This window comes from Nicotiana tomentosiformis, chromosome 11 (assembly GCF_000390325.3).
Source record: "Nicotiana tomentosiformis chromosome 11, ASM39032v3, whole genome shotgun sequence".
NCBI classification, from domain to species: Eukaryota; Viridiplantae; Streptophyta; class Magnoliopsida; order Solanales; family Solanaceae; genus Nicotiana; species Nicotiana tomentosiformis.
The window spans coordinates 107,080,178-107,152,266 of NC_090822.1; the positions used below are offsets into that span (position 1 = coordinate 107,080,178).

The window sequence follows — 72,089 nt, forward strand, 5'->3', positions numbered from 1 at the left end:
CCGACAAGAGTCAATTTTGTTCATGAAGTATCGAAGGAGGATTACGATCCTCCACAGCGTAGGTAGATCTGACCGAGGCATACTTCATACCTCTTACAGAAGTACAGACTTAGATACCCCCCACATGAGTAGTAATGGCATCCTCGGGCCCGGGGATTACCGGTCTTTATCCACCTAGCCGCAGTCCTTTCGAACCGCATGAAGGATGTCTTCTGTAATGGAGCATATGTACCTAGATCTTGCCTCACACCGGCTCTGCACCGACGAGGGCTTTTCGACCCTTAAAATCATCTACGACCGAGCACCCCCCCGGGACGAACATTTTCAAGGGAGGCTCGGCAGCCGCGCCCGGAGCGGTTCTCTCGAGGACGACCACATCGTGAGTGGTCTCCTAGACTTCGGCATTCGGCTGTGAAGATGAGGAAGCAACTTTTTTGGGGAACAACTTTGGAATGTTTAGCCATTGATATTTGGAAAGAGTTTGAAAAATATGAAGAAAGGTTGGGAGATGAAAGGTAAAAGCTTTACTGAGAAAGTCAAGTGCGCTGATTTGGATAGAAAATAAGTAAAAACTTGCAATTTATTGAGGAATCTCGAAGAACGGAGGTAAAAATGTCAGAGTAAGAACGGTAGTGATATCCCAAAGACTCGAAGGTAAAAGCCTGATCAAAAGGTAAGAAGTGAATGGAGGAGGGGAGTATTTATAGAGGTTTCGCGTCGTTTCACATCCAGGGATGACCTGTCGATGGCTGACACGCGTTTAAAGTCGTAATGACGCGACTGACGGGACGTTTCAGATTCTTTATCGTTTCTGTCACGGCGTATTGAAGAGGGAATCAAAGTGCACATATTGTTTCTCGTCGTTTCCATAAATTTACTCTCCGAGAAACGAGGGGACTATCTATGTACGGGTGAAACGGAGCTCATAGGATGCCTCAGTTTTCGATGAAGTAAACGAAAGAAAAGACGTGATTGTAAGGGACCGAAATCGAGGCAAGGAGCCCCTTGAGCTGGGGTCCGGGTAAAACGTCTGCCCTCGGGAGTATTGGGGCCACGACCCCCATGATCGGTTTGAATCCCAAAAATCTCGGAGAGCATTACCAAATAATCGAGCATGACCAACAAAAGACCATGATATCTGTGACCAGCTGGATGTCACGGCGTGAATCTCGGCACGTATCGACAGAAAATCGGTGATTAGTTAAATGGAAGAATTTTACCTTTTTTGGAATTGCACTTAGGGTAAAACTCACCTAGTATATAAATGGGTGTCTCATTATTCATTAGACATAGTGTAACATGCATATCAAGACAATGTATTCTTATTTTCTTTGTTATTCAAAGTTCTTACTTTTGTTTATCAATTCATCAATAACGTGAGCCCGGGATCGAAGACAGACATTTCATTAAGTTGTTACTAAGTCCGGGATCACTCCTCTTGATTGATTTGATAATTTATTATGTCCTTTTATCTATTTAATCTAACGCAATTTATCATTTGTATTTAATTAACCCATATATTCTTAAAATCATATACAAATTTAATTGTTATGCACTTTTAGGTTAAACACACTTATTTCTCAAAAAGAAAATAAGAAGAAAAGTTCTCGAGTGACTTTCGAAGTTAGTGGTTTGATCTGAACATTGTTGTGGCATCAGAAAAAGAAGATTGATTAATGATGGGGAATTATTTGTGCAGACCTCATAATTATGTTTGCTTCTGATTTTATTTCATTTTATTTCATTTTTGTCCTTTATTTTTTGGGAAGTGTTTGTTTGAGCTAAACCATATGCACACGGTATAATGCCAAACACCGGCCACAGGACAGGCACATGTTTTTAATTAATAGATCCACAATATTCAATTAGTGACGGAGATAAAAATGTTACCACAAAGGTCCAAATATACCTATGTACATTCGAAAATAGTTTAAGAATACCCCTTATTATACTATTGGGTTATCTATACTCTTAGAGTCATACTTTGGGTTCAAATATACCCCTCATTTAAACGGAAAGACACATGTCATCGTCCTGTTGACCAATTCTAAATATCTCATAATTAATTAAAAAGACACATTACTCATACCCGAAAAGTAATTTTTTAAAGCAAATTTTTTTTGTAAAAACTAGAAAAAACTGAATTTTTTTTACTAAAAACTGAAAAAAACCGAAAATATTTTTTTCCCCAGTTTTTACAAAAAAACTGCTTTAAAAAAAATAAAAAATATTTTCTAAAACAATATTTTTGTAAAAACTGAAAATAATTTTCTAAAGCAATTAAAAACTGGAAAAAACTGAAATTCTTTTAACTAAAAACTGAAAAAAAGAAAATATTTATTTTTTCAGTTTTTACAAAAATATTGCTTTAGAAAATTGCTTTTTAGTTTTTTTTAGTTTTTACAAAAAAAAAAGCTTTAGAAATTATTTTTTAGTTTTTTTTAAAACAGTATTTTTCTAAAAACTGAAAAAAATAGTTTCTATTTTTTCAGTTTTTACAAAAATATTATTTTAGAAAATATTTTTCAACTTTTTTAAAGCAATTTTTTTTGTAAAAACTGGAAAAAACTATATTTTTGTTTTCTTCAGTAAAAAATATTTCAGTTTTTTTCAGTTTTTACAAACAAAAAAAAATGCTTTAGAAAATTACTTTTCGGGTATGGGTAATTAGTTTTTTTAATTAATTAAGAGATATTTAGAATTGGCCAACAGGACGCTGACACGTGTTCATCCGTTTAAATGATGGGTATATTTGAACCCAAAGTATGAATGCAGGGGTATATATAACCCAATAGTATAACGAGGGATATTTTTAGACCATTTTTGAAAGTATAAGAGTATATTTGGCCCTTGCCGAAAATTTTATCATGGAATTTATCATCTACTATATACATAAAAAGAATTTGATCTTTTATATGGTGTGAATTAATTGTATTTTCTTCCGCTCCTTTTGCTCCGTCCATGCCTTTAACTTTCCATTAAGGGAATTGTTAATGGCGATTAAAAAGTAATATATATAGGATGGTTGGATTATTTTTATTTTTAATTAGAGATCACAAATTCAATCTTTTAAAATATAAAATCTCTTGATAATTAATATTTTATTCCTTAATGGATCTATGTAACTTGATTCCTAATTAATCAAACTAATATATTTGAAAAACCAAGTTACATAAAAATGTAAATTGTCAATGGTTTTTCGCAGGATTGCCTTTAGAAGTTAGAACCTTTTCTAATTTTTTTAAAAAGAAAATGTCATGTATTCATGTTGGAAGAAAGGCGAGATTGTGGGAAGGGATGGGGATTCCAAAATCGTGACTCCTGCCAAAGTATTATATTAGTAGTAAAATAAAATGATGTTCCAAATAATTCCAAATCTATTTACGGTGTGACCAAGTAGTTATAAATATTTTTTATTTACTTATATTTATAAATATGGTTTTGCTATTTCACAATGACAAAAACTTAAACAAATAAGTTAGAATAATTTGTATGGAACCTCGTGAATAATCTATTTCTTAAATAATATAAACCATCAATAAATATGACAATAATAATAATCATATATTTGCACTTTCAACCATTTTCCTTCTTCAAATGTTAGTTCAATGCTGGTGAATACTTACTGGTTGGGCAAGCTAATATCTTTAACTAACGTTTATTCATCCCATATTTTGTGGATGCGCAGTAATTGAAAAGGTATACCAGCTATAATATCTTATGTTGAAATAGTCAAAAGTTATACTTAGTCCGTTTTAATTTACGTGAACTCATTTGACTGAACACGTAGTTTAAGAAAAGAGATAAAAAATTTAAACTTGTAGTGTAAAATGAGGCACATATATTTTGTGTGGCTATAAATTATTGAATAGAGGTAAATTGTTTCCAAATAAGAAAAGAAGTCATTTTTTCTGGTACACACTAAAAAGAAAATAAGTTCACGTGAGTCAGATGGGTAACAATTTTTTTCCACCATATTAATTCGAATTCCGCCAATCATTCCAAAGTAGGCCGAGCACAACCTAACACATTTATTTTTCATTAAGGATCGAATCAACAAACATAGCTGGCAAACATATTTCTCAGTTTTGGGCTTTGCTACATCTATGAGAAAGTCCAACATCAGCTGTTGTTCCTTTGGAACAGGCTCGTCTTTCCTGTAACTAAGGATAATCTACGTGGTCTAGCCATTAAAAACATAAGTTAATTTTATATACTTTTAAAATATTTATTTTATATTCTGTACCTACTATATAAAGCTTTATTTACTTCTTAAATTTTTAATATTATTATATGTCATTAAACATATCAAACATTTTAAGGGATTAGATTATCTCCCCTAGATTCTTATGGTATATCTTCAATCAATATTTAATTGGGATAAAACACTATACCCACACAATCTCTTCTTTCAATGTTTTCCTCTCAAGCCTTCCTACTTAGTTTTTCACTAATCACACAATCTTCTTTCAAGATTTTTCTCTCAATCAATTAGCAATCAAAAAGTGGAGGAAAGGATGAAGAGAAAATTGGCTTTCCATAGCAGTAAAAAAATGCTTGAAAAAGGCGATAATGTTTCTTTTCCCATTGAAATTCAATCGGGAGAATTGAAATTATTTGAAGAAACTCCACATGCAATATATGAACCGGCTTCCAAAATGGATGATAATGTTAGATTTGTGAAAATACGATCTCAAAATTCTAAAGTTCGAGCATCCAAAAAGGATGATGGCATTAATGTTAGTAGGAAAAAATAGTAAAATGGAGCATTTGTTTTGTACAAGATAATACATCTTTACCATTTATTTGTTAGATGAAGTGTTTCATCTTTTTTGTTTTTCTCTTACATTAATCAAAAGAAAAGTTAAAATAAGGTAAAAATATTTTAATTTGGGATATAATATCTAAACTACAGAAATATTAGAATATACTATTCAAGCAAATACACCACAATATTTAAATCAAACATGCCACATTATTCTAATTTGGAATACAACATTCAAATCAAACATACCAAAATATTTTAGTGTGCGATATAATATCCAAACCAAACATACCAAATTACAATTGATTAATGAAGAATATAGTATTCAAACCAAACATACCAAAATATTCTAATAAAGAATACAATACTTCTCTCCTATATACACTATGAAAGCGACGGCATCTATTAAAATATAAATGAGTTTTATATATAGAGTTTTGACTTGGTGTCAAGATGGTTGGTACAGTCTGATATAACACTACTCTTATTGGCTTTGCCTTAGTGGCTCCGTCTAGCCAGCCGTGAACCTCAGCCCGATAAAGGAGTTAAAAGGGCATCTTCTTTCACGGTTAGAACTGCTAGACACATGGGCTCAATAAAAGTATGTATTATATTATGACAGACCCCTTGCTTGAGTAAAGGTTTTTAACCTTCCATACAGTCATTAAACTATATATAAAATTCAAGTATATTTCAATTCTTATCCTTACTGATTGTGCGGATTACCGCCAGTCTTTAAATATAAGGGTACTGAATTAGCTAGATTAAGAATTCTCAAATATGTTAAAATAGAAATCTTTAACTGGTGGAAACCTTCCAGGCATATAAAAGCCAGATGTGAGGTGTGAAACAAGTCCAGTTCCCGGTCAAACGGTGATTTCTGTTTTAATTTAATTGAGAAGGCATGGCGGATTACCGCCCGCCACTTGATCATGTTAAAATATCAGGCAACAGTCTACGACTAGTAAAGGAATGTCTGTTATAACTAGAATTAATAGTAGGCAACATTCTATTATTAGAAAATGACTGTCTACTATAAGTGGAACTATTATCGTCAAACTGAATGCAAATCCTACCATCCGGATTTTGAGTAATATGAGAATACTCAGTATTACTAACAGTATCAGTTATCTGACTGGGGGATATAACCGAATCCAAAGTCCATGTGGTTGGAAAATTAATTTCTTCCCACTTAATAGGTCTTCTCGTGGTGACCTTAGACTTTGCAAAATTCGTTTCCACTAGAATAGTCTGATCAGATGTATCATATAATTTACATCTGGGGTTTAACGTAGATAGTAATTTAAAATATATTCTATACGATAAACATATCAGTTCAGAACCAGGCGCATAATTATAACCATGCGTTTTCACATTTAATGTTAATGCATCAAGTATATTAACATCAGATAAAGATAATTGCAAATTGGGTTGAGTATTAAAATATACTGGGCCATAGGCGACAGTAGATTCAATAGAACCCATCAGAGACTGTCTAAAATTCAAATTTCTGGCATCTCTGAGAGCAGCCAAAAATGTCTCTGGTAACCCTTTAAGGGTTAAAGGCTTAAAAGCAATTTGAACCATACCAATATGCAAATAATTATACTGGTGTTTATGAATATCTACATCATGTTTGTTTAACAAACGAATAGTCTGTTCAGACGAACTTAAAGCTAAAGATTGCTCAGTTGTTTTAATAAGTTGTTTAGAAGAGAGTTTATCAAACAATCCATAATCATAGATTGTTCTAATAGGGACTTTATGAATAGTCCATTTGTTTAACAAATCAAGGTTTTGAGGTATATCTACCTCTTCCAATCTAGTATTTTTCATACTAGTTTCTCCTAAATCCATATTTCAGAAACATATCTATGTCGAATATTTCATATCTATCTTATATATACCATGAAAGTACCTAGGCTCTGATACCATTTAACATGATCAAGTGGCGGGCGGTAATCCGCCATGCCTTCTCAATTAAATTAAAACAGAAATCACCGTTTGACCGGGAACTGGACTTGTTTCACACCTCACATCTGGCTTTTATATGCCTGGAAGGTTTCCACCAGTTAAAGATTTCTATTTTAACATATTTGAGAATTCTTAATCTAGCTAATTCAGTACCCTTATATTTAAAGACTGGCGGTAATCCGCACAATCAGTAAGGATAAGAATTGAAATATACTTGAATTTTATATATAGTTTAATGACTGTATGGAAGGTTAAAAACCTTTACTCAAGCAAGGGGTCTGTCATAATATAATACATACTTTTATTGAGCCCATGTGTCTAGCAGTTCTAACCGTGAAAGAAGATGCCCTTTTAACTCCTTTATCGGGCTGAGGTTCACGGCTGGCTAGACGGAGCCACTAAGGCAAAGCCAATAAGAGTAGTGTTATATCAGACTGTACCAACCATCTTGACACCAAGTCAAAACTCTATATATAAAACTCATTTATATTTTAATAGATGCCGTCGCTTTCATAGTGTATATAGGAGAGAAGTTAGATACTCAACATAGATATGAAGTCTCTTAGCCGGACATCGTCACGGCCAGAGAGGAGAGACTAGAAGAAAATCTAAACTAAGAAAGACAGAAGTATGTACCTTGTGGCCAAGAAGCAAGGCCCTGAAGATGAAGAACTGAAAACTTTTATTTATTTGTTCTTCTATTACAATCTACAATGATTCTTAATGATTCCACACCAAATTGATTTTAGTCCAGGGTCACAAGCTAGAGGTTATATTCAAAAAGAATTTTTTACTGATAAATGGAACCAGTTTAAAACTTGGTTTTTTGATACTTATAGTAAGGAAGATTTAAACAATATTTCACAAGAGTTTTATGAAACTTGTGCTTTACATAATCAAATTATGTATTTTGTTCCTTGGTTTATAACCACATATTTACCACTTTTTATAAAAGTTTTGGAAAGATCTTATAAAGACGGGAGTGGCAATATTACTAAAGCCATTTACCCTCCTCAATCATCTTTTGTTTTACCTAATAATACAGGTATTACTTTTACTGCATTTCAAAAATTTATTGATGAAGATGTTGCTGCAGTCAGCATCGCAGAAATTAATAAATTAATTTCTCAAAATAATTATTTGAGTTTATATGTTAGAACTTGAACTAGCAGCCAAATTAATAATTTTTTCACGAAGTTTTTCATCATTAACTTCTTTTAAAAGTTCTATTATATTATCAGAAGTAATAGTTTTCATGTTTAGGTCTTGAAACTGTGATTGTAATTTATAAAATTCATCATCACAAGTACATGTATCACCTTTGCAAGTTGTACAAGTATTATCAATATTTTTATCACTATCAGATAAATCAAGCAAATCAATTTCAGCTTCGGATTCTGATTCAGAATAATAATCAGATTCCGATCCAGAAGTATATAACAAACTATAAACCTTATCACGTAGTTCATCTTCTAGTCCTAAGGTTTTCAGCTTTTGAAGCTTACAATTTGGAGCTATATGGCCAAATTTACCACACTTATAACACTTAATGTCAGCAAGATCTCGCTTAGACCTATTTTTGGTAAATCTAGTAGACTTGCGATGTGCTTTCTTGGCTTCTTGTTCTTCTTTGGATCTATATCTAGATCTCTTTTTCCTATAAGGACTGTCTTGGTTGGGGTATCTATGATACTTATGTTTCTTTTTCCTATGAGTAGAAGTTTCGGGTAAACCGAACTGGGCGCAAAAGTCCCCTAACTGGTTTCTTTCTTTAAGCTTATCCATCTTATTGTTGTTACTCATATTCAAAGACCTCCTGATATTCAGGATTTTAAATTTAAATCTTTTGGAGACTTAGAAGAACTTCTTGATAAAAAGTTATCCGGTTTGAATATCAAACCCATTGATTTATCAAATGATTTTGCTGATAAATTAGATTCTACTTTTGACTATAAAAAGGATGTTTTGTCAGAGTTTAATAAACTCAGAAGTTACCCCAAAAAGAATAGTAAGTTTGCAGATAGCAGATATGCTGATAAACCTAGAATGCAGACTTATTATTACAATCGTCCTACTCCTCAAGATGTTTTAATAGAGGAACGTGATTGGAATCAGACTAATACGTCTTACAGTGGTTCCGAAATTTACGAATGGAATCTTGATGGTTTGACTGATAGGCAGTTAACTATTCTAGTACATAGAATGCTTATGTATGCAACTATCTGTAAAAGTGTAAAAAATACAGATAGGAATATTTGCATTATATTATGTATATATTATATAATATATTATATAATATATCATTGTATATTATATAATACTTTTATTCAAATCAAACACTTTTATTTATATTTATTGTGTATATATTATTTTACTTTGAATATTAATATTCTTTAATAGTATACAATGATTAGTTTACTGTAATTTTTTTATTGTATAGAGGAAGATAAACTTCTATAACGACAAAGGTTCCATAGTAAAAAAGATTGTTTAATAGATAATATTTTTTGATTCCTTAATTTTGGTCCAAGTTTGAAACGGATGGAATAAGATTTTGAGTAAATTTGCTTTGTGTATATAGCTTCCTTTAATTTAGGGGACATATTTATTAGGTAGTTATTGTCCTTTTACTAAATAGATATGTGGGGTAATTAATTAATGTGTACTACAAGTAATTTTATAATTGAAGTATAGCGTGTTAAGACTTTTTTAAAGGGGATATACAGTGTAACTTCCCCGTAACTAAATTCATCAGATGTTTGTCATGGGTCAAGTTTGCAGTCATGTTCGCTCCTTATGCTTTGGTCATCAGACTTTAGTTGTCATTTATTAAGCGGGACTTAGGTTCTTTTGGTTGGTCAAATTTAAGTGTTAGCGACATGGGCTTTAGAGCAAGTATTAAGTTATTTTCGTGTGACCTATAAATTATAAGTTCGAGCTGTGGACTCAACCACGACTGTCTACATCACACCCCTCAGGGCACAACCTTTCTTCGAATTCTGCATGAACAAGGAATACTTCGTACGTCGGACTGTCTTTTTTAATTTTTTAGTGTTAGTATTCAATTATTTCTCTACCCATTTCAATCAAAAATAAAGAAGAAAAAAGGTGAGCTTTATCATTCAATTTTGTATAACAATATAAGGCAATACTATGAGCGTTAAATCGCAAGTTTTTATCGGCATCGATTTTTTTGTCTCTTCACATAATACTTGAATGAAAAAGAAAAATAAAAACCTTTAAAGAGTGTGAAGAGATGAATGAAATTCCATTACTTTTTCATAATATAAATTTAAATTGATTAAGCCAGTCGATTATCTAAAACATAAAAAAGCAAGTAAAAGTTACAACCTTACAAAATTATTTGGGGATGATTGCATTATACGAATGACAAAAGAAAGAAAGAAAGAAGAAAGACAAGAAAAAGAAAGAAGAAACACAAAAGAACTGGAACTGTCGTGGTGTCACAAGATGATTGGCTTATAGAACAAGTCCACCAATTGCTACAATACACCTCTTTCCTTTCCCGCCATTCCCTCTCTCCTAATTCCCTCCTTTCTTCCTTTGCATACTTCTCCATAGACCAATTCCATTTCCATATTGAATGTTGCCGTTGCGCTCATGCTGTCACCATTTCACTCAACCTTCTCTTTACAACCGTCTCCATTTCTCCCTTAAACTCTCTTCCCTCTTTCTCCTTATACCCCCCTTTAATCCCCTTAAAACCCTTAGACCCCTTTTCTTAAACCCTAATTCAAGAACCATGTCCACTCGTCGCTCTGCCTTCGATGTTCTTATGGCAAATTCCAAGAAGAAAACCCCAACACAAGATTCCTCACCCAAGAAACGCAAAACCCCAGAAGCTGAAACTTCCAATAAAACTGCTATTCTTGAAAATCATAATCAAGATTCAATTTTGAAGCCAAATGAGGACACCCATTTGGTTAATGAGTCGAAAAGTGAAGAGGTTTTGGTGAAGAAACAGAAGATGATAAGTCCAGATGAGAGTGTGACTGAGCTGAAGAAAAAAGCTGCCAACTTTGATCCAAGAAAGGCTGCATATTGGGGGAATGGTGAGAGAGTGCCATTCATGTTTGTAGTTAAGGCGTTCGACGCAATTTCGAAGGAGTCAGGAAGAATTGTAATTACTGAAATTGTGACAAATATGTTGAGGACTGTGATTGAGACGACACCCGAGGATTTGTTGCCTGTTGTGTACCTTTCGGCTAACAAGATTGCAGCTGCACATGATGGTTTGGAGCTTGGTATTGGAGATGCTTCTATTATCAAGGCACTTGCTGAAGCTTGTGGCACTAAAGAAGCACATATTAAGAAGCAATATAAGGTATTAAGTTTGTTAATTTGGAAGAACTAGGTTGAAAATTTCAAAATGTGTAAGGTTGCAGCTGAAGCATTAATGCCCTTTAACACAAGTTGTTTTAGCTTGACTTGAATATTTTATTTGACTTAAAAACAGTGCAGCGTGTGAAAAAGGGTCTCGAGAGAATGTTAGAAGTGAATTTATTGAGTGTAATTGCCTTAGCCTTGTCTTTTGGAAATATCTAGTTTGTCCTTACTTGATGGTTAGTCTGCTGGGGTTGATGAAGTGATATTGTTAGTTTATTTAGTCATTGACAGCCCATATATGCCTAGCTATACGCCATGGTTTGTCAAATGAAGATATTCGGGGCTCTTCCAGTGGAAATAAAAGTATATATGTGGAACTTGAACTATGCGACTTATTAGGTAAATTCGTTCTGAAATTTGTGCACCACATTGGTGCAATTCATAGTACTATATGAGATTTTGTTAGTAATTATATGCTACTTCGTGTCACTGTTTCTGTTTTTACTTTTCCTCTTTTTCGGTTTCTTCGAATTTGTAGAAAACTAGTGTTTGGAGTATCTACTGGACAAAAGCGTAATTTAGCTTTAGTGTTGTTTGGAGATTGAAGGAAATGCAGAGACTTGTTTTTTTTTGGGGTGGTGGGGGGTGGTGGCGGTGTTAGTGGGGTATCAAATGCTGCATTGCCTTGGCACGTACTTGAATTTAGAAGCCTAAAATGGAACAAGCCTCTATTTTTGCTGTGTATAGTACCTTGCTATTAGTGCAACTTCTTCTTAATAGTTTGGTCAAGTTGTCAGTACATTAAACATAGATTTGCAACAACAACAACCCAGTATAATCCCACTAGTGGGGTCTGGGGTAGGGTAGTGTGTACGCAGACCTTACCCCTACCTTGGGGTAGAGAGGCTGTTTCCGATAGACCCTCGGCTCCCCTCCCTCCAAGAACTCCCCACGTTGCTCTTGGGGTGACTCGAACTCACAACCTCTTGGTTGGAAGTGGAGGGTGCTTACCACTAGAGCAACCCACTCTTGTCTAAACAGAGATTTGCTTATTCCATATTTCATGTTCAGTTTGCATAGTTTTTCTATCAATGAACACTTTTCTCACCTAGTCATCGACCAAATCCTAGCTGCAAGCCTGACAGAATCGTCATTTCTGACTATCACATTTAGAGCAGCATCTCAAAAATCATGTGTTTGATGACTTGATCACATATACGTGGTAGCTACAGTTACATGATTATTATGAGGGACTAATAGAAAACTTGTACGGTTATGTCATACATCTGTATTCTGTAATGTCTAAATTCTACCTGTTCTATTTAAATTAGATCATGCAATCTAGGAGATTCAACCTTTACTCCAAATAGGTTTTGACTAGTCCAAACATCTGTTTTCATTGTTAAATACAGGAGCTTGGAGACTTGGGCCTTGTTGCAAAAGCAAGCCGTTCATCACAGCCTCTGATGCGTAAACCAGAAGCATTGACTGTTGCCAAAGTTTTTGACACGTTTCGAATTATTGCCAAGGTATTCCAGTTTCATCGTTCACTTTTTTTTTAAATACTTCTTGAAGTGGGATTAAGATGTTAAGTGACATAGCTCTCAAAACACATATTTGAAGTTCCTATAGAAGAGCCTCCAATCAAAGTCAGTTCTATGTATTGTGCTAATTGGGTTTGTCAGAGAAGCTACAAAATAAGTTTCTCCTTTATGTGGTGCAGATGTTCCTCTATTTAAATATTTATTCCTGTTTTATCTGATATTGTTTTGGATCTTGCAGTTATTATATGCAGTATTTGTACTATGATTAAGTTGTCTTTTCTTATGTGGGAATTCTTTCAGGAATCTGGGAAGGATAGTCAGGAAAAGAAAAAGAATTACATTAAATCACTACTTGTTGCAGCTACTGATTGTGAACCCCAATATTTGATTCGCCTCCTCCAGGTTAGAGTTTGCCTCTTCTTCTTTTCTTTTCTTTTCTTCATAGAGCTAGTTAGCTGTTGCATTGCACATTGAACCTTTGTTCAGTTGATTTCTCTTTCTTGCAGACAAAGCTACGCATTGGTTTGGCTGAACAAACACTGTTAGTCGCACTTGCTCATGCTTCTGTGTACTCGGATGCGCATTCATCACCTCCTGCAGGTGTAGATTCTCCTTTGGAAGAGGTTTGTTGTTGCCCATTTGGGAGAAGTTTTCTATATATTTTCCTTCCTGAAAACTTTCATGACCTGTGATGAAGTACAAGCAGTGGCAGATCCATCCCTTTGCTTGAGGGGCCATGGGCCCCATCACGTTTGAAAGAAATACACCTTTATAGTACTATTAATTGTTGGATAGAAGTATTGTGCTTTGTGTTTAACTCTTTAATCATCACCAAAACTTGAAAGCCGTACTTTATGGATAGAGAATGGTCTGCGAAATTAATTTTTTGAAATGGTAAGTATTATCACTGTCAGAAGCCAGCACTAAGAAAGTGCTACAGTTACAAGTAAAAGATGGTAAGAAGAAGCAAAAGAAAACCCCGACTGTCAATACAAAAGATTTTAGGAATTGCAACAGGGTTTCACTATCTTCTGCCCATTCCAATCTACACCATGAAGATTAATTGATTATTTAAGTTCATGATTAATTGATTCATCAAATTCTGATCCCTTTGCATTTTGTATATGATGTAAGTCTGCTGGACAAGCCGCCTGTTACATTTGCAGTGCTATTCAATGCATATCTCATTAGTTACTTATTTTCATTTGACTTTTGTGTTCGGCAGGCAGCCAAGATTGTAAAGCAAGTGTACTCTGTAATTCCGGTTTATGAAAAAGTTGTTCCTGCTATACTAGCTGATGGTGTTTGGAAGCTTTCAGAAACATGCAGCTTCTCACCTGGTGTTCCGGTTGGACCTATGCTAGCTAAGCCAACCAAAGGAGTATCTGAAATTCTTGATAAGTTTCAAGATATGGAGTTCACATGTGAATACAAGTATGACGGTGAACGTGCTCAGGTATACAAGTATAATCTTATTCTTATTAATAATTTTATTCAGTAAATTACTACTGATTCATAAAACACTAAATGAATGGGGACTAAAATTATATGCAAATTAGAAACTTGCTGAAAGAATACACCCTAATTACAACCATTTACCCAATAGAATGACATGTTGGTCGCATGATTCTTTTCTTTAAAAAAAAAGTATTCACGCTGCCTCCATGCAGCTGATTTTCTGTTTTTCCTTCATAGCTGATGGAGCTGTCCGTTTCTTGGTTAATCTTGTTTAATATCTATTAGAGGAAGGAACTTTTATTAATGCAGTAGAACACAAAGAAGACAGATTTTATCATGGTAAGTGGAAGTTAACTAGGTTTCCAAGTTGTTTGTGTGGGATTTCCTATTGAAACATGTGAAATTGGTTCGTCCTAACAAAACTAAGTTATATTTGCCACAATTCAATGAGAGATTTAGGTTATTACTCCCTCCGTTTCAATTTAGATGAGGTAGTTTGACTCGGCGCGGAGTTTAAGAAAAAGAAGAAGACTTTTAAAACTTGTGGTCTTAAAAGTTTAAGGGGTAAAAGTTTTGTGGGGCCATGCCATTTGTGTGGTTATAAAAGCTTTTCATTAAGGGTAAAATGGGTAAAATGAAGAGTTTAAAGTTGAATTATTTCCAAATTTAGAAATGTGTCATTTATTTTGGAACAGACTTAAAAGGAAAGTACCTCATCTAATTTGAAGAAACGGAGGGAGTATCTTCTTGAAGAAGAGGTACTATGCCTTTGAAATACACATCAAGATTAGCATGGCCCCTATGCAAGGATGACACACACACATCGAGAAATGGTCCAAAATTTTCCTTCTCAAAAAAGAAATACGCCTTATTCAACTAGGTTTCTGAGTTATGCGTATGGAATTGCCTATTAGAACATGTGAAATTGATTCTTCCTTACAATTAAATTCTTTGCTGCAATTTAGTGAGAGATTTGGGTTATTATAGTATTATTTTCTTGAAAAAGAGGTAGTATTCCTTTGAATGTACTCAGATCTTATTCAAGGTTCATCTGCATCATAGAAATTGGATTGGAACTAATGAATCCATTTAGAGCAGGAGACGGATGGCTGGTGGTAAAAGCCAGAAGTGTTTGAAGAGCTTTCACTTATTTGCAGAAGCTGCACCTAGTGGGACTGATCCTAAAGATACCATGTTCCCCATTCCAACATGGCCCTTTTCCTGTACAGCTTCGCTAAATAGCTCTTGAAACTTGTTGCTTCCCGTTCTGTTCCGGACTTGATGCTTGTTTGCGTGAAAAGTCAGGTGTGCCAGCTTGTAGGTTTGTCTTCAGCATTGCTGTCTTCCCCTTCTTTAAGAGGGGAAATTTCTCCTCAGCTTGTGACTTGATTAAGGCTGTAATTTCATATTCACTGGGACCTGCTTTTGAGGTTCTGCGGGACAAATGTACTTGGTTACCCTTTTCCTCTTTGATTTACAGGTTTAAGTTTTTTGTGGTCCATAATATCGCTTTCTTTTCTCTTTCTTGCTATATCATAGAAACAGAACTTTCAGTTTCAAACCTGGTTCACCAGATCCTAGTTATGATAGATTCTTTCTATTTTCCCCCAAAAATATTCCTAACATCTTTTGTGCCTTCTTTTGTTAATTCTCAGCTACAATTGTTCTCCTAAAACTTATTTCTCTTACATTTTCAAACTTAGCACCTCCTGGATGTATACTCTTTTCTAGCATCCAGAGTCTTTGGATGTTGTAGAACTGGGTGGAGAATTGGTTTTAGAAGCAATCTAGCAACTAATGAGCCTCTTTTTCATTGACAGATGGCTAGACCGCTGATATAGATTTTGCAACATTATTGATATCCTTCATTTAAGGCATTGCGTGCTCTTTCTTGCTATTGATAACTTCCCTTGAGTTCTCTGCTTGATATTCATTACAGTGTTCATTATGTAAAAAATTTGGTTCCTCCTCGACTCGACCCTTCTGATAAATGGGGTCGTAGCTGCAAATGTTGAAATTCAACTGACATCAGTCTAAAATATTGTTCTCTGAACATTTTCTAGGACCTCTTAATCTTTGTAAACTAAACTTATTATTTGCACTTCAATTTTTGTGTTGAAATATAGTTATTTTTTTTTTAATTCAGATACATTACTTGGAAGATGGTTCTGTTGAGATATACAGCCGAAATGCAGAAAGAAATACTGGAAAGTTTCCTGACGTTGTTGCTGCTATCTCAAGGTAGCATTTCCATTTGTTTAGATTTTCTGTTTCTGCAGTTGTAATCTGTGAGTACTTCCTCTTAGCTCAATGTTCTTTACAGATGTTAAAAGCTTCCCATTTATTTGCAACATTATAGTGGAAACCTTAAAACCTTGGCTCTAATTTTACATATGCTGCTTAAAAAAAGGAAAGTTTGATTGATAAAGTTGATGTGTCCTGGGCATCTGTTAACTCGGAACTTTGACTCTAAAATTGAATCTTCTTATAGTTTGCAAATCCAGGATCAAATATTTGTCAGCTGACTGTTGTTGTGCACAAATAGTTAAATTGAATCTTGATATATGAAATTTATCAAGGACTTGCATGATAATGAATATTTGGGCAACTAGAACTAGTAAGTAATATGTGAAAGCAAGACATCAAACCTGATGACTGCGCACCTCATTGAACCAACTAAAGTGGACGTCAGAAAAGTTTGTCTCAGCTCTCTTGCACACCCATAATTGTGAAGATTAAACCACTATTTCATTCTCCCAATTGTAACTATGTGACGCTTGACTTAATTTCTTCATAAAAAATCGGATTATGAGTTCTGCATGCAATTTATTCTTTATACATTGTGAAAACTGGTCTCAGGCAGATAAAGATTTTAATTTTTAATGTATTATATGGTATGTAAACTATTGTTACACGATCCATGTTCTCGGCAATTATGGATACCTTGTATACCAGAGTCTTACATAACCTGAAACCTGTTGCAAATTTGTTAGCTAATTTTTGTAGCTTGTTGCAGATTGAAAAAATCTTCTGCAACATCATTTGTTCTTGATTGTGAACTGGTCGCATATGACCGTGAGAAACAGAAGATCCTGCCCTTTCAGGTGAATCATCTGCACCTAATCTATACATATTTTGCAGTTCTAGATCTATCCTTGGGGCTTCAAAGGTGGTAAAATTTGATTATAGAGGCAATCCAACAACAATTAACCTTGACAGAAACAACTCTTTTCCATAGCAAAGTAGATATATAAATTGCATTCGGACATGCTGCTATAGCTCAATATGTTAGCTCCTGAGCTTTCTCTTTTTCGCTTTGCTCTTTCTTGTTTGACTGTCGTCTTAGTAGGGAACATGTTCTCTTGTCAAAACCATGCAGCACTAAGATAATTATAATCATAAAAAAATAGGTATGGTGGAGAAAAAACTCAAGTATTCTCTTCCCTTACTCATTTAAGCCCATGCGTTAAAGATGCTGGCTTATTTATTAATTTACACGATCTATCACCTTCTAGCAGCTGTTGCATGGCTAAAAAGGGATATATGTTTATATCAACTGCGGTTGTTTTCATAGAGTCTTCATGAAGGATTATGAAGAACTTTTGCAATTGAAATACAAGTAGAAGAGAAATTCTTAGTGCTCAAAAACTCACCACTTGAATCAGCTCTCAAATAATGCTTCTTTGCTGTGGGTTGGCTCAAACTGCTAGCCCTAATGATTAGCATAAATCTAAAGCGGTGCAAAAGAGAGGAGGGAGAAAAAATGCTTAAACTTTGGACTCTAGAGTAGTGACTTGTTATTAGTTTGGAACATGGAAGTTGGTGAGGAAATGGACATGGATTAATAGGAAAACGGCTTTCTGTTTGATGCTTGGAAAAATAGTGAGGTGCAGAAGTTGTGAGCGATGTTAACTTGTTAAGGAAAATACAAGCTGTTTAAGAGGAAATCGGAATCCACTCTAAAAGGAAAGGGAAGCTGGTTAAAAAGCGAGAAGAACGCAGGGCACAATCTGCTACACCCAGTCAGTGACTCCTCACTGTACTTGCTGAATAAATCAGTCTCCATTTCGTATTCTTGTTTCTCACCTTTGCCAAAATTCTATCCTCTTTAGCACAGATTATGTTGATCCCTTCTTGCTCACTCAAGTTGTCTATTGCTTTCACTCTAACCCAATAAATCCTAATTCCTATAGTCTCAAAGTGGGTACTAGATAGAAGTAATCAGGCTCCAATTTCCAATTCCAAACTAGTTCGACTTTTGGTCAAGTGAAAGTTGATGCCAACAGATACCAGTCCCCTTACTCTTATCGCCACATTTGATTCTCAGTTTCCAGCACCTCCCAGTTCTGATACCGATTGTGGCTTCTGATTTTCTTTTCATGTGTTGCAAAAACTCTTCTAGTATCTTCAGTAAATAATAACCGAGAAATCCACTGGTTATAGCTTTGAAACTCGGTGGGTAATGTGCCGGCCCCTCTACCCTCCTCCACTAAATAGAAAATGACTTGGTTCACAATATGACTCAAACTCGTGATGTGCGCCTACCACAGATCCCGTGCTGTAGTACCTTTACCAATGAACCAAAGCTCTAGGGGGTGCTTTGGTAAATATCGATGGGCTATTTTCAATTATTGGTAACTCTGATCTGCTAGCTAAAGATGTGTATATATATCTTCGGGCCTGTTTTCGGCTGGTCATAACCAGAACTCTTAGGTTAGGGGTCTGCCCTCTTTATATATATATATATATATGTATGTATGTATATATCTCCTTTTTAGCTTCACTTTTATTTTATTTTGGTATGACAATGAGATGACTTGAGCTATATATATATATATATATATATAGCTTCGGGCCTGTTTTCGGCAGGTCATAACCAGAACTCTTAGGTTAGGGGTCTGCCCTCTTTTCAGTTTCAGTTTTATCTTATTTTTGTATGACAATTATATGACTTGAACTTAAATAAAGAAGTGAAGATTCATATAGCCTACCCCAACTTGTTTGGGACTGAAGCATAGTTGTTGTTTGTAACTCTGATCTGCCTATGTGATATGATGGCCACTCTGGGTTGAATATTAATCTGTGTGACTTGAGGCTCAAAAGTTTGCTGGAAAGTGGTAGTGCTAGTGACCATTTCCCATCTGTTTATTAAGTGTAGATGACTCTTACATGTGAAGGATTGAGTATCCGTGAAAGGAAGAAACAAGAAAGAAACTATGAGGTATACTTATTAAAGAAAAGAATAGGAACTGTAAGGTATACTGAGTAATTTTCTCTTCAGATTCTCTCCCGGAATCTAAATCCAAACAAGAAAGTTGACCTTGTGTAACTAAACTGGATGATGGCGTCCATGTTTCTTAGATTTATTTTTGTTTTCTTTTGCATTCTATTTTCTCCACCTATTCTAAGGCCCCCCAAAAAGTGCGATTATTTTGAGATAAACAATACTAGAGGGTGAATAAGAATAAACGAGAAAAGATAGAAGATGAAGAAATGTGAGGTCAAAGAACCAGGAATGAAGCTAGAAGATGGAGGAGAAACATAACTTCAGAAAAAAGTTAAGAAATTCTATGTTTCGATCAGTAGCTAACCTAGTTAGGCTTCTTATCAACTAAGAACCCTTATTCTGTCCAGGTCATATAGGGTTTGAACAAGCAAGTTGTGTCTGAACTCCTTCAAGTTTATATTGTTTTAATCTTTTTGTCTCTCTTGATGTTCATTTTCCCAAGCAAGCTTCAACTGCTAATATTTCTTCTCCTATAAATGCCCATTATTTGCTTGGAGAAATTGCCATGCTATATTTATGTGTAATTATGGTGTAAAATGAGGTGATACTTATGGATATATGTTCATGACAGATCCTCAGTACGCGTGCTCGTAAGAATGTTGTCATGAATGATATCAAGGTCAACGTTTGCATATATGCTTTTGATATCTTGTATCTTAATGGACAACCACTTCTTCAAGAGCAACTTAATGTGCGCAGAGAGGTAATTTCATTTTTGCGGTTGAATATTTGTCTATTATTCTCATGATTATATCGTTCTTCTTTTACTTCAGTGAATTCTTATGCATATTTATAACCTTTTGTGGTTCTGCGGAAAACCAAGTAGCATTTTTCTTGATGGGCTTCTGGCTGAAATGTCTTATCCTTAGACGCCATATTTCGAGCATCTTACTCACGTCTTATGCTGCTGTGAGATAGGAGGAGATGTCATTTCTTCAAGAAAAAACTCTATTCAGAAGCTCCGACTGCTGCTTCTGGATTTCTCTTCAGTGAAAGTGATGCATTTACTTCTTTTCCACTTCACCGATGGACCCTTGTAAAATTATAAAAGTAGGTTGACTCTCTCATGAGTAAGCCCTTTTGGAGTCTTCCTTTCTTGTCATAGGTTGCACAACAGGAAAGGGACAGGTGGATCGTCAGCACTTTCTGCTTGATTTGTTTAATTTCCCCAAATCTCAGTTGACTAGGCAATGGCTGTTGACCTCTCTTAAAATCCAGTGATTTGGCAGTAGTTTGTCTTTCATATCCTTTGGAATGACTTTTCTCTTTCTTCCGTGGACCTGAATCTCATCAAGTTAGCAATCATTTACATGAGAAGACTGCATGATTAAGAGTCATGTCTGGCTTAGTTAGCGAAAATAGTGAAGTTGTTTTGGCATGTATTGACATAAAGAAGATTCTTGGCTATCTATGGCTTTGATTATTAGTCTACATTTACTCTTAAGTGGAGCTTAAGGTTTTAATTTCTTTGGCGGGAGGTGGGCTGATGACATCCTAAGATCTCATTCTCATTCTTAATATTTTAAACTGTTCTTCCATATTGATGTCTTGTCATGTTTACCTTTAGTACATAAATTGGCATTTGCTTAATGGACCCTATAGTTTTCTCCAAGATTAACATTGTGTGAACAATTAATTATCGCTCGAAGACACCACTTCACAAAGTTGATCGTTAATACTGTGGCTTCTGGCTTCAAGCAGCATCTTTACACGTCATTTGAAGAAGAACCCGGATATTTCCAATTTGCTACAGCTGTAACCTCAAACGATCTTGAAGAAATAACAAAATTTCTTGAAGCTGCAGTGAATGACAGGTAGTGTCAGACACTGATATCTAACAAATCTATTTCTGTTTTTCTGGTAATTCTATTCTGTTATTTTATTACGTATTTTTAACATTTTTTTGGCTAAGTTCAAATGTATTCGTAATGATCATGACTTGAATTTTATAAAGTCTCTCACAGGCTGCTCTATATCAAGCATTTGAACAGCCAATTCTTGTAAGGGCTGGTTCCTTGTTTGTTGGTCTTTGCTGCTGTCACTTTGATTAAATATCTGTTATTATGATAAAAAAAGTTGCACCTCCGGCCAGTTTGAACTTTCGTACCCTATATTGCTCCTTAGTTTGTTAAAAGTAAAGTCCAGGAAGTGGAGAGTTCTAAAATGTTCTTTTCTTGGTTTGTACCTGTAGGCATGTAAAATTTATTGGATTTAAATTCAATAAATAATTCTTGCCCAACTTAGTTTATCTTAGTCCAAGAAACCTTTCATCCAAGCTGCTGATGATGACTTGAGTGCTGGATCTACACTAGCCTCCATTAGTGTGACCTCTAAGTTCTATCCCAATGATGATCTATATTATTCTTCATCCTCAACGGCGAGTAAAGCTCTTCAAATTTGGGCAAAGTGTTCAAGTCGCAAAGCTCTTCAAATACGAGTAAAGACTCAAGTCGAAAGCTCTTCAAAGTCGAGCAAGGACTTCAAATCGCAAAGTTCTTCAAATTCAAGCCAAACTTCAAGACGTAAAGCTCTTGAAATTCAGCAAAGTGTTCAAGATGAAAAATTTCAAATTCGAGAAAAGTGTTCAAGTTGCAAAGCTCTTCAACTTTGAGCTAAATCTTCAAGTCACAAAGCTCTTCAAATTCGAGTGGAACTTCAAGTTGCAAAGCTTTTCAAAATTGAGCAAGTCTTAATAGTTGCGAAGCATTTCGAATTGTAAGCTAAATCTTCAAATTACAACGATCCTGGACGCACGAGCCTAAACTACAAGTCATAAAGCTCTTCAAATTCGAACAAAATCTTCAAGTTGCAAAGCTCCTCAAAACACGAGCTTAAATTACAAGTCACTATGCTCCTTAACGCACGAGCCTAAACTGCATGTTCCTACACTCCTGTCTCGCATGAGTCTAAACTGTGTACAACCCACCAAAAAGAAAAGGTCCGTTAGGTTGAAAACTTCGAAAGAGGTAGTATAGGCAAAAGTTAGGACATAAAAAAAAGTCTGTTCGGTTGAAAACCTCGAAAGAGGGGGCCTAGGCAAAAGTTAGGACGTTAAAAAAAATCACATTCTGAACTACAGTATGACTTGATCCTCTTCACCGAGGTACGTAGGCAGCTTAGAGTTTCATTCTAAGTTCAGTCGTATGAGTTCAAAAGATACATAGTGCCCCAATCGTTGTTCGAATGAAGTATGATTTAATGTAATCCATTCAATCAGCACTTGAAAATCAAGCTGAAATACCATTCTTCTATTGAACTTTGGATCACATTTGATTTAAAAGGGGCAAGCCTCTATAGTAAATTGGCGTCTTCAATGGAATGCTTATAGTCTTTTAGGAGGCTACCAAGTATTTGCAATGAAGCCCGGAGATTCGCTATGCCTTCGGGTTCGCCAAACCTTCAAGTTTTTAGTCTTCAAGTTGAAATGTTTAAGCCCTCTAAGTCTTCAAGTTGAAGTCTTAGTTTTCAAGTCCTCCAATCTTCAAGTTGAAGTATTCAAGCATTCACCGCTCTTCAAGTTGAAGTATTTATGCCCTATAAGTCTTCAAGTTGAAGTCTTCAACTCCGTCGGTCTTCATATTCACCGGTCTTCAAGTTGAAGTATTCAAGCCTTCCAAGTCTTCAAGTTGAGGTATTCAAGCCCTCCAAATCTTCAAGTTGAAGTGTTCAGGTCTGCTAATTTTTCAAGTTGAAGTTTAAAAGTCCACCACTCTTTAAGATAAAGCATCAAATTCTGCCAAGTTTTCAAGTCCGTCAAATCTTCAAATTTGTCGGTCTTCAAGTTGAAGTCTGCAAAGTCCGCCAAGTCTTCAAAGTTTTCCAAATGTTCAAGTCGAAGCTGTCAAGTCCACCAAGCCTTCAGATTGAAGTTTTATAATTTCCAATCTTAAGGTAGACGTTTAAGTCCCTTTGCACCTTAAGTTGGCCTCTTTACGGGTTTGTCCTTAAAAAGAAATTATAATTTTCCAATCTTAAGGTGGACGTTTAAGTCCCTTTGCACCTTAAGTTGGCCACTTCGTGGGTTTGTCCTTAAAAGGAACTATAATTTTCCAATCTTAAGGTGGACGTTTAAGTCCCTTTGCACCTTAAGTTGGCCTCTTCGCGGGTTTGTCCTTAAAAGGGACTTTAATTTTCCAATCTTAAGGTGGACGTTTAAGTCCCTTTGCACCTTAAGTTGGCCTCTTCGCGGGTTTGTCCTTAAAATGGACTTTAATTTTTCAATCTTAAGGTGGACGAGTGTTAAGAGGCGGCGTTGCTGTCTTTTTCCTAGTTGGATTAAAATCCTTTTCTAATTATGATTCTTCAAGTGGAAGAAATGTTGACTTCCGTACAACTTGCAGCGTCCCGTATCGGTGGAGTTGCTATTGCATGCCTTGTCCGTGTATAATTCTAATCCCATGGAAATAAGGTATTGATTATCACATGGATAGACATAATTGATAAAAGGAATACTTCTATGTGGGCCCAGGATGTATCTTTCTTTTTAAATATCCTGCTGAAGTTCTATAGCTGAATATGCCACAAGTATAAGCAAAGATATCTTGAGATTGGTATATGTATTTGAAAGTGCACTTGGCCAAAATGTACCACGTTAGCTGATTAGAAATGATTACTTTTCGGAGATGCATGGACAAATGTATATTCCCAGTGTATTATATACGCATATAAAGGATATATGTGTATTATGTACATTATACTTCAAAACTTGTCACGGAGGTTAGGTGATTCCATACCCCGATAAGATTTGAAGTAGGGGCATTTGTAGGCATGTAAAATTTATTGGATTTAAATTCAATAAATAATTTGGATTATATTTTAAATATACTAGTCCAAATAAATATTATGGGTTAATATACTTGGATTAATTATATAAGTCTCATATATATGGATTAAATAAATAAGCCTTAATCCATTGGGCTAGCCTATTTAGTTACAAATCATGGCCCACTTCATTAAGCCCAAAATGTCTTCTTCCTAGAGACCCAGTTTGGTGCCACGTGTCAAATGACTTGGCACGCCAAGTCAAACGGAAGAGCCAATAGGATCATGCCACGTGTCAAAATGACAGGGCATGCCAAGCCAAATCAAAAGGCCAATGAATTCGCTCCACGTGTGCAAGTAACATGTTCTGGCCAATCAAATGCGACCATGTCACACTTCAATTTGATTGGTCGGAAAGAGTTTGTTCTTATCATAACTCGTTCCTCCAACAATTATAAATAGGGGTCTTCATAGCCCAGAAAAAGGACCAGAAGTTCTAACAAGAAGCAAGAGAGAGCTCGTGGATTAAATGCTGCAGATTTCTCTAAAAGCTACAAGCATTCAAGTGTTCTAAGGATTAAAAGATTAAGACGAAGATTCAAGAACAAGCTGCAAGCCCTTGGATTAAAAATACGTCAAGATCAAGATCAGGCCTCAAGCACTTGGATTAAAATAAAATAAAATTCAAGATTAAGGCGAAGGCTTTTTTATTTACTGTTGAAAAGTTAAATCAGAGGATTCATAGAGATTGTACACTCATATTGTTTGAAATAAAATACTACGATTGTTGCAATATATTTGGTCTTGATTTTATTTTCTCGATGCAATTATTGTCTACAATACTTTCTCTGTCTTTTCTCTTAAAAGACCTAGATAGAAATGTTTTCTATGTTCAATTCCATTTGAGCTATTTGTTTGAAGCTTAACATTTGAGCTACTTGTGTTGAAGGAGAAGGCATCTGTGTAGTGTATGGTAGTTGTGTACGAGGTTGCTTTCGGATCTGGTTATAACTATTACAAGTACTAAGATGATGGTGGATTAAGGAGAAATGCTAAGTGAATTGCATCTCGATTATTTTAGGAGTTAATAGCAACTGATACTTAGTAAATGAAGCTAAAAATATTTGAAATTGTATATAAAGAGAGCCTTTTGCTTTGCCTTCGCTTTGATGCTTTCGTTGTGAAATTTATTATGCAAAGTGAATGCGTCTTTTCAAATGTCTGGTATTTTAGAATTCAAAGATATGTTTCTTCCATGAGACACATTTTGGTAAGTTCTCCATTATTGAATCTGTCTCTACAGAGAGAAAACCAGCTCAGTTGACGTGAACTTATTAGGAAACAGTTGAAGAGAAGAGTTAAAGGGAGAAATGGCATTGAGGTCCGGGGTAAGCGGGAGCCCTGAGGAATTAGTTGAAGAAAGGAGGCTTTGGGGGGGGGGGGGGAGGAAGTGTATTTGGGCGTCTTGAGCAAGAGATTGAGACCTATGAAGTCACTTGTTCATATAAAAAGCCTCACATTACTTTGTTGGTTGCGCGGAGCCTTATTTTTCTATCAAGTGGTTACATAATTTCTAATGCTTCTTGTGTTTTCTACCCAAGATTCATTTCACACTGTTGTTTTAAAATAATGTTACAAAGTTAAATTATGATTGTTGCCAACTTTTACGGTTACTAGCACCTGAAACATGGACATGGACAATTAGTAAGTACAAATCATGTGCATTCTCGGTGTGAATACGGATTAGTCGCGCTCAGTGTTTTGGATAGCGTGCGGCGACAAATAGCGACGAGGGCCTGATTCACTGAGGCGAGAGACGAGAGACGAAGCGCTCGCCTTTTTGATGTGAAGCGACAATTTATACAAAAAAATAAAATATTATATATATAACTAAAAACTCAATAGCAATAATGTATTAATAAATATATCAATTCAAAAATTAAAAACTCAATAGATAGTCATAGTAGATTCATAAACTAAAAGTCTAAAACAAGCAACATCTGTTCTTCAAGATTTTCAAATTCTTGAACTTAAAGAATGTTAGCATTATATTGGCTATCATCTTCTTCATCCTCGGAGTCTTCATCAATTAGGGACCGACTTGAACTTGTAGCTACTCCCTTTCCCTTGTAATTTGAACTTGAAGAACTCCCTCTAAGATCATAGATATTCTCTTCAACTCCAGCCGCCATAGAAACAATACCCCGATCGAGATCATCTCCTACATACACTTGTTCATCTTCATGATATTGGGGGGCTCCGGTTAACCATTCATTTGCCTCGTCAATGTTATCCAACAAAATTGGATCAATGGTATCGCGAGCTTCATAACGACGCCTCAATGTTCTACTGTATTTAATATACACTAGATCATTGAGACGCGATAGCTCAAGCCTATTCCTTTTCTTGGAGTGAATCTACGCATAAGTTGTTTAGATTAATTAATAGATACTAATAATAATACAATATAAAATATATTAATATACTTAATCTACTTCTTACATGCTCAAATACGCTCCAATTTCTCTCGTATCCAGATGCACTACAAGTTAGGCTTAGTACTTTGACGGCAAACTTTTCTCAAGTTTGGAGTTTGATGATCAAATTGCATCCACCATTCAACTATAGAAAAATATTTTAAAAGTCAATAAGTATAAATAAATCAAATAAATTAAATTAAAGCTATAAGGATATCTATATTAAAGTTAGTTACCTGGTGACCTTATGTCTCTGGCTCTAATGGTCGCCTGTAAACCAAATGGGCCATCTGCTTGTGAGTACCTACCAAACTCCTCCCCTATTTGATCTACCATCGCTGCATCGAGTACCAACTTATCAAGACATTTATGGTATCCAACCCACACCTCTGAATCTAAAGTGCCATCTTTACTATTCTTGTAAAATAATCTCGGTTTCAGAATATGGTCTGCTGCATGCAAAGGTCGATGGAGTTGATTCGACCACATGCTATCAATAATCTCAAAAACTTTCTCATATTTCCTCGCATCTCCCTGAAATGATGCTTCAATAGTTTCTTTGGCTCTATCCGTAACTTCAAAAAGATAGCCCATCGGTGGTTTTCTCTCCCCATCCACCATACGAAGTATCCTAATCAAAGGACCACCAACTTTAAGAGCCGGAACGACGTCATTCCAGAATGATGGAGAAATAGGAATTTTGGTAGTTTTTTTCCCCGCAGCTTCCTTTGCATATCTATTATCTTTTCATTCATTTGAAAGAACTAGCTTTCTCAAATTTTTCTTTTGCAAGTAAAAACTATTCAAAGTCAAGAAAGCCGTTGCAAATCTAGTCTTGGCCGGTCTCACCAAATTTCTTTCATTTGTGAATTTCCTCATCAAATTCAACAACAATGGCTTCTGACTGATGTAAGAATATATCTTGACGGCTTTAGTGAAAACTTTAAAAGTAACAATAACAATTTTATAGTTAATACTTAATAGGACATAAGTATAAATAAAGTTAAAGCTTTAAAGATATCTATATTAAAGTTACCTGAAGTATATGAGTTTTCCTTGAATATGTCACCAAACATCAAATTGATACAATGTGCAGCACATGGAGGCCAATAAATATGTGGATATATAGCTTCCATCATCTTACCCGCACTAACATTCTCACTAGCATTATCGGTAACAACTTGTACAACATTTTCCTTTCCAATTTTATCAATAGTCTTTCTAAACAAGCTGTACATTTTGGTTGCATCCGTAGAAGAGTTGCTAGCATCGTAAGATTCAAGAAAAACACTCCCTCTTGGAGAATTCACTAACACATTTATGGCCATTTTTTCATTCCGTGCTGTCCATTTATCCATCAGAATAGAACCTCCAAACTTGTTCCATTCCACTATATGCTCCTCAACAATTTTGTCTATCTTCTTCACCTCTTTTTAAAGATGAGTTACTCTAACTTCATGATAGCTAGGAGGCTTCATTCCTGGGCCATATTGTTCTATGGACTCAATGAATTTATCAAAAATTTTGTAGTGAACACAATTGAAAGGAAGCCCTGCATCGTACATTCATGTTGCAAAGGCACTTACGGCGCGATCCCTCAAAATCTTCTTGGCTTCTAAACCTGAACCAGAATCAGCTTTTCCCTTTTCTTGTTGTTTTGCCGAGAAATAAAGATTGAGAGGACCTTTTGTCACCGTACGCACCGTGGATGACCCACTAGAACTATTTGAAGATATCTTTTGAGTTTTTTTTTTTTTGGGGGGGGGGGGAGGTCCCATTTCATCATCTTCATCAATTAGATTCACCGATGCTTCATAACTCATTTGAGTTCTTGTCACATTTTTCTTCTCAACAAATGCTTTTATTTCCTCCTAACCTCAGGCGGACAAAGAGGACATTGTACTACATTTTTTAATCCACTATCAAATGTTGCTTGTGACGAGTTGTTCCACCATGATATATTTTTTCACAAAACACACATTTAATTGCGGATCTTGATGAGCCTTGTATAGCATAATTCCAAGCTATATCATTTCTTTTATTACTATCGGATGACGCCATTTCAATACTTCAGAAAAAAAATTATCAAGTCAATATGCAATTAATTCTACTCTATAACTGAAAAAGGAGGAAATTTCAGGTTTGAAACTTTGAAGAGTTCTCTGCCTCTGCCCAACAGTGAAAGAATTGAAAAAACAAAGCAAAAACAGGGTGCTGCACTGCTGCTCAATCAAAAACAGAGCAACAAAAAAAAAAAGAAGAGAAAGAAGAAGAAAAACGAAAAACAAAACAGAGCAAAAACAGACTCTCTGTTCTGTTTTTTGCTGCACTGTTGCTCGACAAATAACAGAGCAAAAAAAATAGAAAGAAGAAGTGAGGAAGAAAGAACAAAGAAGAAGAAGAAGAAGAGAAGCATACCTGGGCTGGGTCGACTTGGATGAAGGAGAAGATGGCAGAAACTTGAAGCTTTCAGATGAAGAAGATGGCTGGGCTGGGTCGAAATCGCCTTGGGTCGACTTGGCTGCTCTGTTGTTTGAAGGCTGAAGAAAGAAACGTCTGAGAGATCAAAGCCCTAATCACGACCTTTTTCTTTAGTCTCTGCCCTTTTTAAAAAAAAGAAAAAACGACGCTACAGTCGCATCTCGCTACACAGGCAGAGACGAGCGCTATCTGTAAATCGCAACGCAACGCAACACAACAGAGAAGAAAAGCGACTGCAGCTCGCATCGCTACGCCTCATGCTATTAGCGCTGAGGCGAGCGCTATTTACAACCATGGTCACGCCCCAAAGCGGGTAGTGGACACCGGGTGGGAAACCCAAAAAAAAAATCATGTGCATGATTTAATTGCTTAATTTGTTTATCACTTATCAAAATTCTTGCAAGAGACAAATATTTCTTCGAGTTCATAAATCAAATGTCATTTCCTACGCTGTCCATTTTGTAGCTTCTTGGTGTGTTCCAATCCTTCTGGGTAAAGAGGTAATAGGTTAGGAAACAAAACTTGCAATACTCAGAGCATGTGTGACTCTTCATTGTTGTTTTTATCTACCTTACTGGTCAACTAATTGATAGCTTTATACCAAATACCTCTCAAGGGGCGACCTTCTTTATGTGTATTTTTGCAGCAGCGACAAGACATACATTTTTTAATGAACCCTAGCTAGTTAACTGAGATCCTGTAACCTAGTAATACCATCAGGAAAATCGGACTTCCTGTCTCTTATATACGAGAGTTTCCTCTTTTATTTTTTTGATAACCGTGGTGTCCGGGCCAGCTTGCGCGCACCTCGACTAATTCCACGGGATACCTGTCACCTCCCACCAGCAACATGTACCAGGTAACTCTATCCACCAAGGTTTGGATAGATGGGAAGAAAACACCTAGTATTTGCCTCCACTGGGATTTGAACCCGAGACCTCATGGTTCTCACCCACTTCATTGACCACTAGGCCACACCCTTGGGTGCGAGAGTTTCCTCTTTATCAATACAATTACACTTTACTTGATCCAAAAAGAAGAAATAAAGGGCCTTCCTGTTGTAATGTCTTCAGTTGTAGTAGAAGGAAATTGGAAAATTAATTTTTATCACTTAAAATTTTGTCCATTTCTGCAGTAATGAGGGATTGATTATCAAGACACTAAGTAGAGATGCTACATATGAGCCTTCAAAACGGTCAAATAATTGGCTAAAACTGAAGAAGGACTACATGGAAAGGTATGTGTCAGGAGTACTGCTTTAGATAAATTGCTGCTCATACTAGAGGAGAAACTTCAACTTTTACCAATTTGAGTTTCAGTATTGGTGACTCACTGGATTTGGTACCAATTGCTGCTTTTCATGGTCGGGGGAAACGTACTGGTAAACTTTGTCTACTTTATGGGGATAAACTGGGACCTGAGTTTGGTTTAATTGGCTAATGCATTCATTTTCTGACAGGTGTTTACGGAGCCTTTCTCCTAGCTTGTTATGATAGCAACAACGAGGAGTTCCAGAGCATCTGTAAAATTGGTAAGCTGTTTACTCCTGTAACCGTTAAGTGGCAACAATTTAGCCCACTTATGTACTTGGTTTTTATATGCCATGTTTTTTTTTTAATGATTTGCTGGTTAGGAACTGGATTTTCTGAAGCAATGCTTGAAGAACGCTCTTCCAGCCTTCGTTCCAAAGTTATTCCGAAACCAAAGGTTGCTTTTTTCATCTTTCCCGAATTACTCAATTAGTGGGATTCTTGTGCCCCTCTAACGTATGCGTGATATTCAGTCATATTACAGGTATGCGGAAACCATCAATCCAGATGTATGGTTTGAACCTACCGAGGTAATAGTTTTTACATTCCATTTATTTGCCATACTTCAAAACTTTGTAACCCATTTTCTTAGTTTTTCTTGTTAGGGTCTCTCTCTCTCTCATTTTTATTTCTTAAAAATTAGCTAGGTAAGTCGTTCCGCTTCTACTCTTCTTTGGTGCATAGTGTGAGACATCCATATCATCTGTATCTTTTGGGTGGGATTGGGGTGGGCAGATATGGCATCTGATCAAGTTCCTCTTTGAAAGACATGGTGAACATTAACTGACCCCTTGATAGTGTATTAAAACCCATCGCTTCGTCGCTTAAAGGGACGCGAAGAGAGGGGCATCGCTTCATGGGCGAAGCCATCCGCTTCAGATAAGAATGCGCTTTAAACAATGATAATCGAGGTGATCGTAACAAGAAACTGTCATTTCCTTAAAGCTCTACTTTGAGGAGTTGGATTAAAGTCTGCATTATAGTAATTGGATGTTGAAATTACTTATTTTAATATGATTTTGATTATTATAGTACTAAATTCATGTGTATGGAATTTTTATTTTTCTGTTAATTGCGTGCTTCACTTTCTCTTTTCGCTTCAAGCCCCACGTACCTTGTTGCTATTTGCACTTTTCGCTTTTATAAGCTGCCCCTTGAATGTCATTGTTCCTAAGATTGGAGATCTTATGAAGCCCTCTAATTTGATCAACTATTGAGCTGGCATTTTTTCTGCTTTTCCGAACTTTTAAATGTCTAAAAATGAATCGATAGCTTTTTCATGTAAATATAGATTGTGGATTTTATCCCATGTTGTCAAGCCTCGCTTAAGCCCTGAAGCGAGCTGAGCACTTCTCCTTGCTTAGCTGCCACTTCAGTGCAATCACCAAGGTGCTAAGGCATACACTTTAACACCAATGGGCTTTGTCTTGAAGATACTACAATAAACAATAAATATTCACTTAATTGCAAAATTTTAAATTATTTTATCCAAATAATTGTTACTTGTGCTTATAATTGTTATTCTTGAGTTACATGTATACTATTCTATTTTATTCTTCACTTATACCTTTCTAAAGCCTGCAATTTAATTGCATTTTGAGAAATTTTTTGCACTTTTCCCCTTTGATAACACTGATTTTATCATCTGTGTTTTTACTTCATGATGCAAAGGTTAATATTTCCAGAACACTTTGTTAATATCAGGTATGGGAAGTGAAAGCAGCTGATCTTACCATCAGCCCTGTCCACCGTGCTGCGCAAGGTATCGTGGATCGCGATAAGGTATGTATCTTTTGAATTGAACATGCAGTGAGAAAACTGAATTTTGCAGTTTTATGCCTACCTAAGCCGCTCTGCGTTACTTGGCTTACCAAAGCATATGCAAAAGTTACTAGTGCTTTTAGTTATTGGACCCCAGACAGTTCCTATTCAAATGTGTAGAATACATGCCAATATAGTGTTTATTAGTGGCAAATTAAGGCTCTATCTTCAATACTGCATACACATATAATAATAATTCTGAAGTATATGTATATCATTTACTATTTCTTATCACAGGGAATTTCTTTAAGATTTCCACGTTTGATTCGTGTACGAGAAGACAAGAATCCTGAGCAGGCCTCATCAGCAGACATGGTGAAATTCTTTTGATCGTCATCTTATCCTTTGCTGGTATTGTATTTATTCTTGACCTTGTTGGCTTCAACCCTTTTATCTCCTCATGCTTTGCTTCTCAGGTTGCGGATATGTTCAATGCTCAGAAGCATAATCATAAAAATGATAAGGATGATAATGAAGAAGAATAATCAAAGTTCACTTCACGTCTAAGATTGATCAGGATGACAATGAAGAAGATTAATCAAATATCGCTTCACGTCTTTTATCTGAATGAACGATCATGTCCGTTGTACAGATAGATGTCCTTGGCGTAAGTTGGGTCTTATATTTTCATTCCCTCAATTGATTTGCTGACCCTAGAGTTAATGAGAATTCATCTGTTGGAGGTGCAATGGTGCTTCTTACCATTTGTTAGTTGCCTCTACCAATTTTCCAAAAGTGAATTTGAACATTCTGTATGTATAATTTGATCAGTTTAAAAGTGAATTTTCAAGCGTCACCAGCGAGAAATTGTGAAGTACTGGAATCATAGATCTGAATAATCTTTTCAAAAATAAAAAATGACCCTTATTATGGTATTGTTCCCAACTGTGGGGTGTCTTTACCAGAAAGAATATGTGATGAGCAGTAACATGTTGAATTAAGAGAACCTGTTAATGTGAATTCAATGTTTCCTCGTTAGTCAGCTGCATGTACCACGTTGTTGACATGTTTTGCTTCGCAGTTGGCTGTGGTCCAATAGCATAAAAAAAGTCCATGTTTTTCTTTTGCTCTAAGTTCTTCAGCCTAAACTTTGGTGAGTTGAGTTATTAGTATTATTTGCTCCGTATAGCCTTTTTGAGACCACTCTTCAAATTATCTTTCCCCGTTAACTCTACTGGTTTAGATTTCGTCCTTAAAGTAGTTGAATAATATCTTTTGCAGACAAATTTAGCTCAAGTTGGTTAACATGAGACATCATTTAAATAGTGGTCTCCGAAAAGGCCATTTTTTGCAAATGCCCCTTGTTAGTGGAAGGTAGAAGGTAATTAGTGATATAGTTTAGGTGTGCACAAACTTATCGGACTTCACAGTTGTAAAGAAAGGGGAAAACAAACTAGAAATAACTTGATTGACAACTGATAATTGAGAAATTAGCCACAGTTTTAAAGTAATTGAAATTTAGTTATTTTTTCATGTAAAAATAAAATTTGAATTTAAAATTTTTCAAAATTCTAGCATAGTATGTTGGAGTTCGAATGAGTTCTAACAAACTGGAAATTTATATGTAGGAATTCTATAATCCAGCATATTATGCTAGAATTTTTCGTGTTTCAGCTTGGGTGTTTTTGTCCAAATTTTATTTCTGCATAGAATAGTGGCTATTTTTCAAGGATTTTGCAAATACGGACTATTTTTTAGTTATCAGTCCGAAAATTGCTTGACTTGGCTATTTTTACTAGAGAAAGTGTACCATGTACATTCTCAGAAAACATTGCAATTCGTCTTCAAATTTTAAAAACACTTCCTCTTTTGTACTTAACACAACTTTTAATTTGATTTGGGGACTCTACCTAACAAAGAAAAGAAACAAGGTAAGAGCCAAGGGGGTTGCTGGAAATCTCCTCTACGCATTGGTCATTAGAATGTCAAAGGTTCTTCAACTTGCAAGTGTTATCCGTTTCTCATTTAGCAGGTTCGGACTCTCCTTTCCCATTTTGTCCACAATTTTGTACTTTTTCAAAAACAAACTTTTTATTTTTCAACATTAGACAAAGGTAAAAGAAGAAATAAGAACTCATGATTATAATGATCCAATTAATGTTGTTTTAAGCAGGGAAGAAAGGCAAAAGCTATGATACATATGGAGTGCCTCAAGAAAGTAGTAGTATTAGCCACAATAATAATTGTAAATAAAGAAACTGAGTGTTGGGTTTGATAAGGAGAGATTAATTGAGAGAAAGGTATAGAGAGAGAGAGAGAGAATGATTAAGAGATAAATCAAATCAAGATTTAAATAATTTTAACATTTCATTGGGAGTAGATCCTGATTCTGATTTGTGGGTTCCCACTCCTTTACTCACCCGACAAGGCTGAGCTCTAACCTTCTGGTTGTTGCCCTCTACCATCTTCCAGTTCTAACAACTCCATACTCCACACTCACTAAATCCAATCCCCCCCCCCCCCCTAAAAAAAAATAAAAAATACCCCAATAAAAATCAAAAGATACCCAAAAATAAAATAATCGATAAGGCAACAAAAAAAGAAGAAGAGGGCAACCATTGTCGTGGATTCTATTTAAATATTAGCCATTACTTATCTTGTCTTAAGATTTAAAATTTAAAATATTAACTAGGACAATTCAGAATTTTTTTGTCCCAAAAAACTGAAATTCAGACGCATTGATTAATTCTTAAATAGCAGCCCATATTATTTCTACGGAAAAAAAGGAGCGAGAAAAGCAAGCGAAACAACCCCTCCAGGTGCGCGGTCGCGGAGTGGGCAGTGAACTGGTCCGCGAAATCAAGGCAGTGAGGCAGTCCAAATCTGCGGCCGGATTCGCGGTCGAATCCGCGGACGGGCGGACGAAAGCCAAACACACAGGGTTAATTATGTAATTTCTTAGGCGACTAACCTAAACCTATATGAAACCTAAACTCGCCCAGAAAGATGAGATAGATGTTTTTAGAATATTTTAGAGGCAAGAACGAGGGAGAGAAGACGGATAAATTCCTAAGAGTTTTCATCTTCTTCTTGATACTTCTATTTGCTGATTATGAATTATTTTAGTGATTTATTTTCCATTAGCATGAGTAGCTAATTCTGTTATCTAGGGTTGATGGAACCAATTGTTGGATGAAGTCTTGACTCTATTTTGTTATAATTGAGCCGTGTTTGTTCTATGATTGTTCAATTGCGTATTGTATTGTGGTTAATTGAAAGGCCCCTCGATTTATCGTGTCTATTCACCTTGTGTTGCTTGAGAAAGAACATTTGGTTAGATTGTTGTTGAACAACATCACTTTTGGGGAAGTTAAGAGATTAATTACTTGAATTTAAAAGTGGGGTTAGAAATAACGAAGTTTTGGTGGGATGATTCTGAGTTGCATAAATTGTTAACTAGAGTAGTTCGAGAGAATGCTTCTAGTAAATTATCGTAATTGATCGAAGGGTAATTACAGTAGCCCGGAACTCATAATTTTCATAGAGTATTACAGCGAGATTATAGCTAAAGAGTTAAGAATTAATCCGGCAATTGGGGAAATCAATAGCCCTAGATCCTTTTACCCTTGAATTCAATTTTAGTCTTGATTATTGCTAATTTTATTGTCATTTTTCCTTGGCTAAATAAATTCCACTGATTATTCATAAAACTATTGCATCTGGAAGTTGTCTGAGCTTATCATTAGCATTATTTAAGGTTGTAGTAAATAGGTTAGTTTCCTGTGGGATTCGACTCCGGACTTGAACCGGGTTATATTTGCAGCGACCGCTTAGTCCTTCTTACAAGGCATAGTTGGGCGTGATCAAATTTTGGCGCCGTTGTCGGGGAACTAATGGTGTTATTTATTACAACTTAGAAGAATTACTAGGATTCTTAGTTTGGATCAATTTCTTACGGTGTTTAAATTTTTTTATTTTATTTTATTGAAATTCTCACGTTTGAATTCTCCTATGACTCAGGTGTATGCCTAGAAGCTCTTCGAGGGCTGGTGAACTTTTTGAAGGACTTTCAGACCCCGAGAAAGCATTTAGGGCATTAAATCGAGCCAATAAGAAGAACAAACAGTTACAACAAAAACACACACTCAAAATTGAAATGGACAATGTGGACGATGTCAACAAAAATAATCGGAATAATCGGGTTGACCCAAACAATGGAGTGGTGGCACCTCTTGTGCCAGAAGCTGCTCTATATGATTGGGCACAACCAATTGCTGATAACTTAGCCACCGGCATTGCTGTACCTCAGATACAAGCGGAGACATTCCAGATCACCAACAACATGCTGCATCTATTGCAAAATAAGGGACTGTTCTCCGGGTCATACATTGAAGACCCACAACAACATCTGAAGAACTTCTTATCAATATGTGTGACCCAAAGACAGCCGAATGTGACTCCTGAAGCCATCAAGCTATTACTGTTTCCATTCTCTGTGACTGGAGAGGCTCAAACTTGGCTGAATTCACTCCCAATAAACTCTATTGCAACTTGGGAAGAATTAGTCAAACAGTTCTTAAACAAGTTTTATCCTCCCAACAAGACTGCACGGCAGATTGATGAGATATTGCAGTTTAGGCAAAAACCAACTGAGTTCTTGCAAGAAACCTGGGAGAGGTTCAAGGGTATGCTAGTGAAGTGTCCACACCATGGCATTCCAGATCAGATGCTGGGACATAGATTCTATATGGGTTTAGCAGATAGTTTGAAGGCCAATGTAGACGCTTCAACTGAGGGTGCATTTTTGAGCAAGATATTCACAGAGTGGAAGATTCTTCTTGACAAGATGGCTCAAAATTCAGGCTGGATGGCTAGAGGTACGACACTTACACCAATAGTGCATTCTATTGCTCTTGACCCAAACAATTCCCATGCAGATAACATAGCCACTCTCATGACTCAGATGAGCATACTGACAAAGAAAATTGATGAGATGGGTACAAAGCAAGTGCACATTGTTGATACAACAAATAGAGGATTGTGCACTCCTTGTATAAACCAGTCATATATGTGCTCGTGGAGTGGAGAGAATGACAATCAGGGCTTCAGAGAAGACATGAATTATGTCAATAATTTTGGAGGTCATAGGAAAGGTGGGCAACAATGGGGACCATCACCAAACCAGCAGTACAGACCCAACCTGCCACAACACAACCCCAATTCTGGAGGCGCACGACCACAAGGTCAAGTTGTGCCTTATCAAAGGTAGCAAGGCTATAATAAGCAGCACCAGCAACAATTAGCCTACCAACTACCTCATCAACAACAGGACAACAATATGGTAGAAGTTAGGGGTATGCTGCAACAACTCATTGGAATAAATGGTAAGATGCAAGAAAAGTTAGCAGCACATGATTCAGCAATCAAAGGCATTGAAACTAAACTGGACAACTGTCTATGGCCTTGAACAATCGCCCCCAAGGAACATTACTTGCAGATACAAATATAAATCCAAAGGAACAGAACCCAAATCAGCTAATGGCAGTGAGTCTCAGGAATGGAAGAGATTTAGACAGAGAGCAAGAAGTTGCTCAATTTAGGAGAGAGACTATGCCAACTACTCCAGTTACATTAGAGGCAGATAAGTTAGCAGAGCTCACCGAGGTTGTAACTGAATAAGCACAGGTTTACAAGGGTAAGGAGAAGGACGATGAACAAGTCTCAGAACAGGTGGCACCTCTTGTGCCTGAAGTTTCCAACAAAGAAAAGACATCAAGTAATGGACAGAGATTGATTCCTGCACCATTCCCTCAGAGATTGGCAAAACAAAAGAAAGATGATCAATACAGGAAATTCATGGAAATGCTTCGACAGATTCAATTGAATATTCCACTGATAGATGCTTTGAGGGAAATACCAGGGTATGCAAAAATGATGAAAGACCTGATGTCGTGGAAATTTGACTTCCAGGACCTGTCCACTGTAACTCTGACATAGACCTGCATCGCGGTAGTGACAAGACCTATGGCCCAAAAGGTGTCTGATCCAGGTAGCTTCACTATCCTATGCACTATTGGGAGTTATGCTGTTGCTAAAGCATTATGTGACTTGGGAGCCAGCATAAACTTGATGCCCTTGGCAATCTATACGAAACTGGGCATTGGCAGAGCTAGACCGACCTCAATGTTGCTGCAACTGGCTGATCGCACAGTCAAAAGACTGACAAGAATTCTTGATGATGTGCTTCTGCAAGTGGGGAAATTTGTATTTCCTGCAGACTTTGTTATTCTTGATTGTCAGGTGGATAAAGAGATACCCATCATTCTGGGAAGGCCATTCTAAGCCACTGGGAGAGCATTAATTGATTGTGAGACTGGAGAGTTGAAAATGAGGTTTAACAATGAAGAAATAATATTCAACATTCAACAATCCACGAGGAGACCTAGTGAATTTGCAAACTGCTCACTAGTGGAGGCCGTTGATGTGATACTACAAGAAGAGGACGAGACCCTTAATGTCAAGGATCTACTAGAAACCTGCTTGATGAATTTGGGAGAGATGGACGATGAAGGGTTGGCAGAGTGGGTCATGGATCTCGAAGGTCAAGGATTATGGAAAAGGGAACCTCAGTTCGAGCCCCTACGCTTAGAAAAGAGAGCAACACTACCTGCAAAACCATCAATAGAGGAGCCACCACAGCTGGACCTAAAACCGCTTCCAGCCCACCTCAGGTACGCTTTCTTGGGGCCTAATTCTTCTTTGCCTGTTATTATATCATCTGGTTTGCTAGCTGTACAGGTAGAGAAACTATTGAAGGTATTGCAAGAATGTAAAGGGAATCAACCCAGCCTTTTGCATGCACAAGATTCTTCTGGAAGAAGGGCATAAACCTTCCAGGGAACATCAACGACGTTTGAACCCAAATATGAAGGAAGTAGTAAAGAAGGAAGTGATCAAGTAGCTGGATGTGGGTATCATCTTCCCCATCTCTGGCAGCCACTGGGTCAGTCCTGTCTAATGTGTGCCAAAAAAGGGAGGAATGGCGATCGTACAAAATGAGAATCACGAGTTGATCTCGACTCGTATAGTCACAGGGTGGCGAATTTGCATGGACTATCGGAAACTGAACATAGCCACTCGAAAGGACCATTTCCCATTGCCTTTCATTGACCAAATGTTGGACATGTTAGCTGGGCGGTCCCACTTCTGTTTCTTTGATGGATATTCAGGGTATAACCAAATCTCAATAGCCCCAGAAGACAGAGAGAAAACATCCTTCACTTGTCCATATGGCATCTTTTCCTTTCGGAGAATGCCCTTTGGACTTTGTAATGCACCGGCTACATTCCAGCGGTGCATGTTAGCCATTTTCACTGACATGGTGGAGGATATTATGGAGGTGTTTATGGATGATTTCTCCGTGGTGGGGGATTCATTCGAAGATTGTCTTCACAATTTGAGAAGAGTGCTAAAAAGATGTGTGGAGACAAATTTGGTGCTGAATTGGGAAAAGTGCCATTTTATGGTACAAGAAGGAATAGTTTTAGGGCATCGAGTGTCCAGTAAGGGAATTGAGGTCGACCATGCTAAAGTTGATGTGATTGAGAAATTTCCACTGCCCACTTCGATCAAGGCAGTGAGAAGTTTCCTTGGGCACGCCGAGTTCTACAGGCGATTCATAAAAGATTTTTCCAAAATTGCTAACCCTTTATGTGAACTTCTTGAAAAGGATCAACCCTTTGTGTTTTCTAATGATTGCAGGTTGGCATTTGAGGAGCTGAAGAAGAGACTGATAACTGCACCCATCATTGTTGCACCCAACTGAGAGCAATCATTCGAGCTCATGTGCGACGCCAGTGATTATGCTATAGGAGCAGTCTTGGGGCAGCGAAAAGACAAGATGATGCACCCAATTTACTATGCAAGCAGGATGCTTAGCGGTGCACAGCTCAATTACACTGTAACGGAAAAGGAAATGCTGGCTGTAGTGTTAGCCTTCGACAAATTCAGGTCGTATTTAATTGGTTCAAAAGTTATTGTTTATACTGACCATGCAACAATTAGGTACTTGATAGCAAAGAAGGAGTCAAAGCCACGCTTGATTCGCTGGGTTCTTTTGCTACAAGAATTCGATCTGGAAATTCGTGACAGAAAGGGGACAGACAATCAAGTAGCAGACCACTTCTCAAGATTGGAAGGAGCTGAAAAGAGAATGGAGGTTGAAGACATAACAGAGACATTCCCGGATGAACAGTTACTTGCTGTGACAATGGAGGAGACGCCCTGGTATGCTGATATTGCTAACTATTTAGCAAGCGGTATTGTACCTTATGAACTCTCTTCAATTCAAAAGAAAAAGTTCTTCCGCGACTGTCGAGCCTTTTATTGGGACGAACCTCTATTGTTTAAAATATGTGTAGATAACATGATCCGGAGGTGTATCCCCGAAAAAGATCAACCTTCTGTTTTGCAGGCTTGCCATGCTTCACCATATGGTGGACACTTTGGAGGAATTCGGACAGCAGCAAAACTGTTGGAATCGGGATTGTATTGGCCTACTATGTTCAAGGATGCCCATGCTTGGGTCAAAAGTTGCGATGAATGCCAAATGACATGTAACATATCTCACCATCACGAGATGCCGATGACAACAATTCAAGAGGTGGAGATTTTTGACATGTGGGGGATCGACTTTATGGGGCCGTTCGTCAGCTCGTATGGTAACAAATATATATTGGTAGAGGTTGACTATGTCTCCAAGTGGGTCGAAGCGGTGGCTCTCCCAACCAATGATGCAAACGGGGTAATACGTTTCCTAAAGAAAACATCTTCACACGTTTTGGCACCCCGAGAGCTATAATCAGTGATGGTGGAACCCATTTTTGCAATAGAGCGTTCGCACGTCTGTTGGAAAAGTATAGAGTTCACCACAAAGTAGCCACACCGTACCATCTACAGATGAGCGGGCAAGTTGAAGTGTCAATTGAGAAATTAAAAGTGTCTTGACAAAGACAGTGAATACAACAAAGATCGATCGGGCGAAGAAGAAGCTGGATGATGCATTATGGGCATACCGCACATCATTCAAAACTCCAATTGGTATGTCACCGTATAAGTTGGTGTTTGGAAAGGCATGCCATCTTCTGGTAGAGCTTGAACATAAAGTACTTTGGGCACTGCGACAGCTGAATCTGGATATAGAGACCGCAGGTACCAGCAGAGTCACTGATTTACATGAGCTCGAGGAATTCAGGTTCCATGCTTTTGAAAATACTAGATTATACAAAGAAAAGATGAAAATGATCCATGATAAGCACAACTTAGATCGGAACTTCAAGCCCGGAGATCTAGTGTTGTTATACAACTCGAGATTGAGGTTGTTTCCGGGTAAGTTGAAGTCCAGATGGTCAAGACCTTTCAGAGTGGTGCAAGTGTTCTCAAGCGGAGTTGTGGAGATTGAATCCGAAGATGGGACAAACAAGTTCACGGTAAATGAGCAAAGGTTAAAACATTACCTTGGAATGGTCGAAGAGAAATGGGATAGAGTGGTGATAACTTTGGAAGTGCCCCAGTATGCGAACGAGGAGTGATAATGAAAGCCTGCGTCGTGCCGCGACGTTAAATCAGGCGCTTCGTAGGAGGCAACCCATGTTTTGTTGTAAATCGTCGTGCCGCGATGTTAACTTAGGCGCTTTTTGAGAGGCAACCCATTATTTTCTAAATTTGTTTGTTGTAATTGATTTTGAATGACTTTGACCGACCTACTAGTGTGCAGGGAAAAGATCACGCGCATCGGAAGGATTCAAGGGTCAAAATTAACCCAAGACTAGGTAAAAAAAATGCGACAAACACAAAAATTGGCTGGAGACGGAGATCAGCGGCCGCAGATTGGACCGCGGATTTAGGCCTATGTTCTGTCCCCCGTCCGCGGAGGCGGGTTGGACCGCAGATTGGGCCGCGGATTTTGGGACCCCCTCTGCCCAGTATCCGCGGCCGCGGAAGCCCGGGCTTGTCCAGGTAAGTTTTTTGATTTTAATCCCCCACCCCCTTCTTTTCCTTAACCCAAACCCTCACTTCCCCCACTTCTCTTCTTCCCTTCCTAACTCTAAGAAACCAAACCCCTCACTCCCCCCCTCCCCACTTATCTTCTTCCCTCCCTAACTTCAACAACCCAAATCCCTCACTCCCCCCACTTCTCTTCTTCCCTCCCTAACCTCAAGAACCCAAACCCTTACTTTCCCCCATATTTTCCTTTTAACATAAGACTCTTCTCCTTCCTTCTCTTCTCCACTCAACCGATCTTCAACCTCCGTTCTTCTCAAGATCTCCAAGTAAGTACATGATTTTATTCCTCTTTATTAGTATTTTTTTTAAAATTTTTATTTTCTTTTTTGTATAGGGTAGTAAAATCATAGGTACTTTTGTTTGGGATTTGCATTGTGGTTTATATGTGGTATATGGAGGCTATTTGAATTGATTGATTTGGAGGAAGCCATTGTTGGGTTTGATCTTTGGGTGACTTGGGGGTACATATGCACACTACTTGTTTGTTGATTTGTCTTAATGAGTGTTGAAGATAAATTGTGAACAATTATGCGAGTGAAGTCTGAGTAACCGCCATTGGGGCACATATTCCTCTATCCACTGATTAGTAGTATTTATTGTGAAGGTAAAATGCAACCCTCAAGGAAGAGACGCGCTACCGGGGCCTCATCAAGTGGTCATGGAGGCTCATCTCGGGGACGAGCACAGACCAGTGCAACTTAGTTTGATCGTACCAGGTTTGTCTCCAGAGCTGCCCAAGACAGTTTCAGTTTGAAGGCCACTAAAAAACTTGTACCGAAAAGGGGTATTGACAGGGTGTCCCTCCAGGATGAATGCCCTAATATGTATCGGGAGTTGATCAGGCACAGATTGGACAACTTTTTCGAAGAGCCGGAGGAGGGTAACTTGATGCTTGTTCGGGAGTTCTATGCCAACTGCCCCGAACATGAGGATAGAATATGCACTGTGCGACACACGAGGGTGGATGCGTCGTTAGAAGCCATCAGGAGAGTGTATCGATTGCCTGAATTCAATGGGGAGGAGGATTTCTATGATACTTACAGGAGATAACCCATCACATGGAACAGGTTTTTCAGAACTATCTGTGCACCAGACAAAGTGGTAGTGTGGGTTGTGCCGGGATCGAAGCTACACTCTTCCTCACTCACTTTTGAAGGAAAATGCTGCTTGTACATCATCAACAGTCGCTTACTGCCGTCCCACAACACCACGAAGGTAAATGGTCCGAGAGCAACCTTGATATAGTGCTTCGTGAATGGCCACGACTTCGATGTGGCCAAGGTTCTTCAGTCTGATATATTCATCCGTTCAACATAGAAGAGGTATGGATTCTTTGTCCTCTATCTGATCACTAGATTATGCCGGGCAGCAACGGTGCCTGAGAACCCAAATGCGGATGGCATAGTAAAGAAAGAAACAAAGTTCCGGGCAGACAAAGTGACCATCGGGAAAGATCCGGTGGCACCAGGAGCAACTCATAGTGACGATTCTAATGCGTCGGAAGAGGGCGACGAAGGGCAGGAGGAGGTTGAACCTGTCTTACCCCCACAGGAACAAGCTGCAGTGGCTGAAGGACCATCCCAGGTTAGACGGAGCACGCGAATGACAACCCTAGAACAAGACATGGCAGGACTGCGTACTTCCGTCATGAAATTAGGGACCAGAGTTGACGCTTTGGCAACCCAAAATGCGAAGTCAGAAAAGAAAATCATGGGCTGGCTGCGTGCGCTGGGGAGAGCATGTCATCTCGACCCTGGCACTGTCTCCGATCAATACTGATCCACCAGGGAAGTTCCTTTACCTCACATTACTTTACTTTGTATGACATGGGGACATGCCATCTTTTTAAGTGTGGGGTGGGGGATACTTTGTTGTATGTAGATAGTTTCGTAGTTTATTTGTATAAATCAATTTCGACTTAGCCCAACGATGGATATCATTCGACGGGTTTCTTAAGGGACTAAAGTCGAAAAAAAAAAAAGATTTTCTTTTGTAGTAGTGTATCAATTCCTCCTTGGTTTTTCTTCAAACCGCGGTTCTTTTACAAGGATTTTGTTTGAACCGGATGTAGTTAGCTTTTTATTTTTTTAGTTAGGAACTTATGGGCTATGGGCAAAATTAAAATAGTAAGCCTTGTTTGATTTCGTAATGCCTTGAATATAGTAGTTACTTTAGTGTGGCACTTAGGCTCATTTGTTGACTCTTGTAAGAAGGACTTAAAATGTATGTTCTTAATTTGGCTGAAATACCCTGATCTGAGTGTTTGATGATCTAATCTGGAATGAGTCATGCGCCATGTGTGTGGGAGGCTTGTTATATTTTGTGCACGACATTTAACGCCTAGAACTTGCCTTGTATGTCTGCAAAGCGAAATGGTAGTCTTGTTTAGTATGAGAAGTTATATAGGCATTTCTTTGTTGAACCATATATATACATACTCCACCCACCTATTTGTTATGTACCATAGTTAACCCCGTTGAGCATGTAATCCTGTTTCCTTGGCAACCACATTACAAGCCCTATCCCTTGTTTGAATTGACCATCTTTTTGAATCCTCTACCTCTCGTAAGCACTGGAAATACTATGAATTTACAAAGGATAAAGTGTGGGGTAGTTGATGGAGCTTTTGAGTAGAACTAGGAAATAAGGAGAAAGGTAAATCTTGTTGGAAAAGGCCACTTGAAAAAAGAAAAGAAAAAAAAAGAAGAACATTGTTAATGGTGTATCATGTTGATTGGTAATAAATCTTTGGTGGCTTTTAAGGTGATTGTGCTCAAAGAAGAAGTGTTGGGTGGTATATGTGGTGTTAAAAAAATAAAAATAAAATATTGGTTTAACTTAGGTGTGGACTTGATTGTAAAATAAATGTATTAAAGTGCTTAGGGAGGTATAGTCACTATTATATATCCAAATATATCCTACCCAACCTACAATCTACATTACATCCAAATAAAGTCCTACTTGATCCTAGACTGAGTGAGCTCAATTAGTAGAGTCGTACACTACGGGCAAGCCTATAGTGCGTTTTCTATAGCACAAGAATGTCATTTCTGAGGGTGAGTGAATTCTGTTCCTTTTAAAGTTCCTCAGTGTGTATGAATTTAACTGATTGTGAAATGAGTCTCTTTTGTTGTGAGCGGGCACTTGATTCATGAAGGAGAGGTAAGTCTGGACCTTTGATATAGAGTAAGTAAGCCAGTTAGGAACATTGCGGGGCTAAAGGGAGTCAACTCTTGAGGTGTAGATGTAGCACTAATGTACTCAATTTATGTGAAATATTCTTGGTGTGACGAGTAGGGAAGTCGCTCAGTGAAATTAAGCCTCTTAGAGTGTGGTTTGATTGCTCAAGGACGAGCAATGGTTTAAGTGTGGGGTGTTGATAGTATGCTATATTCATGCAATTTAGACACTACTTACACTCTAATTTAGCCGCACTTTATTGATATTTGAATGCTAAAAAATAACAAAATTCTCTAATTAAGAATTTAATGCTTTGCAGGAGCTACTCCGAGCTAGGAGGGAGCTAACGAATGTTTAGGAGTCAACATGGAATGTGAAAGGGCAATCGAAGGTTAGCCCGGTCGAAAAGGAGCGATAAAAGCAAGCGAAACGACCCCTCCAGGTGCGCGGTCGCGGAGTGGGCCCTGAACTGGTCCACCAAATCAAGGCAGTGAGGTAGTCCAAATCCGCGGTCGAATCCGCAGCCGCGGGCGGACGAAAGCCAAACACGCAGGGTTAATTATATAATTTCCTAGGCGACTAACCTAAACCTATATGAAACCTAAATTCGCCTAGAAAGATGAGATAGTTGTTTTTAGAAGATTTTAGAGGCAAGAACAAGAGAGAGAAGACAGATAAATTCTTAAGAGTTTTCATCTTCTTCTTGATACTTCTATTTGTTGATTATGAATTATTTTAGTGATTTATTTTCCATTAGCATGAGTAGCTAAATCTGTTATCTAGGGTTGATGGAACCAATTGTTGGATGAAGTCTTGACTCTATTTTGTTTTAATTGAGCCGTATTTGTTCTATGATTGTTCAATTACGTATTGTATTGTGGTTAATTGAAATGGCTCTCGATTAATCGTGTCTATTCACCTTGTGTTGCTTGAGAAAGAACACTTGGTTAGATTGTTGTTAAACTACACCACTTTGGGGAAGTTAAGAGATTAATTACTTGAATTTAAAAGTGGGGTTAGAAATAACGAAACTTTGGTGGGATGATTCTGAGTTGCATAAATTGTTAACTAGAGTAGTTCGAGAGAATGCTTCTAGTAAATTATCGTAATTGATCGAAAGGTAATTACGGTAGCCCGAAACTCATAATTCTCATAGAGTATTACAACGAGATTATAGCTAAAGAGTTGAGAATTAATCCGACAATTGGGGAAATCAATAGCCCTAGATCCTTTTACCTTGAATTCAATTTTAGTCTTGATTATTGCTAATTTTATTGTCATTTTTCCTTGGCTAAATAAATTCCACTGATTATTCATAAAACTATTGCATCTGAAAGTTGTCTGAGCTTATCATTAGCATTATTTAAGGTTGTAGTAAATAGGTTAGTTCCTTGTGGGATTCGACTCCGGACTTGAATCGAGTTATATTTGCAGCGATCGCTTAGTCCTTCTTACAAGGCATATTTGGACGTGATCAAAATATAATGAGAGGGAGAGTGAACTCACTAATATGTAGAGCTTAGTAAAGTTACATCAAGAATCATAATGCAAAGATCGAACTCTAAAAAGATAATAATAATAATGAAAGGAAAGAGACAATCCAACCAATATACTATTACTGACCAAAAACTAAAAATAACTCAGCTCAGAACAATAATTTTTTAGCCTTCTCTTCAACAAAGTCTAATTCAGATCTTTTCCAATTCTGTACAAAATTTCAAACATCAGTTTCTCTTTTCCAACTCAATCCTCCAACTTTGGCCTGCCTCACTAAATATTCTTAAATATAATACTACTACTAAATTCTATCAAGACTGGAAATCAAAGCACAACCCTTTGATACTTAGTTCCAATAGAAGAATCAGAGTCATCAAAAAGACCTCCACCCCTTTTCTTGTTTAGTCTCCCACAGTTGTTAAAAGCATTAAAAATCGGATCTTGGGAGGGAATAACCACAGGGGGTGGTGGAATCTCATAAGAATCCATAGGTGGTGGAGGGTGCCGCCATTGAGGAAGAGGACCAGCAACAAGAATTGTTTGAAGTAGTGGCCCTGCTTTCATTACTGCTTGCAAAAATTTCCCATTTTCTGGCAATGGTTTGTCTATAACAATAGGAAATTCTTGTTCTTGTTGTTTTTCTACTAAATGGGATTGTTGAATGGAGTCTATAATAGGAGAAGAAACAATACTTTCATCACAATCTGAAGAAGAGAAGCCATTGTTTCTTGGTTCATCTTCAATGCTTGAAACTCCAGATAATATTGGACCTGTTTGTTGAAACTGTTGCTGTAGCAACTGCTGTTGTTGTTGTTGTTGTTGGAGTAAGAGTTTCTCTAATACCAATGTTTGACATTTTTCTTGAGCTTCATTTTTGTCATTAATGGCTCTGTTTAGCAGATCTTTTAGTTGGATTATCTCATCATCTTTCATTTTTAGCTCCTCTTGAGCTTTCAACCTTGTATTCTCCAGCTCCAATGTTGTCAGCAACAGTGTTTGCCTCAGCTCATCCATGCTCTGAAATTTTCAAGAAAACACAAGAAAAAAGAAAACCCCATCAAGATTTTGCTTTCAAATTCCAAGAAAAAAATGGCAAAAAGTGCACAGAGCATTCCGCGTTCACGTATAGATTGAGAAGGATTGCAGCCAAAGGGGTGTGATATACCCATTTTACCCTGATGCAAGCATCAATAAATAATTTCATGAATCGAATCTGTGACCTATAGATCACACGGTCAAATTCCATGAAGATGGTCTTAAATTATCCATCAAAATGCTTGGAAATGTATAAAAATGTAGAATAGTGAGTGAGAAATAATTCTGACCTTGCCTTGGTAGAAGTAAGCCCAATTAAGAAGTGTAGTTCTTTGGTTATCCATAAGCTTAGTGTAGTAAATTTAGTTAAATTCTGATAGAGAATTCTTGTGTTTTTGTCGACAGAAGAAAGAAAAAAAAGGGCAGAGCAGTGTGATTGACTAATGAGAGACAGGAGAGGAGGAAAGTAGTATTGTTAGGTGCTCTGATTTGCTCCCTTATAAAGGACTACTTTTTGGGACTGTGTTGTTCATTTCTCACTTGCACTGTGTTTTTTTTCCTATAAGGGATCATTTTCTTTGTTAATTACCAAAATGGGACAAGAAGTTTTAAACAGAACATTTGGGCCAGGACATCTTGTAAAGTTGAAAAAAAAAAAAAAAATTAGTGACAACTTACTTCTACACAAAATGACTTGGTTAAAATGATTTATGCACTTGGTAGAGTTGCTTTTCAAAGTCTTTTTGAAAATCTGTTTCCTACTTCTACAAATTCTTTTTTTAGATGGGTTAAAGGAGACTCTTTCCACGTGAAAATCAAAATAGCAGGGCCAGTTTTTTTCAAATTGATAATTGAAAAATAATCAACGTTTGCAAAGTCATTGAAAAATAATAATTATTTTGCTATAACATGAAAAATTCTAGCATGATATACTGGAGATTGATGCACTTGTGTATGAACTTCCAGCATATTATGCTGGAACAGTGGAACTCCAGCATACGGAAAGATCCAGCATAATAAACTGGAGATTGGAGCACATGTGTATAAACTTCCAACATATTATGCTGGACCAGTATATTATGCTGGAACTCCAGTATATTATGATGGAAGTTCACATGTAAAAACTTCGAACTCCAGTATATTATACTGGAATATTTTTCGGATTTTGAACAGTGTTTTCATTCAGATTTATCTTTACATGAAAAGTGGCTAAATTTAGATTACTTTTAAAATTATAACTATTTTTCAATTAAACTTGTAAATCTGACTATTTTTGAATTTCACCTTCTTTCCACCCCAGGGCTTTGATCTAGTAATTTTTAAGACATAGTTGCCGTTAGACTAAAATTGTTAAATTCTCTTGATATAATGTAACTATTACTCTAGCAGCAACCGTGTTATAAAAATTACCTTTAGCATGTTCAAATCCTTAAGTGTTAGTTTTTTTTTTTTTTTTTAAATTTCTTTGTTAGAGATTCAACTCCAAATGACAACATTGATCATATGAGATTAAAAATAGGTCTAAAAACTTATTAGTAAGGCAAACAATATTAGTAAATAATTTATTTCTTTCTATCTAAATCTAGATGCACAAAATACTCGTACCTATAATGATAAGAAATAAACAGATAATGAACTAGTCGAGAGGAGTCGTTTGGATTAGTAATGCTGGCATTAGTAATATTGAAATTATTTTTTATCTACTGTTTGGTTTGATATATTAAAGTATTTCATAATTTCTAAAAAAATTGACTGTTTACAAAAATACTCTCCAAATTCTTTAACTTTGTACAATATTTTTATTGTAACAATTTTATTACCCTCCACATTCTTACTCTATCTAAAGCTAACGTTTTTTATAAGGGAGCAAATAGTGGGTTCTCTTACACTATTCTATTTGCTATTATTATTATTATTATTATTATTATTATTATTATTATTATTATTATTATTATTATTAATCTTTAGTAAAGTATATAAATTTTTATATATTTTCCATCAGTATTAAAATAGTAAACTGAAATAACGATCCTGTGTAGTTATTATGTCAATTACAAAATATGGCAGAAAGTATTTGGAATAGATTTTGAGAGATTTGAGAGGCAATTATGTCTTTAACCATATTTATGCAAGTATTAAAAATCTTTGCATTGCTAATACCATGTGTATGCTATGTATTAGTTATATATAGCATAATACCAAATGAGATATATAACTAACACATATGGTATTAGCATTGCAAAGATTTTTAATACTTGCATAAATACTAGGAGGTTGAAAAATATATCAAACAAGAGATTAGTAATAAACAAAACTAATGCTTGCATTATTTTTTCTAATACCTCCTAGGGTTCATTTGGTGGGATGTGTTAGAGGAAATAATACATGTATTAGCTTTGATATTATTAATTTCTTTTTTTGTTGGTGTTTTTTCAACCTATGTATTAGTTATACACCATATTCAATACTATTCATATGTATGGCAAACCATATGATATTAGTAATTGCATAATTTTTAATACATGGATAAACATGTATAAAGATTGAACTGCCCATTTAAAACATTTCTCTTATCCTTTCCAACAAATAATACATGAATACGCATGTATAAAGATTGAACCGCCCATTTAAAACCTTTTCCCTTATCATTTCCAACAAATATGGATGGTACATCAAACCAAACAATAATAAATTATAATCTCAGCAAGACTAATTCCAACATTACTAATCTTAGAACCCATTTGGCCATGATTTGAGCAATTTATGCAAAACACCCATTGATCGTAAACTAATTACCCTTTCATGCTCATTTGAAAACTAGTTACAATATATACCTACCCAATTAAAACTAATTACCCCTACCTACCTACCCACTCATCCCATTTTTTTTTTACCCATTTTGGCTTAGCTTAGTTTAATTTGGCTTGTCTTGGCTTAGTTTATACTCCATCCGTTTCAAATTATATGATGTACTTTCCTTTTTAGTTGTTCCAAAATAAATGACACACTTCTAAATTTGAAAATAATTTAACTTTAAACTCTCCATTTTACCCATTTTATCCTTAATGGGAAGCTTTTATAACTACACAAATATCATGGCCCCACAAAACTTTTATCCCTTAACTTTTTAATACCACAAATTTTAAAAAAAAGAATCTTAAATTTCGTGACGAATCAAACTAGATGATCTAAATTGAAACGGGGGAGTAATAGCTTTAATTGACTTCATTTGCTTGAGTATTAAAAAAACTGGGTACAGGGAAAAGGTAATGGGTAAGGGCGGGTAATTGTTTTTTCCTGCGCATGTGTATTTGCCAAACTTCCCCAATTTGTTTCACTTTTTTCGATTTTTTTTTACTTTTTTTTTTTGAAATTAGTGTTTGACCATAGTTTTTTTAATTTTTACTTAATTTTGATTTTTTTCGAAAATTTTAAAAACTCCAAAAAGCTATTTTTTAAAATTTTCAATTAGATCACTGACAAAAATTCAAAAACAAATCAAAATTATATTTATGTCCAAATACAATTATAATTTTTAAATATCATTTTCGCTTTAAAAAAATTACTTTTTTTTCCATTTAAATTTTACAAATTTATATGTCATAACGCCCACTTAATATTCCTAATACATCTTTTTCAGTAGTATTATTCTTATACATTCCATGAAACGACCCCTCAGTAGAAAAAGGGATAGGTATAAATATTCCTAAATGCTTGATTTTTCAAAAGAATAGCTACATAGGAAGGTTGTAGGGGGGTCGGTTTTAGACAAATACACAAAAGGCCAAGAAGTATTTGAAGGGTGACTGACAAGTCATTGGCTTGAGTTTGGACACAGTCGGCTGATGGCTTCCTTCCTTTTTCAGAGTTTACAAATCAGCGCCAAATGCGGGAGTAAAGACAACTCTCTGCTCACTGTCCACTGATGTTACCTCTACTATTGTTTTTTTTTTTTGCTCGCCAATGACCCGCCGTATATTTTCTCTCATTATACTTTAACCTGTGTTCGTCTTATTTTAAAGTTTTATTGGCCTATTTACATTTACATGTTTTATGGCTATAAATGGCACATGTATTTGAAGATACTGAAGGAGAAAGTGAAGTGGCTATATGGTATGGTAAAAGTAATCTCTAGGTTTAACCGCTAATCATAAGTGCCACTTGTTGCTCTATTCTTAGTTATCATCATTTTTAAAGATCTTCCCCACAACAAAATATTACTTTATCTATTCCTTCCAAAGGTTTGAGAACAGTCAAGGATTTTAAGCAGACGTTTGGACATAAAAATTATAATTTTTGAAAAAAATAATATTTGAAATTAAGTTGAAAAATTATATTTAAAATTTGAAATAATGTTTGGACATACATTTTACTTGAAAACATGTTGCAGGAATATATTTTTGAAGTTTTTTTTGGAAAAAAGGATTTTTTTTTTATGGACAACGTGGCCTAAGTAATTGGGTGAAAAGTATTGCTCACAAATGGGGTGGATCATGGTTCAATGGGTTTAATTGAATATTTTTTTTACAGAATATATATATAAACCTATAATTTCAAATATGCAATGGATCATCTATAAAATTTTAAAGGTTGAAACTGTCAAGTTTAACTATGGACCCGCCTATAGATGCTAGTTGTCCGCTATACTCCGTGTGTGTATATATATGTAAGTATTTATGTACTCACGCGAATACACTTGTAATTCTGATATCGTAAACCAACCCATGTGCTGCATGCGTATTCTACAAGTAGAATCCGAAAGAAAAAAAGCAAGACACGACCATATGTATATATAGACTAGCAAGTCTTTGGAGTAGAAGAAAAGATTATGATAAAGTGTGACTCTAATGGAAAAGCCGGAAAAATTGAACAATTTAGCCCATTTTTTGTGCTGGAAATGACACAGGATGAACCTTTTTTAGATCACTATTATATTTTGATCCGGATAAGAAAAGTTATGATAAATTAGTTATGTATTAGAATTTTAAAGTACGCTGGTCAGAATTTTAAAGAATTGAGTCGTAACGAACACTACTTTTTCAGTTACATGATGATCGGTCATAATTTTATAGTTAATTGCATAAGAATATGAGAATCGTTTGAAATAATTTTGATTGCCCCAAATTATGGTGACCGTTAGAATTTTATGACGATCACTATAACTGGCAAAATTATGGGAACCACTAGAATTATGATGAATCACTATAAGATTTGTTCAAGAATTTCTTACTATCGTACTTTAAAATTCTAATCGAAAATTATTTTTCCAAAACTTTTCTTACCGGAGTTAAAATTAATTTAAATGTTGGCACCTAATAATCCTATTTGTGTCATTCTCCCTTTGTTGTGCTAGACTAATCTTGAAAATTTTAACATTTATTTTGAAAGTGCCATCCATTTTTTTTTTTGAATTTTGACGTGTGCTTAGGTAATAATAAAAAACAAAAACAAAGACATGTATTTTTCCACACGAAGGACAACTCAGAAATTGAATTCCTTATTTTAGGAAAAAGAAAGATGATTATGATGGGAAAATCCAGAAAATTGTCTTATGGTGACTTATTATTAGTACTCAAGAGTCTCTTTTTTGAAATCAAGTTTATGCTAAGCAAAAGTTGCACATGGGTTGCTGACCCACAAGGATTTGGGATGTAATTTTCTCATTCTGATACTCCAAAACGTTGTTATCCATTAGTTTTCTGTTGTGTTACAGGAAGAAGTAAACATCAAGTTTTCTTTGGGGAAATATAGAGTGATCAACAACAGCTTTCCCTTTACAAAGATAGGCTTTTCTAATTTATGCAATGTCCCTTTTTTGGGTCATTGTTTAGATTTAAACTGTAGTTTCTGTTTTTTTTTTCTAAATAAACTTTCTAAATAGATGGTTGAATTGTTTTGACTCTGTCATACGTTTCACCATTGACAATGGTGTCATTATAAAAGAATCCATGCATTATTCCTTTCCAAAGTTTAAATAATATAAATATTCTAGACGGTCTTCTTAAGAATGTACTATATACGTATATAAAGATTATCATGCGTTATCATGTTAAATATTAAATTAAAATTCATAATTGAATAGACTTATAATGGGAATTAGGTAAAGGGATCTTTTACTTTTGAACTTTGAGAGGGCCTTTTAATCTCTTTGATTTTTATAATGGAAACATGATGGTTATATTAATATGTCGGAATTTATCCGTCTTGTCCTATTTAGAATTTAGTGTGTGTATGCAAAAGATATCTTCTAAATAAATGTATTCTATAACTAAAACTTTACGGGGAATATAAAAGAGGGGCAAAAGTTTTATCTAGGCAGATTAGTGGAAAGCAAACACCAATTCTCAAACTACCAAGTCATTTTAGATTTTCCCCCATATTTAAAAAGTTAAAATAAATTTTATATCTCCAAACAAAGCCAAATTTATTTTTATAAACGAGAAATTTCCGAAGACAGGAAGCGTATAGTTCGAAACTCAATGGATAATCGCTCTTCTATTGTTCTTCACATAATACCAAACTTTTGTCCGTAGTTTCGAATCTGTTATATACGTTTAATAAGCCACATATTTGTGTTACACACTGTTTACCCGAAAAATAAATAGAGTTGAATTTATACGTAGTTCTAAGGATACGTGATATAAATTGATACAAATTGAAAAAAATAAGTAAATGTATATCGAAATTAACTGTAAAAAAAATTAAATGCAAACCCAAATTAAATGGAGAGTGAATGATAAGAGAACAACATAAATCAATATCAAAGCCCAAAAAAGGATAATATTTGCTTGATATTCTATAAATCTCATTGAATCCCCCCTCTACAAATGATAACATGTCACGACTCGAAATCTCACCCGTCGTGATGGCGCCTATCTCAATAATAGGCAAGCCGACATCATCAATAACCCATAATATCTTTTAAATACAGAAAACATCATAATTAAGTTTAAGAGAAAATCCCACAATTACTAGGTAAAACATATTCTCAAAATCCGGTATCACTGAGTACATGAGCATCTCTACATTACTAGTCTGGGAAACCCGGTCTATAATAATCCGAGACTAAATATAATAAACAAAAGGATAGGAAAGGAGAGACAAGGTCTGCGAAACATAGCAACTACCTCTGAATCTCCGAAAAATCAATTGTGTGAAAGAATCAACACCCACTGTGTCCGGGATCACCTGAATCTGCACACGAAGTGCAGGGTATAGTATGAGTACAACCAACTCAGTAAGTAACAATAATAAATAAGGAACTGAAAGTAATGACGAACTTCTCAGCTAAGTCCAAATACAGTACTTTCCAACATAAAAGGGCAGGCATGCTCTCAAGTACAACATTTAAGATTTCACAGAAATTTCATATTAAGTTTGACTGAAACAAAAAATAATATTTTTCCGAAATTTCAAAATAGTGATATATGACAGCTGAAATGCAGCAAATAATTAAATCAATGCATCCTCTCAGAGTAACAATCACTCAGTCCTCCCATTCACTTCAACCTCACAGTCACTCTTTCCTCACAGTTATTTTTTCCTCACAGTCGCTCATTCATCACAGTCACTCATCACTCGACACTCGCACTCGACACTCGCATTCAGTAGGTACCTGCACTCACCGGGGGTGTGTACAGACTCTGAACGGGCTCCTTCAGCCCAAGTGCTATATCAAGCCAATCATGGCATAAATCAATAAAGAATGCTGCGGCGTGCAGCCCCATCCATAAATATCCTCACAATAAGGCCCTCGGCCTCACTCAGTCATCAACCTCTCCAGTCTCTCGGGCTCTCAGAAATCATGATAAGCAACCCAACAACAATGATATGATGCATCAATAATGAATAAGAGAGACTGAGGTAAAAATGTGCAAATAAAACTGTGACTGAGTGCAAAACAGTAATTTAGAAAATAATTTTATAAGTACACGACCTCTGTGGGTCCCAACAGTGTAAACATATGATTTAAACATGATTCATAGATCGATTTCTCTAATACGGAAAAAAATGTACGGATATCAACAGATTTTTTAACTACACAGTTCTATAGAATTGACCAAGTCACAATTACTATGGTGCACGCCCGTCACCTAGCATGTGCGTCACCTAAAAACCAATCACATAATACATAATCCGGGGTTTTATACCCTCAGGACCAAATTTAGAACTGTTACTTACCTCAAACCGTATAATTTTTTATTCCGCTATGCCTTTGCCTCGTGAATTAGCCTCCAAACGCCTCGAATCTAGCCACAAATAATTCGATTCAGTCAATAAAATTTATTGGAATTAATTCCATAAGAAAATACTAATTTTCCATCAAAATACGAAATTTAGCTCAAAACTTATCCGTGGAGCCCACGCCTCGGAACCCGACAAAAGTTATAAAATCCGAAAGCTCATTCAACCACGAGTCTAACCATACCAATTTTACCAAAATCCGACATCAACTCGACCTCCAAATCATCAAATCTTATTTCCAAATCCCTAGGCCCAAATTCCCGATTTATACATCAAAAACACGTAATCTAGTCGGATTATTCGATGATAATTCAATATTATGGAGTAGAAATGATCACAAGTGACTTACCTCAAGATTTTCTATGATTTCTCGCTAAAAAATTGCCTCACCCGCTTTTGGAAATGTCAAAAATGACAAAATTTCTCGGACCCTTCTGTTTTGTACATTGCCCAATGCTTTCTCACCTGCAGCCATATATCCGCATCTGCGGTACCGCTTCTGCGATGAAAACACTGCATCTGCGGAAGTCACTTAGCCTAGCTGCCTCCGCTTCTGTGAGCCTTGGACCGCATCTGCGCCTTCGCAGGTGCAAAAACTTCTATCGCACTTGCGCGCCTGCCCGCACCTGCGCCCGTCCTCCCGCTTCTGCGCACCCTCACCTGCGTGAGCCACTTCTACGCAACATGAGTCGCATCTGTGGCATCGCACCCGTGGCCAATTTCGCACAGGTGCGATCACACGAGAAGACAAATTTCTCAGATTTCTTCTAAGTCCGAATTTGATCCGTTAACCATCCGAAACTCACCCGAGATCCTCGGGACCTTAACCAAATACACCAACATGTCCTAAAACATTATACGAACTTAGTGGAGTCTTCAAATTACATTAAACGATGCTAAAACCACGAATCATACCCCAATTCCAGCCTAATACACTTTAAAATTTCAAATTTCCACAAACGACGCTAGAACCTATCAAATCAAGTCCGATTGACCTCAAACTTTTCACACAAGTCATAAATGACATAACGGACCTATTAAAATTTTTAGAATCGGATTCCGACCCCGATATAAAAAAATCAACCCCCGGTCAAACTTCTCAAAAATTCGACTTTCGCCATTTCAAGCCTAATTCCACTACGGACCTCCAAATAATTTTTCGGACACGCTCCTAACTCCAAAATCACCATACGGATCTATTGGAATTATCAGAATTATATTCCGAGGTTGTTTACAATTAAGTCAATATCCGGTCAACTTTTCTAACTTAAATTTTCAATTATGAGACTAAGTGTCTCATTTCACTCCGAAATCCTTCCGGACCCGAACCAACTAACCCGGCAAGTCATAAAATAATTGTAAAGCATAAATTGAACTGTAAAATTGGGGAACAGGGTTATAATACTCAAAATGATCAGCCGGGTCGTTACATTCTCCCTCTCTTAAAAAAACGTTCGTCCTCGAACGAGTTTAGAATCATACCTGGAGTCTCAAATAGGTGTGGATATTTGCTCCGCATCTCCTACTCAATTTACCAAGTAGCTTCTCCGACTGGCTGGCCGCTCCTCTGTACCTTCACTAATGCTATGTTCTTTGACCTCATCTTTCGAACCTGCCGGTCTAAAATAGCCACCGACTTCACATCATAAGTCAAATTACCGTCCAGCTGCACTGTACTGAAATCCAATACATGCGACGGATCCCCGATATACCTCCGGAGCATAGATACATGAAACACTGGATGGACACTTGATAGACTAGGTGGCAAAGCAAGTTCATAAGCCACCTCTCCAATCTTCTTAAGTTCCTCAAAAGGCCCAATATATCGAGGGCTCAACTTGCCCTTCTTTCCAAACCTCAACACACCCTTCATGGGTGAAATCTTTAGCAGAAACTTTTCCCCAATCATGTAAGCAACATCACAGACCTTCCTGTCAGCATAACTCTTCTGTCTAGACTGCACCGTGCGAAGCCACTCCTGAATCAATTTAACCTTCTCCAAAACATTCTGAACTAAGTCAGTACCCAATAACCTAGCTTCACCCGGCTCAAACCAACCCACCGGAGACCGACACCGTCTCCCATATAAAGCCTCAAACGGAGCCATCTGAATGCTTGATTGGTAGTTTTTATTGTATGCAAACTTTGCCAGTGGCAGAAACTGATCCCAAGAACCTCCAAAATCAATGACACAAGCGCGTAGCATGTCCTTCAATATCTGAATAGTGCACTCGGACTGTCCGTCCGTCTAAGGGTGAAATGTTGTACTCAACTGAATCTGTGTGCCCAATTCTCGCTGCACTGCTCTCCAAAACTGTGATGTAAAATGTGTGCCCCGATCTGAAATGATGGACACTGGCACACCGTGCAGGCGAACAATCTCGTGGATATAAATCTCAGCCAACTGCTCTGAAGGATAATTAGTACCAACTGGAATAAAATGCGTAGATTTGGTCAATCGATCCACAATCACCCAAACAACATCAAACTTCCTTAAAGTCCGTGGGAGCCCAACTATGAAATCCATGGTAATACGCTTCTATTTCCACTCTGGAATTTCAAGTCTCTAAAGTAATCCGCCCGGTCTATGATGTTCATATTTCACCTGTTGAAAATTTGAACAGCGAGCTACAAACCCAACTATATCTTTCTTCATTCGCTTCCACCAATAGTGCTGCCTCAAATCCTGATACAATTTCGCGGCACTTGGATGAATGGACTATCGCGAACTGTGAGCTTCCTGGAGAATCAACTCACGTAAACCTTCTACATTAGGCACGCATAGCCTGCCTTGCATCCATAATACACCGTCATCCCCAATAGTGACTTCCTTGGCATCACCGTGCTGAACCGTGTCCTTAAGGACAAGCAGATGAAGATCATCATACTAACGTTCTCTGATACGATCATAAAGAGAAGACTGAGAAACCACACAAGCTAAAACTCGATTCAGCTCGGACATATCCAATCTAACAAACTGGTTGGCCAAGGCCTGAACATACAAGGCTAAAGGCCTCTCTGCTACCGGTAAGTATGCTAAGCTGCCCAAACTCTCCGCCTTATGACTCAGGGCATCGGTCACCACATTGGCCTTTCCGGGATGATAGAGAATGGTGATGTAATCATCCTCAAGCAACTCTAACCACCTCCGCTGCCGTAAATTAAGATCTTTCTATTTAAACAGATGTTGTAAACTCCGGTGATTTCTTCTCATGTACCTTTAGCTGTCTGGACGCATAGGCAATCACCCTACCATCTTGCATAAGCATTGCGCCGAGACCAATACGCTGCGTATCACAATACACAGTATAAGACCCTGAACCTGTAGGCAACACCAATACTGGAGTTGTAATCAAAGCTGTCTTGAGCTTCTGAAAGTTCTCTTCACATTCATCCGACCACCTAAACGGAGCAACTTTCTAGGTCAATTTAGTTATAGGCGATGCAATAGACGAGAAACCCTCCACGAAGTGACGATAATAACCGACCAAGCCGAGAAAACACTGAATCTCAGGAGCTGAAGACGGCCTGGGCCAAATCTGAACTGCCTCTATTTTCTAGGGATCCACCTTAATCCCTTCAGTAGACACTATGTGTCCCAAGAATGCTACCGAACTAAGCCATAATTCATATTTAGAGAATTTGGCATATAGTTTCTCCTCTCTCGGCCTCTGTAATACAATACCCAAGTGTTGTGCATGCTCCTCCTCGCTACGTGAGTACACTAGGATATCATCAATAAATACCAAGACAAATGAGTCAAGATACGACTGGAATACGTTATTTATCAGGTGCATAAATGCTGATGGGGCATTGGTTAGCCCAAATGACATCACAAGAAATTCATAGTGACCATAACGAGTTATGAATGCTGTTTTTAGAATATTCGAATCCCGAATTTTCAACTGGTGATACCCCGATCTCAAATCAACTTTGGAGAATACCCTTGCTCCCTGAAGTTGTTCAAATAAATCACCAATACGCGGCAAAGGATACTTATTCTTGATTGTAACTTTGTTCAACTGCCTTTAATCAATACACATTCGTATAGTACCATCTTTCTTTTTCACAAACAGAACCGGTGAACCCCAAGGTGACATACTAGGCCTAATAAACCCCTTATCAAGAAGTTCCTGAAAATGCTCTTTGAATTTTTTTAACCCAGCTGGTGCCATACGATACGGAGGAATAGAAATGAGCTGAGTGCCCTGCACCAAGTCAATACCAAAATCAATATCCTTGTCGGGCGGCATACCCGACAGGTCTGCATGAAATACATCCGGAGAGTCTCTCACTACCGGTACTGAATCAAAAGTAGGAGTATCTGCATCAACATCTCTCACAAAAGCCAAATATGACAAACACCCCTTCCCATCAATACGTTGGGCTTTCAGATAAGAAATTACCTTACTGGAAACATTATCTAGAGAACCTCTCCATTTGGACTTCGGCAACCTCGGCATCGCCAACATCACGGTTTTTCCGTGACAATCCAGAATATCATGACATAGAGACAACCTATCCATACCCAAGATTACATCGAAATCAACCATACTGAGTAATAAGAGATCAACTCTAGTCTCCAGTCCCCCAATGGTTGCCACACAAGATTGATATACACGGTCCACAATAATAGTATCGCCCACAGGCGTAGATACACGAACAGGTGAAACTAAGGACTCACGGGGCATATCCAGATAATGAGTAAAGTACGATGATACATACGAATAAGTAGAACCGGGGTCAAATAATATAGAAGCTACCCTGTGGCACACTGAGACAATACTTGTGATCACTACATCTGAGGCAACGACATCTGGCCTGGCAGGAAAAGCATAGAATCGGGCCTGACTGCCACCTGATCGGCCTCCCCTTCTTGGGCGACCCTTAGCTGACTGACCCCCACCCTGTGCTGGCTGGGTAGGTGGTGAAGTAACTGGTGCTGAAGTCGTAGTCTGACTCCTCTGCTACACTGGACCTCCCGAGCGACGAGGACACTGCCTCCACATATGCCCAAATTCCCTGCACTCAAAGCAGCTCCCCGGTACTGGCTGATTGAATCGGGCCCCGAGAACCAGAATAACTGCTAGAATCACCCGGTGCAAATGAACCCTGAATTGAAAGATCACGGGATGAACTCTGGGCTGGAAGGGCACTGAGAGATGGCTGACCCTGACAAGAACTATATGAGCCATGGCTGGATGATGAACCACGGTGAACTGGATGACCCGTATGTGCATGTCTATAAGGACGACCCCTGCCCCGGTAAAAATGACCCCCTGCAGGAATACCGCTGAAATCACCTAGTCCACAAGGCCTCCCTCTCTCCACGTTACTGACTACGGACCATCTCTATCTGCCGAGCAATGTCAACTACCTCATCAAAAGTAGCACCAGATACTCTCTCCTGAGTCATAAGTAATTGCAGCTGATATGTGAGGCCATTAATGAACCTCCTAATCCTCTCCCTTTTCAGTGGGAACCAACCAAACTATGTGACAAGCCAACTAAGAAAATCTCATCTCATATTGCATCATTGACATGCCATCCTGTCGTAACTGCTCAAACTGTCTGCGCAGCTCCTCTCCGCGATACTGTGGCACGAACTTCTCCAAAAAGAGAATAGAGAACTTCTGCCATGTAAGTGGTACTGCACCAACTGGCCTGTATCTCTCATAAGCCTCCCACCATCTAAAGGCAGCTCTAGAAAATTGAAAATTAGTGAATGAGACCCCACTGGTCTCCAAAATACCCGCTGTCCGAAGCATCCACTGGCACTTATCCATAAATTACTGAGCATCCTTTACCTCAGTACCGCTAAATGATGGAGGTCGTAACCTACCAAATCTCTCAAGTCTCGTCTGCTCATCATCTGCCATAACGGGGACTACCGGGGTCTAAACAGCTACAACTGGCTAGGCTGGTAGTCTGAAGTCCCTGTATTACCTAATCAGGAGTACAGGCAACAGGGGTATGAGTACCTCCCCCGGCCTGAGAAGTGGCAGGTGCGGCCTGAGCCGAAACCACCTGAGCAAGACCAGTGCAAACTGTCAATATCTGGGCCAAAGTCTCGTGAAGGCCTGGAATCTCAATGGGCACAGCTGGTGCCTGAGCTGGTCCTGTCGGCTCAGCTATATCTGGAATCTACTCCTGAGCTGGAGCAACTGGTGGTACTACAGGTGCTAGTCCAAATGTGTTACGAGTTACACTCCGACCTCTACCTCGGCCCCGGCCTCTCGCGGCCCTACCTGGTGGCTGACCGTCCGATCCAGTAGTACGTGTCCTCACCATCTGTGTGAGAATAAAATAACAGAAATTGAGTTTTCGGAATTAACAAATGCGCACGATAGAGTACAAGAAAGTGAAATTTTCCTAAGGGTTCGACAACCTCTCGAAGATAAGTACAGACGTCTCTGTACCGATCTGCAAGACTCTACTAAAGCTGCTCATGAATCTTGAGACCTATGTAACCTAGGCTCTCATACCAACTTGTCACGACCCAAAATATCACCCGTCGTGATGACGCCTATCTCTATACCCTGCAAGCCGATATCATCAATAACCCACAATATCTTTTAAATACGGAAAATATCATAATAAGGTTTAAGAGAAAATCCCACAATTACTAGGTAAAACATATTCCCAAAACCCGGTGTCACTGAGTACATGAGCATCTCTACATTACTAGCTTGGGAAACCCGGTCTATAATAATCCGAGATCAAATACAATAAACAAAAGGATACGGAAGGAGAGACAAGGTCTATGAAATATAAAACCTACCTCTGAATCTCCGGCTCAACACTCACTCTGTCCTGGATCACCTGGATCTGCACACGAAGTGCAGGGTGTAGTATGAGTACCACGAACTCAGTAAGTAACAATAATAAATAAGGAACTGAAAGTAGTGACGAGCTTCTCAGCTAAGTCCAAATACAGTACTTTCCAACATAAAAGGGTAGGCATGCTCTCAAGTTCAACATTTAAGATTTCACAGAAATTTCATATTAAGTTTGACTGAAACAGAAAATAATATTTTTTCAAAATTTCAAAATAGTGATATATGACAGCTGAAATGCAGAAATTAATGAAATCAATGCTTCCTCTCAGAGTAACAGTCACTCAGCCCTCCCTTTCACTCCAACCTTACAGTCACTCTTTCGTCACAGTCTCTCATCACTCGGCACTCGGCACTCGACACTCGCACTCGACACTCGCACTTAGTGGGTACCTGGACTCACTGGGGTTGTGTACAGACTTTGGAGGGGCTCCTTTATCCCAAGCACTAGATCACGCCAATCATGGCATAAATCAATGAAACATGCTGGTGTGCAACCTGATCCATAAATATCCTAACAATTAGGTCCTCGGCCTCACTCAGTCATCAACCTGTCCAGTTTCTCGGGCTCTCAGAAATCATGATAAGCAGCCCAACAACAATGATATGATGCATCAATAATAAATAAGAGAGACTGAGGTAAGAATGTGCAAATAGAACTGTGACTGAGTGCAAAACAACAATTTAGCAAATAATTTCACAAGTACGCGACCTCTGTGGGTCCCAACAGTGTAAACATATGATTTAATGATGATTCATAGATCAATTTCTCTAATACGGGGAAAAATGTATGGATATCAACAGATTTTTCAACTACACAGTTCCATGGAATTGACCAAGTCACAATTCCTATGGTGTGCGCGCATACGCCCATCACCTAGTATGTGCGTCACCTCAAAACCAAAAACATAATACATAATCCGGGGTTTCATATCCCAGGACCAAATTTAGAACTGTTACTTACCTCAAACCGTGTAATTCTTTATTCCACTATGCCTTTGCCTCATGAATTGGCCTCCAAACGCCTCAAATCTAGCCACAAATAATTCGATTCAATCAATAAAATTTATTGCAATTAATTCCATAAGAAAATACTAATTTTCCATCAAAATCTGAAATTTAGCTCAAAACTCGCCCGTGGGGCCCATGCCTCGGAACCCGACAAAAGTTACAAAATCCGAAAGCCCATTCAACAACGAGTCTAATCATACCAATTTTACCAAAATCCGACATCAACTCGACCTCCAAATCATCAAATTTTATTTCCAAATCTCTAGGCTCAAATTCCCGATTTATACCTCAAAAACACGTAATCTAGTCGGATTATTCGATGATAATTCAATATTATGGAGTAGAAATGATCACAAGTGACTTACCTTAAGATTTCCCGTGATTTCTCTCTCAAAAATTGCCTCACCCGCTTTTGGAAATGTCAAAAATAACAAAATTTCTCGGACCCTTTTGTTTTGTACACTGCCCAGTGCTTTCGCACCTGCGACCATATATCCGCATTTGCGGTACCGCTTCTGCGGTGAAAACACCGCATCTGCGGAAGTCACTTAGCCCAGCTGCCTCCGCTTCTGCGAGCCTTGGACTGCATCTGCTCCTTCGCAAGTGCGGAAAATTCCATCGTGCCTGCGCGCCTGCCCGCACCTGCACTCGTCTTCCCGCTTCTGCGCACCCTCGCTCGCGCCTGAGTGAGTCGCTTCTACGCAACATGAGTTGCCTCTGCGGCATCGCACCTGCGGCCAATTTCCCGCAGGTGCGATCACACCAGAAGACATAAATTTCCTAGATTTCTTCTAAGTCTGAATTTGATCCGTTAACCATCCGAAACTCACCCGAGACCCTCGGGACCTTAACCAAATATACCAACATGTCCTAAAACATTATACGAACTTAGTCGAGTCTTCAAATCACATCAAACACTGCTAAAACTACGAATCATACCCCAATTCAAGCCTAATATACTTTAAAATTTCAAATTTCCACAAACGACGCCGGAACCTATGAAATCAAGTCCGATTGACCTCAAATTTTGCACACAAGTCATAAATGACATAACGGACCTAAGTCAATATCCCGTCAACTTTTTCAACTTAAGTTTTCAATTATGAGACTAAGTGTCTCATTTCACTCCGAAATCCTTTCAGACCCGAACCAACTAATCCGGTAAGTCATAAAACAACTGTAAAGCATAAGTTGAGTAGTAAATGGGGGAACAAGGTTATAATACTTAAAACGATCGACCGGGTCATTACTCCATTTTTTCGTGAGCAAAATCGACGGGCTTCCCTTTACCCTCGACCACCTCGTAAGATTATATAGCCCTCGACTCTACCGAGGTGAGCTGATAAAGCTTTAACACCGGGTCACCAAGGCGTTCACCTCGAGTATAGATGAAGACAAAGATCGGGGCTGGAGAGGCCAGTTCATTCGGGTGAAGACCTCGAACTTAATCCCGGCTGAGAGCACGCCATTTCCTGAGAAATGGAATATGAAACGTAAGTATGATCCCGTTTTTAATTTCCGTTTGTTGTTTTTACTTCTTCGTCCTTTCTTATCAGTGTTCTTCTCGATGCAGCCATTGCTTGGATGCAGGGTGCGGTTCCCTACCTCGAGAACTGGGTCAGGAGCCTGGTTTCGACGTTAACATATGCCGCGGCGCGCGTGGCGCAATTTGTCAAAGGGCCGGTGGGAGGCTTGTACTCATGGTAAGCCTTCTTCTTGGCTTACTGATTTTCCTATCGTTCAAGCATTCTTTCAAGCATGAGTTTACTTACTTTCTCCTTTTGTAGGTCTCGGAAAGGATGCGGCTATGTGACCCCCGTTCGATGATGAAGAAGCTTTACCGCCTATCTCAAAATCGGCGAAGGTGATTAAGAGAAAAAGGCCCTTAAACTCAGAGGGTCAAAAATCCAAGAAGAGAGCGATCTGTAAACTTAAGGGGAACACAATCCCACTGACTATGGAGTCAGTCCAAATACTAAGGGATGGAGAAGAAGAAGAAGAAGAAGAAGAAGAAGAAGAATAAGAAGGCTGGGCTGGTGGCCCGTGCACGAGCAAGCACCGATAATCAGAAAATTTCGGAACCAGTGGGGGTTGATACTGCTCCGTCTAGGATCGACGAGGCCGAGGAGGAGACTCCGGCCCAAGTTCCCAAGCCAAGGGGAACCGAAGATTCTTTACCTTGGGGCAAAGAGACCGTTGAAGAGGCGGTGGATGCCGATGCAGAAACTGAGTTTGAGGCTCGTCAATATAGAGGTGGCGCCCCGAAAAAAACCTACTTGGGGAAATAGAGATCGGGGATTCCCCCTCATTTCCTTCATTTTCCAGTCGATGATACATGAGTCTCAGGTCGTGGAGACTTGTCACGGGGAGGGATCCCATAGAGAGGAAGATCCTTTCTATGGTTATTTTGTTGGGGTAGAATATGTCACCGATCTGAGTGACTTGGAGGCTCCGAAGAAGAGTTCGGACGAGGTGGGAGCGTCTTGTCTTTTAAACAAAGCTCAACAGGCCCTAAGTCGGGTAAGTTCATATTTTCTTTGTCAATTTTCATACTTGTATTTTTCTTTCCTTTTATAATTCTTTCTTTCTATTTTTGTAGGCCTCTATGCTCTATCACGAGGCATTTTTCCGATCTCGAGGGGAGCTGAGCCGATACGAAGCTTAAATCTGAGGGCTTACTGAGGAGAGAAATGCCTTCAAGCTTCTCAGTGAGCAGAGAGAAGGAGAAGCAAAAGAGCAGGTAAAAAGAATCTTTGAAGTTAATGACACTGACTCAGGCGTGATGGCTAACAGTTCGGTCCCACATGTCCAGCAAAAGTTTGATATGATCTGGTAGCTTCGTGTTGAAGTGGACGTAGTAAAAGCGGAGGCCTAGGAGTAGAAGAAGAACATGGACCGCCTTACCTCAGAAAAGGAGGCTGCCGATCTCAACTGGCCTAGGCTGAGACCCAACTCCAAAGCTTGAAAGAGAAGGCCTTGGTTCAAGCCAAGAAAATCGAGGAGTTCCAGTCTCGGTTGGGCTCGTAACTTCTAATCGAGAGAGACTGGCCACAAAACTTGTAGCGGCCAAATCGGAGGTCGAAATAGCCATGGCTAATGCTGATGCAATGGTGGCAGTCTACCGGTCCTACGCTGAAGCTGCTCAGGTTCGAGCAAAAGAGGTTGCCGAGGCTACTCAGGCTCGAGCAAACTGGGTTGCCGAGCATGCTAAATGCCAGTCTTGAAGGGAGACTCTCGAGGAGATCCATGCTCGTGGCTTCGATCTTACAGCTGAGATCGAGAATGCTAAGGAGCTTGAAGCCGAACCCAGAGTGTTGGACTTTCCTGATGATGATGATGATACCGGGAGTATGAGCACATCTGAAAGTGAAGAAGGCATCGTGGGAGAAGATGCTGCTCCCTGAGAGGACTAAGTCCTTTAGGATTAGTATTTTTCGTGTTTCTTTTAAGACCATTTCGGTCTTTTGTAGAGAAACTTGATCAGGCCATGCTGCCCTTGTAAATGATTTTTGACATATATATATATATATATATATATATATATATATATATATATATATATATATATATATATAAACTTTCTTCCTTTCCGCCTTATGAAATTATGAAGTGTGTTATTCTAAGACATGAGGTTTAGACAATTTGATTGGAACTGAATTAGACTTTATGATCTAATGAGTGCGTGCTTGAACTCGACGTAAGGTAACCCTTAGGTTTTTTATTTGAGCGAGGATGGTCTCTCGAACTCAAGGCAAAAAACAACCCTTAGGCTTTTGTAAAAAGATTGTTTATGGCTTTGTCCCCTTTTCGGTTTGAATTATTTTTTTATTATTTGTATTTGCGAAACTTGTAATGCCTTGGCATGAAATAAGAAATTGTTCGAGAGTTCGAACAATTTTGTACACATTAGAGTTTTTGAGGCTTGATATTATTGAAGCCTTTTATGATTTTGCCGAGGGTAGCCTTTTTAACCGGTTTATGAAAGAATTCGAAGTCCTGTTTTTTTTGGAATTCTTTCGTCTTCGATCCGTGTTGATTCGGCCATAGCTTCTTTAGTTTGGGATTTTCCTCTTCGGCTTATTTTTCCGTTTTACTTTGAGCTTAACCGAAGTGTCAGTCCCCGAGTGGGGTTGCCGGGGCTTATAAAATCGAGGGTTGCCTAAAAGGTCTTATGATCTCGGAGTTTATATAATTTGATCTCATTTATTTTTCGGACGGCAGTCCCCAATTGTGGGGGTAATCATCCGAACTCCGGTCTTGGTCGGCCCATAAGCCTGTTTACATAATAGATCGAGAATATGAAGTAGAAAAACTTTTCTAAGGTACGAGATATCGGTAAAGAAGAATACTTCTCTTTCTAAATCATTATACATGTATACATGTTTTGTTCCAGGGCTCGAGCAAACTACGCGGGCATGGTTCGTTTTACTATTTGGCCCTTACAAATTTTTTCTATCGAGACCCTGCTGCCATGAAGTAACTTCCTCGCATCAAACTTGATATTCGAGAGAAATGCCCCCCAATATTCGAGGTTGATTGTAAAGAGGCCTTGGATACTGTTGAATTGTTCTAAGTTAGCACGATCAATGGTTGCCTCATTAAAAACTTCGCCGGAAAATTCATTTGGGACAAAACCGGTCTAAGGGAATGTAATACCCTATATTTTTTATAAGGGTGTATTGGTCATTAGCAAAATAATACTAATACTAATACTAATAATAATAATAATAAGAAACTAACTATAAAAAAACAAAACAAATCAAAAAAAGGGAATAAGGATTCAAAAAGGGCCGAAGCCCATTATGTGGGAAAAATCAAACACAAACGAAAAGGGTAAAAGGGGAAGCAGCAAAAGCTGTGCTAAAGAGAAACAGAGCATTGAGCATACAAAAACAAAAGAACAAGGGACCAAGCTCGAGAGAAGCAAAACGGACAGAGGCGATCAAAAGCAACCACAAAGTGGTTTACTTTGTTCTAGGAAAGGGATTTACAGAGAAGGGGAACAAGGTAGGTAAATTTTTGAACTTAATTCATAGATTTGATTCATAAATTCCATGGATATAGAGTTGGGGTTGAGAATTAGTTGAAGAATTAAAATTAATGGAGTTCATGGAATTTTTCATAAATTTGAACTATAGGTTTGGGGTATAAACTTATATATTCTGTATATTTCAATTAAAAAAAAAGAGAAGAAGGGATATTCCTTCAAAAACCTTTCATTTCGTTAGTGATTGGTAATCAAATATGATTGCTTCTAATATTAGTGATATTGGAGAAATTTACAATGTAATTTTGATAGTAGTGAGTTGGGTTATTGAAATGGGTCTTGATATTTCAAGTAGAATAAGAGGGATTTGTTGGGTTATTATAATTCGACGAATTAAGAGCCAAACATTAAACTCTGAGGGTTGGGCATTCTAAATTAGCTATGAATTAGCCTAAACATGGAAATTAATGTGAGATTGATATCATGTAATTATAGATTGATTGGAGGAAGTTGTACGAATTGCTCGAGGTGAAGCATTTGGTATTTCAGCACGAGTACTGTGAGTAGTAATCTTACCGCAATTAGTATTTTCATAACTTGCATGATTTAGACATGATTTTTAATATGAATATGTTACCGATTATTTTGAGTTGCATATGGGACAAGTCTTTTACTCGATATGATACCGAAATAGTTATTTGAGATGATTACCGTTGTTTTAAATATTTTCGTTGTCACTAGATCTGTTTTACCGTTACTTGAATTTCCTGTTATCGAAATGAAATTACATGATTTGATAAGAACCGAGATTCCCTATATTTTTTAAAATATTTTCATATGAGTATATACGGATTATAGAGACAAGTATAAATGGGAGTAGACTTTGGAGGATCCCGTAGCTAACGACGGGTTCGTTAGACCTGGTGCACCTTGTAATTACCGATTACCGTTATAGCCCTCGCTAGTGGGAAGGTATAAATAGTATACTATTACCGATTTCCCTCGAGTAGGGGACTACCGTTATATTTGACTTCTCGTGAAAAAGTCCACAGTTATACCGATTACATGATCTGTTCATAGAAACCTCCCAAAATGTGAATATTGATATTATATAGTGGTTGCCGAGTTTATTACTGAATTGTTAATTGTATTATACAACAAGAAAAACATGATGAGACTAAAAATTATTTATTATTTCTGAAAGGGCATTTTTTTGTTATTTTCTGTTTGATATACTAGCATGTTTTCTGACTTGTCCCCAATAAAAATGGTTGTGGTTAAGTGTTATTACTCACTGAGCTAGTGACTCACTCCCCCACTAATTTTTTTTTAATAGAGACAAGAGTTGACGCGGGCGAGGATTTCGTTAATTAGAGCGCACAGGTTGATAGTTCTTGGTGAGCCTCGCACTTGTTTGCGTGGGCGGAGATTTTATTTAGTGTTATGGTCTTTTCTTTTGAACTCTTAGAGTCTCTCCATAGTCATTCTTTTAGAGTCTTGAGTATTCTTTTGTTATTATGGACTTATGATGAGTATTGCACTTTCTTATCGAAGTTGGAGATAAATTATTATTTCTGGTTGTTAGTGGGTTGATTAGTAATGGTGGAGACTTATTTTGGTTAATTGATAAGTTGTCAATTGTTTGGTTTGACAGGAAAATTTTTGGATAGTCCAAAAACAAGGGAAACTCTGTCCGATTTTCTGTAAAATACCGATAAGGCTTACTTGGGAGCACTTGCTCCTAAGTGTCGGTCATGATCCTAAATTGGGTCGTGACAAAGTTGATATCAGATCTTAGGCTTTAAGTCCCGAGTCATGGAGCAATGTTTAGTAGAGTTTTGTTCATGGGTATGTAGGCGCCCATACTTATGATCTTGAGGCTACTGAACATCTAGGAATGTTTTCCCTTCTTTCATTCTTTGATCGTGCGTTGAGATAACTTGAGATTGACTTTGGAGTATTTCTTTCGCAGATGGCCAGGACACGCACACCCTCATCTGCTGGACGTGGTGATGGATGTGGTACTACCCGGGGTGGCGGTCAAGTTGGGGTTCATCAAACTAGAAGACAGACTGCTCCTCAACCTGAAGTTGGGAACATGGCTCAACCCCAAGCTGCTATGCCAGATCAAGTGCAAGGGTAGGGAGTTCAGGATGCTCCACCACCAGTGCCAACTATTGTACCTATTGTTGCCTTACCTGCAGACGCAGTGGCAAAATTATTGAATGTGTTAGAGGCATTGGTGCCTACTCAGGGTGGAAGTTCAGCTCCTCAGGCTACTTTATAGACACAAGCACCTGCACAGACTCAGACTTTCGGAAATAAGGAAGTATCCCTACAAGAGTTCCTGAAATTGAAATCACCAAAATTCACAGGTTCTGATAATTCAACAGATCCTCAAAGTTTCTTGGATGAGACACTCAAGGCATTACGTGCTCTAGGATGTTCTAGTGAGAGAGCCGTGGAGCTCGCAGCATACAAACTAGAGGATATGGCCAATACATGGTATGAAACTATGTTGCTAGGAAGGCCAACAGGAGCAACACCACTGACATGGGATGAGTTCACTAAGTTGTTCATGAATCATTTTCTTACAGACAGCCTGATGCAAAAATATGCTAGAGACTTTGAGAGATTAGTTCAGACTCCAGATATGGATGTGTCAACATATAACACTAAGTTTTGTAAGCTGGCTAGATATGTTCCGTACTTAGTGCCTACCGAAGAAGCTCGAGTTCAGAGGTTTGTTGATGGATTGGTTGGTCGGTTATACACTGCAGTAGCCCCACAGATGAAGACTTTATCCTACTCTGATGCAGTCGACCTTGCTAGAAAAATTGAAAACAAGGGACGTGATGAGTGTGCGGCTAGTGATATACGTAAGAAGGCCAAGACATGAGGGTCTTTCAGTGGCAGTTTTAGTGAAAATCGAAAGGCAAGAAAACAGGGACAACAACAACAGGGTTCTCAGACAGGGACACATCTGTCTTCACAGACCATATACAGACCACATTACAGACAAGGTACTAGGGGACCGTCAACAACTGGACATCATAATTCTGGGCAGAT

General features: G+C 37.7%; 3 protein-coding genes and 1 non-coding gene across 5 annotated transcripts in view; 3 read left to right on the forward strand and 1 right to left on the reverse strand.

The window, feature by feature from the left end:
• The first annotated feature begins 10,252 nt into the window (after positions 1 to 10,252).
• On the forward strand, positions 10,253 to 33,110 carry LOC104086304 (DNA ligase 1). Its single transcript, XM_009590542.3, has 17 exons — positions 10,253 to 11,084; positions 12,499 to 12,615; positions 12,931 to 13,032; positions 13,137 to 13,253; positions 13,856 to 14,086; positions 16,235 to 16,329; positions 17,105 to 17,192; positions 19,947 to 20,078; positions 21,077 to 21,189; positions 30,230 to 30,331; positions 30,414 to 30,475; positions 30,554 to 30,625; positions 30,728 to 30,801; positions 30,878 to 30,934; positions 32,109 to 32,186; positions 32,463 to 32,540; positions 32,642 to 33,110. The coding sequence occupies exons 1-17, from the start codon at positions 10,344 to 10,346 to the stop codon at positions 32,708 to 32,710; spliced, it is 2,328 nt and encodes a 775-aa protein (XP_009588837.1). The 5' UTR covers positions 10,253 to 10,343; the 3' UTR covers positions 32,711 to 33,110.
• On the forward strand, positions 14,831 to 14,933 carry LOC117274211 (U6 spliceosomal RNA). The gene has a single exon (XR_004504306.1). It is a non-coding gene; the product is annotated as a U6 spliceosomal RNA (small nuclear RNA).
• Positions 33,111 to 46,989: 13,879 nt separating the features above from the next.
• LOC104085471 (uncharacterized) lies at positions 46,990 to 48,430 on the reverse strand. 2 transcript variants are annotated; one of them, XM_070188527.1, is made up of 2 exons: positions 48,238 to 48,430; positions 46,990 to 47,924 (listed from the first exon to the last, which is right to left on the reverse strand). In XM_070188527.1, exon 2 carries the CDS (start codon positions 47,919 to 47,921, stop codon positions 47,232 to 47,234), a length of 690 nt encoding a protein of 229 aa, XP_070044628.1. In that variant the 5' UTR covers positions 47,922 to 47,924; positions 48,238 to 48,430; the 3' UTR covers positions 46,990 to 47,231. The 2 variants fall into 2 exon arrangements, with proteins under 2 accessions (XP_070044628.1, XP_009587804.1); XM_009589509.4 differs by having other exon boundaries at positions 48,233 to 48,429.
• Positions 48,431 to 70,992: 22,562 nt separating this feature from the next.
• LOC138901990 (uncharacterized) overlaps positions 70,993 to 72,089 on the forward strand; it is a 2,897-nt gene continuing 1,800 nt past the window's right edge. The window contains exons 1-4 of the mRNA XM_070189792.1: positions 70,993 to 71,159; positions 71,225 to 71,295; positions 71,396 to 71,778; positions 71,840 to 72,043. Coding sequence (XP_070045893.1) covers positions 70,993 to 71,159; positions 71,225 to 71,295; positions 71,396 to 71,778; positions 71,840 to 72,043 — 825 coding nt within the window. The remainder of the gene's footprint in view (positions 71,160 to 71,224; positions 71,296 to 71,395; positions 71,779 to 71,839; positions 72,044 to 72,089) is intronic.

Bases quoted from the DNA above. Each gene is read 5' to 3' on its own strand.
- LOC104086304 (XM_009590542.3), top strand. From the start codon at position 10,344: ATGTTGCCGTTGCGCTCATGCTGTCACCATTTCACTCAACCTTCTCTT. The intron at 30,802-30,877 runs GTTGCTTTTTTC...CGTGATATTCAG, and splicing joins AAGTTATTCCGAAACCAAAG to TCATATTACAGGTATGCGGA. The intron at 32,187-32,462 runs GTATGTATCTTT...TTCTTATCACAG, and splicing joins GTATCGTGGATCGCGATAAG to GGAATTTCTTTAAGATTTCC.
- LOC104085471 (XM_009589509.4), bottom strand. From the start codon at position 48,286: ATGGATAACCAAAGAACTACACTTCTTAATTGGGCTTACTTCTACCAA. The intron at 47,925-48,232 runs GTCAGAATTATT...TGAAAATTTCAG, and splicing joins CTTACTTCTACCAAGGCAAG to AGCATGGATGAGCTGAGGCA.